Source organism: Ambystoma mexicanum, chromosome 2q (assembly GCF_040938575.1).
Source record: "Ambystoma mexicanum isolate Mex_15411 chromosome 2q, UKY_AmexF1_1, whole genome shotgun sequence".
Classification (NCBI taxonomy): Eukaryota; Metazoa; Chordata; class Amphibia; order Caudata; family Ambystomatidae; genus Ambystoma; species Ambystoma mexicanum.
Window position 1 is genome coordinate 576,467,763 of NC_090924.1, and position 72,089 is coordinate 576,539,851.

The following is a 72,089-nucleotide window of genomic DNA, read 5'->3' on the forward strand; positions in this document are numbered from 1 at the left end:
TTGTGATTGTGGATTAGCCCTCTGTTGGCAGTGGGGGAACTTGGCCCAACGTGGTGTTGGCTTTTCCAGCATCCCAGTACACAAAAGAAAATGCCACAATTACTTCAAAAACATTTTCCACCCTTACTTCTTTTGACCACCTGCCCATAGGGATCTTAAGCATATCCAGGATTTGTTTTCCATCTAGTCACCCACACGTATCCTGATCTCCTTTACTGCTTTACGTTAATCAGAGTCACTTCTTTTTGAAACTTTGTGGCTGATGAATTTTACCCACCATCTCATAATTGACGCTGACTACCATGGCTCTTTCTAGCCACGCTGGACAACAGTTTGTGTTAAGATTGTGGCCCTGTAGCATCTTAAATGGGCTCATTCCCATGGTAGAATGAAAGGTTAACCAATGAGCCATGACCATTTGAATAACCTCTGTGATAGGGTCAGCGACCTGATCCTGTAAAGAGAGCATTTGGACCCCTCTAAACCTGGGGCAGGAGGCCTACCAGGGTGCTTGCCAGAGCCAGTCCTGCTCCAGAGATGAAGTGCAGGATTTGGGAGGACCCCAGTCTCTGCCCATTGTACCTGTGCCTGGCTGCAACTGTCAAGTACCACTTGCTAGCAGGCCCTGTTCTTTTTCCTCTCTTCCAGTACTCCAAAGCCCAGAAGATCCTGTAGCAGAGGAGGGCATGAGCAGCCTAACAGTGAGTTGGCCAGAAGGGCTGAGGGCCGGCTACTGGTATGCATGCCAGAACGGCAAACAAGAAGCTCCACAACAATATCAAAAGATTGTTTTGGGACAGATTTTGTTTCTCGCAGGCTATCATTGCAGACCTCCAGCGGACCCGCATTTGAAGACCACACGCATAAGAACTTTAAGAATGACTGTTATTTTTGCAGATCACCATTGCAGAACTCTGGCAGACATGCATTTGAGGAGGGAGTGGGTATTTAGGGGCATTTTCAAACCTTGTACCTGTATGACAAAACCTCAGGAATAAAACAAGCCAGTGATTGGCCTGGGTAATCAGGGGTGCAACAGGACCAATCGGAGGAGCAGAGAGTGGTGTGGGTTGTGCAGGTGATATCAAGGGAGGAGAAGGCGTAACAAAAGACCAAGAGGAGGAAGTAAAGCACAGTGGTGCATGGAGGAGGATTGTAAAGAGTTTGTGCAAGGTGAGGTTTTGCTTTGTGAGAGAAAGCAGTACTTGGTTGTGCTTGTATGGTGAGTAACGAGAGTTATTGAGATTAAGTGTAAGCGTATGAGATGTATGCGAGAGTGAGTGAACCAGGTGAATGAGAGAGTAAAAGAAGGTTGACCTGTGAGAGAAGTGGGGTGGAATGTAGTGTAGACTGGGAGTAAAGTGGAGAATGCAAAGTAGTAGAGTGGAGAAGGGAGAGTAGTAGAGTGGATGGGGAAAGCAGTAGAGGGCCAAGAAGTGGAGAAGGGAGATAAGTGGAGTAGAAAGTGGAGAGTAGTGCAGAAGAGAGTGGAAAGTAGTATACGGTAGAGTAGAATAGAATGAGGGAGAGTAACAGTAGACAAAAGAACATTAGAGGTACAGAGAGAGGAACCGAGACGGAGGAAGAGAATGGAGGAGAGTTAAATGAAGGGAAAGGAATGAGAGGGCATCAGGGCAAGAAGTACAAGGGCATATGAGGTAAAGACTTAGTGAGACTGAGTAATTGAAAGGCAATACTGCTTGAGATCGCTGCTTTTTGTGGGACCCAAGGTTAGGATACACCTAGGAATTTCCAGAGGGAGTAAGACAGATAAGAGGATTGCCTTTAAGCCTTCACTAGTAACCAGCCAGACAGTATAGAGTAAGGGTTACTGATCTCTAATGACCAACCTGGGATCTAGAAAGCCCACGGGAGACAATAGAGAGGGATGGCCCTTAGTGAGACCTGATTCAAACATTTTAATAACAACCCTTGAGCCGTCTTCAAAGTTGGTGTGTTTTTGAGGACATCTGTGACACCACCACCAACAAGGTCTGCCCAGTACTGTTTGCCCTCTGGATTCATTACTGGTTGCAATTGTATTTGCATGTCTTTTTGTTTATATAGCTCTTATTGCCAGAGCTCTGTACATGTACTACCGTACCATTTGCCTAAGGGTGATAAATGGTACTGAACATGTGGGTAATGTGATTCCAACATAGATACTACTCATATCACTCAATTTAAACTGTACTCCATTAACAATTGTGATGGGACGCCCTTCCTTCTAGTGCACATTGTCAAAACATGTTGTTACATTTCTATTGCAAATCACTTTAGCCCACCATGACAGATGGTAAATCAGCACCAAGCAGAACTCCCTCATGCCATTGTGTCAGATAGGGCATAGAACATCTAGTCCCACACTTTCCCATGGAATTTTATGGATTGGCTTCGTAGTCATAGGTGCCATGCGGCCAGACACGCCCTTCGAGATTCTTGCACATAAGACATGCTTGTGCTTTTCACTTAATCTTTTTGTCAAGCAGGAGTCTCTCTAACTCTTTGCTTGCTTATACTCTAGTTTGATGACCCTCTCTCTAACCCTTTCTGGAGGAACACTGTATCTCCTTCCAAGAGCAGCTTGTCCCTTATCGGACATCAATTCTCACCTCATAGAAACCTCATAATCTTTGGTATCTTAGCTTTTGTGAATGGCCTCCTTGTAAGATGGACTACTGCTACCCGGCCTCTTCCCATTCTTATCTGGATACTACTATATGCTTTAATGGATTATCAGAGGATGGTCATCGTCTTCTCCTCTCTCATTGCCAAACCTGGAAAAGCAGACCATTGTCTTGATCTTTGCACTTGCAACATAGGCTACATCTGAAGTATAAAAGGCAAGATGTTTTATTGCCAACATATGCGCTCATGACAATATCTAAACAGACACATTTGAAATGTAGCAGTACCAATTAGTTCAACAAGTGCATGAAACTTAAGAAGATGCTTATTTGCAAATATAAACAACAATGCAAAGTTACACGCTGAACATTTAATTTCGTAACTATATTTGACCATAGATTAGACCAGCCAACATGTGTCTCGACCAATAGGTAATCTTCAGGGAAACTGCATTTGCAAACGCTCCTAAGACGAAAGCTGCATTTATGGAAGAGTCAACTAATATTGAGAATAAATCCAGGACATGGCCATCATTACAGCGGCCCTGTCGAAGGTCACAGCCTCATTAGGCAAGTTTCAGCATTCTGTCAATACTAGCAAGTATCTAAAATATGTTCTTGTAAAATTCTGTCGAGCTCAACAATTGTTTTATTCACCAAGAAGAAAGAGGGGTGCACTAGTGGCCAAGAATGCATATGTGTCCTGATGAAGGCCCAAATTGAATGACTGGGACAGAATTTGCGTTACTGTACCTGATTTGGTGGCCGAAACACAAATGTGTCAACAGATAGATGGTTTTTGAGACCTGTGGCTGTTATTGTTCAACATTCAGTTCAAGTATACCCGTTGCGGTGCATGGTATTTAATGATTGCTCTAAGAACGATCCAGTTGATGCTGTGAAAGTTGTTGATTTGAGAACAGCAGTGAAAATAGATGTCACTGTAATTGTATAAGTATTTGTGGTCACTGATCTTTTGTGAGAAAAGTTTGTTCAATTGTTATTGCTTACACACTTGGGGTGTTTAGAAGAAAATGCATAGTTTTGCAATTACTAACCACTGTCACTTAAAAACTGATGTATGATAATGTTTTTATGCCATTTTATTGATGTGTTGCTTGATGAAGAAAATGTTGAAAGGAATTAATTAAATTTGACGATGAACTTGTTTTTGAGAATCTGAGACATACAATATGATTACCTGTAGAATAACTGGGGGGCTTTTTTAGGCGCTTAGTATTTTTTATGAACCTGAAACCTGCCACAATCCTTTTTTAGAAACTCTGTTGTGGAAGGACAGCACCGGACCTCTGGCTTCCGGAGTCAGGCTAAGGTATGGTGCTCCATTCCCCTAGCAAGACGGGATCAGCAGAGTCACAAAAGCAGAAGAAAGCGTGGCCTCAGGAAGTGATGCAGAACTTTCCTAGCACAGACCAGACTTAGAGGCAAGAATACCTATCACGGAGCAAACCTGCAACCACATAACTGAGAGCAACAGCTACTAATGTCTGAGACTAAAACCCCAAACAAGGCAAAGGTATATGTTGGTATTCTGAGTGATATGTCTCTGGCCTGAACAACCATAGCATGACACCATCTGTACCTTACAACACTAAAGCTGTTCCTTCAAAGAACTGGACAGTCACACTAAAACACACCTTCTATAGTTCTCCTTTTGCTTAGCATACTAGCATCTTCAGTGACTCCACAACTGTCCTGCTTGTTAAGGTCCTCTTCAACTGCACAGGAAATGCTGTTGGAAAACTGGAATGCAGGAGCCACCTCAACCAATCATCTACCTCTTTTGCAACCTCATTGTCAATCAGCCACTGTTTAAATATGTTGAAAAATCTTTCACAAGATTCCTGCCACTCAGCTTTGGAAAGCACACAAATAGTACTGAGTCAAGGTCCAGTCCTCAACATTGTTTTTAGTGTTGGGGCCCATTCATAATTTTGGGGAATGGCATCATCTGGACCAGTATCCGACCCAGTCTATAATAATTCTCCCAGACTCATCTTCTATTTCCTAGGAGAGACTATGCTCTGGTTCAGGGAATATGGGTCCTATCATACCCACAATCCAGCCTAAGATAAACATGTCATCCTAAGACTCCAGCTGACGTTAGGCCTCACAGTTGCCCATGCCTTGGTAAGCACACAAGAGCACCCATCTCTAAGACTTGAGATTTTCTGAACCTGAATTACTAACCTGAAACCTGTATTAGTACCTGGCGAGGGGGGTGTGGCTGCCTCTCAGATCCAGCTCCAAGCCTTCTCAGAGCAGGAGGCCGCCATCTTCCCTTGATGGATTGATGGTAAGTGCAACCTCTACACTCGTCCCTGCATCCCCTTCACCCTCCCCACCGCACTTTTACACATCTCATCGCCACCTCACTACCCCCACCGCACTTACCTGAGCTGTTCTCTCCATCCCTGCACCAGGAACACTAGTGTTCCTGGCATGGCACTGATCAGGCAATGGCCACCATAGAAAGAAAGAAAGGACTCCATGTAGTTCCCTTCTCCCCGATGCATAGCAACCATTTTCTTTTTTAGTTTTTCTCGAGTTAAGAAACAGTTTACACGCTGTTTCTCAAACTGAGAAAAATAAACTATTATTAGCCCGGTGCAACCTGCCAGGGTATTAATAACTATAGAACCCTCAGGGGGGGGCATTACCATTCTGATATTGCCCTGTGTCTGTAACTGAGGCATCAGGGGCCTTACCAAACTGGTAATCACCCCCTTCTCAGGTTCTATTGCTTTAATGTTGCATGACCCGAATATTATTTTGTTCTGGAAACAAAGTTGTTGGTTATGTCTCTATGAGTGTATACGTTCTTCTCTTTTAATGCCAAAGTATGAAGCCCAGGATTTGCCTACACTGATTTCTGGTATCTGATGATATGTATCTTGGGCACGCTGGCATGGTATTTAAATGCCAGCACAACTTGGGCCCAGCTTGCCCGTTCTCTTAAGTGGACACCCATGAGCCTTTTTATGCCTAGCTGCTAAGATGTGAAAATCCATTTCCGTAGAGTTACATACCATCCAATGTCCTCTTCCCTCTACCTAACAGAGTCAAAAACATATTCTTTAAACTGCAACAAAGGGTCGGTCACCTTTGGTTCCTCAAGGCCATTAATATGTCATGCTATTTTGTGGAAATGTTACCTTCTGACATCAGACAGTGGAAGCTACAAGAGAAGGCTGCTCACCTGGTACAAGGAGTCGGTACATGCTTGCAGCTCCGCCTCGACCTGGTTGTAGCGCATTTCCGCTGCTGTAGCGTAGGTAGCTCAGTGGCTACAGAGGGGTTTATTTAGAGGTCTGTGAGGAACCTCTTATCACAAGTCCGGATCCTGTCTGAGAACTCATTCAGCCTTTTAACTTTCTCTTTCTATTTATTTCGGTTTTTAAAGCACATTCACATCGTGAAGACAGCCTGGCGCTAACAAAGACCGTAGAGGTTTACATCTGAAATAAATTAGTGTATTGAAAAGCAGGTAGGTCTTAATTTATATCCTGAATACCAAGAAATCTGGAATTGTCTACATTTATGTTGATAATTTGTTCAACAGTTTAACTATTTGAAATGAAATCATCCCACCACCAATGGTGGCATGCTTAAATCGGGGTATTTTCAGAATAAAAGAGCCAGCTGAATATAGGGTTCATGGTGAAGTAGAGAATGTTTTGACTGTACAGTCTTCTAGGACAAGTATAAGTCATGTGCTATATGCTATTCCACAGGTAGCCAATGAAGTGGGCAATATGCTATTGCACAGTTAGCCAATGAAGCTGTCAATATGCTATTGCACAGGTAGCCAATGAAGTGGTAAATATGCTATTGCAAAGGTAGCCAATGATGCGGTCACATAGTTGATGATACATTGTTATAACCTTTTAAGTCACAACAGCAGACATGCTGTCTCCTTTTGGACTGCCTGGAGCCTAATAATGGACCATTTAAGTAGTCCAAAATACAAGACAGTAATGTGAAGCTGTGGAACTATTAGTTATTGTCGTGTGAACTGGAAACATGGATAAACATAAAAGGCTACTTAGAACGATGAAACAAAACAGTCTGAAGTGCCAGCGCTTTGTATACTCCCATGCTTCAATCAGATTCAATCGTCACCAAACAAATAGGCCAAAAGCTGGACTCAAAATTGTTGGTCATCCATTGATGTGCCAGAATCTTTTTTTTTTTTTGCTGACATTCAATTTGAGTTCACTTGGCGTATACATATCCAAAAGCAGAATACCGTAAACGTAAAGCATGTCTAGAAATGTATCTGAGGCTCCCCAGAACACTGTGCAGATGTGCAGGGTATGGGTGTCTGGACTATAGTTGTAGAAACGGAGGGCATGTGATGTGAGTAAATTAGGGAGTATGACAACATAATGGATACACAGCAACAGAGAAAGTGCTTATCTCTAAGGGACTCCGAGAGCAGGCTCACATTAGTATTGAAATGGATGTGACAGATTGAAAATGGTCTTCTTCGTAAGAGTGCTGTCAAAATAGTGCTCATCTTAAATCCTCATCTGGTTTAATGAATCCAGAAACAGTGAATGGTCAGCAGTGTAAATGGCACTGATACAGTTAAATATAACATAATCAAGGACCCAGGCTCCTCCCCCTTGGCTATGCCATATAGCAAGTCCAACACACCTTCCACTATTGTTTTGGTCCCCATTGCAGGCCACAAACCTGCCTGGTTGTGTTGCCCTGCAAAACCTTGGAGTTGGTTGGCATCTGCTCTTTTCACTAGTTTACTCAGATAAGCAAATTGGAGTATACACACCCCCACCAGCCATTAGATCTGCAGAACCGCACACAGGGGTATTGAAAAGGGCATATTCAAATATACATCTATGATGCTGACGTACAGATGCTCGCAATCCACTTCACTTGCATGAAATAAAGCTTTAGGAATCAGCCCCATCATTCTCATTTCAAGGCAGGCCTCATTGGGGATTGATCGACATCAAATTCAGTAGGCATGTGCTGCTGGATGGTTGGGACTGGCATTTGGTTTTCATAAAGGCTTGCTCTGAAACTTTCAAGCAGGATCACTGTGGGCATATGTGAAAATGGCACTTAATTGGGCATTTGAACGTATCACTACTGGTCTAACTGGCCAAATTGTTGGCAATGATGTGGTTAACAATCCATCAGAAAGCAATTACATGACTACCTGGGACTTAGATGGTAATCTGTTGCCACTACAATGAGGTAGGTTCTTTGGAAGAAGATCTAACTCCAAGGTAGGAATACAATGTCTTTATTGTGTTCCAGGAAGTATGTGCCAGGAGCATGTACCTAGCTGACTGACAACCACAAAGGATGTCCTCCTCTAGCCATGACTTACACCAGCTGGCCGAGCTGAAAACAAGGATGCACACCCATCAACATTCCAGGGATGAACATGCATTTCAAGCACCTGCATACAGGGATGTCAGACCTCCTTTCATTCCAAGGGTGAGTAAGAAATCATGCCAACATCTCCCTTCTTCACCCAAGGTGAGCAAGGCATCATGCCACATCTCACTTCTTACCATAGGTGAGTAAGACATGGTGCAATTTCCTTGCCCCGCACTTGGCGGGAAAATGCTGAATGACTGCTCTAAATGAAAGAGTAACCCTGGGCATAACACAGAGAACCCCTTGGGGAGGAGAGCACTATTGAGTTGTTTAACAAAGGTAGCGGGCGCCCCTCTCTCGCAAGAACAGACATGATAACCTGTTCAGTGGTTATTAACCACTTGAGAGTTCGCAGCCACTGCTTTTACTCACTGTGCCTTTCACAGATGGGAAATATCCATTTGCATATCAGTCTTTGTCCTGCCCAGGGGCAGTCCAGCACCGAAATACAATGGCAATTCCAATCTGAACGAGAGTACCACCAGCAACCCCATACACGTGTTTCACCCTTGTTGGGGATCATCAGTGAGGTGAAGCTGATGCCTCTCTAAGCACAGTGAGAGGGAGACCACGTCTGGTTGCCCCCAGGAGACCTAGGGTTACCAATCCCAGGTTCCTTAACAAATAGTTTAACAAAGGTAGCGGGCGCCCCTCTCTCGCAAGAACAGACATGATAACCTGTTCAGTGGTTATTAACCACTTGAGAGTTCGCAGCCACTGCTTTTACTCACTGTGCCTTTCACAGATGGGAAATATCCATTTGCATATCAGTCTTTGTTCTGCCCAGGGGCAGTCCAGCACCGAAATACAATGGCAATTCCAATCTGAACGAGAGTACCACCAGCAACCCCATACACGTGTTTCACCCTTGTTGGGGATCATCAGTGAGGTGAAGCTGATGCCTCTCTAAGCACAGTGAGAGGGAGACCACGTCTGGTTGCCCCCAGGAGACCTAGGGTTACCAATCCCAGGTTCCTTAACAAATAGTTTAACAAAGGTAGCGGGCGCCCCTCTCTCGCAAGAACAGACATGATAACCTGTTCAGTGGTTATTAACCACTTGAGAGTTCGCAGCCACTGCTTTTACTCACTGTGCCTTTCACAGATGGGAAATATCCATTTGCATATCAGTCTTTGTCCTGCCCAGGGGCAGTCCAGCACCGAAATACAATGGCAATTCCAATCTGAACGAGAGTACCACCAGCAACCCCATACACGTGTTTCACCCTTGTTGGGGATCATCAGTGAGGTGAAGCTGATTCCTCTCTAAGCACAGTGAGAGGGAGACCACGTCTGGTTGCCCCCAGGAGACCTAGGGTTACCAATCCCAGGTTCCTTAACAAATAGTTTAACAAAGGTAGCGGGCGCCCCTCTCTCGCAAGAACAGACATGATAACCTGTTCAGTGGTTATTAACCACTTGAGAGTTTGCAGCCACTGCTTTTACTCACTGTGCCTTTCACAGATGGGAAATATCCATTTGCATATCAGTCTTTGTCCTGCCCAGGGGCAGTCCAGCACCGAAATACAATGGCAATTCCAATCTGAACGAGAGTACCACCAGCAACCCCATACACGTGTTTCACCCTTGTTGGGGATCATCAGTGAGGTGAAGCTGATGCCTCTCTAAGCACAGTGAGAGGGAGACCACGTCTGGTTGCCCCCAGGAGACCTAGGGTTACCAATCCCAGGTTCCTTAACAAATAGTTTAACAAAGGTAGCGGGCGCCCCTCTCTCGCAAGAACAGACATGATAACCTGTTCAGTGGTTATTAACCACTTGAGAGTTCGCAGCCACTGCTTTTACTCACTGTGCCTTTCACAGATGGGAAATATCCATTTGCATATCAGTCTTTGTCCTGCCCAGGGGCAGTCCAGCACCGAAATACAATGGCAATTCCAATCTGAACGAGAGTACCACCATCAACCCCATACACGTGTTTCACCCTTGTTGGGGATCATCAGTGAGGTGAAGCTGATGCCTCTCTAAGCACAGTGAGAGGGAGACCACGTCTGGTTGCCCCCAGGAGACCTAGGGTTACCAATCCCAGGTTCCTTAACAAATAGTTTAACAAAGGTAGCGGGCGCCCCTCTCTCGCAAGAACAGACATGATAACCTGTTCAGTGGTTATTAACCACTTGAGAGTTCGCAGCCACTGCTTTTACTCACTGTGCCTTTCACAGATGGGAAATATCCATTTGCATATCAGTCTTTGTCCTGCCCAGGGGCAGTCCAGCACCGAAATACAATGGCAATTCCAATCTGAACGAGAGTACCACCAGCAACCCCATACACGTGTTTCACCCTTGTTGGGGATCATCAGTGAGGTGAAGCTGATGCCTCTCTAAGCACAGTGAGAGGGAGACCACGTCTGGTTGCCCCCAGGAGACCTAGGGTTACCAATCCCAGGTTCCTTAACAAATAGTTTAACAAAGGTAGCGGGCGCCCCTCTCTCGCAAGAACAGACATGATAACCTGTTCAGTGGTTATTAACCACTTGAGAGTTCGCAGCCACTGCTTTTATGGGGTTGCTGGTGGTACTCTCGTTCAGGTTGGAATTGCCATTGTATTTCGGTGCTGGACTGCCCCTGGGCAGGACAAAGACTGATATGCAAATGGATATTTCCCATCTGTGAAAGGCACAGTGAGTAAAAGCAGTGGCTGCGAACTCTCAAGTGGTTAATAACCACTGAACAGGTTATCAGGCCTTGTTCTGTCGAGAGAGGGGCGCCCGCTACCTTTGCAAACTAAATTTCAAGGAACCTGGGATTGGTAACCCTAGGTCTCCTGGGGGCAACCAGACGTGGTCTCCCTCTCACTGTGCTTAGAGAGGCATCAGCTTCACCTCACTGATGATCCCCAACAAGGGTGAAACACGTGTATGGGGTTGCTGGTGGTACTCTCGTTCAGGTTGAATATGCCATTGTATTTCGGTGCTGGACTGCCCCTGGGCAGGACAAAGACTGATATGCAAATGGATATTTCCCATCTGTGAAAGGCACAGTGAGTAAAAGCAGTGGCTGCGAACTCTCAAGTGGTTAATAACCACTGAACAGGTTATCAGGCCTTGTTCTGTCGAGAGAGGGGCGCCCGCTACCTTTGCAAACTAAATTTCAAGGAACCTGGGATTGGTAACCCTAGGTCTCCTGGGGGCAACCAGACGTGGTCTCCCTCTCACTGTGCTTAGAGAGGCATCAGCTTCACCTCACTGATGATCCCCAACAAGGGTGAAACACGTGTATGGGGTTGCTGGTGGTACTCTCGTTCAGATTGGAATTGCCATTGTATTTCGGTGCTGGACTGCCCCTGGGCAGGACAAAGACTGATATGCAAATGGATATTTCCCATCTGTGAAAGGCACAGTGAGTAAAAGCAGTGGCTGCGAACTCTCAAGTGGTTAATAACCACTGAACAGGTTATCAGGCCTTGTTCTGTCGAGAGAGGGGCGCCCGCTACCTTTGCAAACTAAATTTCAAGGAACCTGGGATTGGTAACCCTAGGTCTCCTGGGGGCAACCAGACGTGGTCTCCCTCTCACTGTGCTTAGAGAGGCATCAGCTTCACCTCACTGATGATCCCCAACAAGGGTGAAACACGTGTATGGGGTTGCTGGTGGTACTCTCGTTCAGATTGGAATTGCCATTGTATTTCGGTGCTGGACTGCCCCTGGGCAGGACAAAGACTGATATGCAAATGGATATTTCCCATCTGTTAAAGGCACAGTGAGTAAAAGCAGTGGCTGCGAACTCTCAAGTGGTTAATAACCACTGAACAGGTTATCAGGCCTTGTTCTGTCGAGAGAGGGGCGCCCGCTACCTTTGCACACTATTGAGTTGTAACTATAACTGGGAGTGGAATGTTGGCACCTGACCGAAACAAGGGTGTGAATTAGACCTGAAAGCTGAATATAACAATAACATTATTGAGTGCATTTCTGCCTGAGTGGCTCTACATAGCAACACCAAATGGCATTCTGCCAAAATGCTGATGCAAACGAGAAACCCTTTTCAGCTTAGTGACACTACAAACAACAACATACACTTTTTTGCCTAGTGGCTGTCAGATATTAAAGTGATATCACAAAGAGACAAAACATGATGAAAACATGGGTTTCATTTAACACGAACAATTCCTCATCAGGGTCAAACTCAAACAGTCATTTTCTGGACAGTCTTTTGTCATCCGTTCCACTAGTTCAAGGATCTCTGTCAAAAGTTCAGAAGATTGTGTGGTTGTTCAGGGCCATCCCGTTACTGTAGCATCATGCTATCCTTGCATTACCTTTAAAAGGGAAAGCTCAGCACATTTCTAAGACACCTGTAGGAAATGTGAGAAGTGGTTAAGCTCTACTGCTAATGTAACTATAACCTGCTCTTTTATTTTGAATCCTGCGTCTGCAATTCCGTCACCCCCAGTTGGGGAAACAAATTGTTTGTTGATAAACGAAACCCTCTCAGCTCCCAGAACTGATTTAAAGGATGCAGCACTGGAGAACCTTGCATGATTCCGTTTGCTGATGGATCCTTTTTTCATGTAGTAATCTGGGAAGAATGTCTTCGGGCTATACAGTTTGCACACAACTTGGTGTCCTGAAAGATTATTGGCTAAGACATTTTCATTTTGCTGAGGTTGCCGGACTGATTGCTCTTTTTCGTTCGTGCAAGATAGTCAAGGGCGAATCTGTCATGATTTATGCTCATTCCCGCCATGCCCATGGCATGATTCATGACTTTGGCATAGCGTGGACGCAGAGTGCCTACCTGCATACGCAGGTACGCCCATGCTTTACAGTGTTTATGTTTCTGCCCTGTTAAAAGTCCTATGGTTGACCTCTGCTTTGGCAATAATGAAATGCACAGGACATGACTTGCTTGGTGGTAACAGAAAATTCTTTAGCTGATAATTGAGCATGAATGTTGGCGCTAGAACGGCCCTGGGGCTAGATTCATGGAATCATTAGCGCGGTGCAAAGTGACTTTGCACTGCCAACAAACACCCTGATTCACAGAGTGGTGCACAGTGTATTTTTGCAGTGGAAAGTCACTTTGCACTGCAAAAGTATTCTTTGCACCGTGAATTGGTAGCCATTTAGTGCAGTGCAAAGAGTACTTTTATTTATTTAACATTTATAAAGGGCTCACACAGCCCGCAGGCATCGAGGCGCTGTTACAGGAATTGTTTGTTTTTCTTAGTTGCGTAATTGTGTTTTTTTTTGTCTCAGTAAAGTATTTATAACGCGCTTAAACACCCAGAGGTATCTAAGCACGGACTCGGATCGAACCTGTTGTTGCTTCGTGTCATCTTGCTTCCAAGACGGCATGCTGCCGCTGAGCTATCCTCCCGGGACAAACTTTTGCAGTGCAAAGTGACTTTCCACTGCAAAAATACACTTTCACCGTTCTGTGAGTCAGGGTGTTTGTTGGTAGTGCAAAGTCACTTTGCACTTCACAAAAAATTACATAAATCAGTCCCCTGGGCTTCCAATGATGCCCTTATCTGTTGTTCATTGAAAGAGTCACTATTTCTAATCGAGATGTGCTGCAGAATATAGCACCAGAAAATGAAAAGGAACACAGGGGCAGGAAAAAGTGTAAATTACACCCGAACACTCTGTGCTGCTGCCCAGATAGCAATCAGGTTGCATGTAGGTTACTTCTTCCTAATCTCGCCAGACTGGCCAATTCTGTGTTTCATTCCAGAAAGCGTGCAGTGATTGTTATAATGAATTGGAACTCGTTTGCACGGGCTACCAGAGTGAAGCGCACAGCAGTTAGTGGGATACAGAATGTGATCGTAGCTGGGTTGGGTACCACAGGGAAATGTATTGACCAGCACAATAACAGTGTTGCAGGGGCTATACAAGGGTATTATACATCCTTGATTTAACAAGGACTCTATCTTTCGTGCTATGCCCTCTTCAGCTTCGGGGCGCAAAGGGCACTGTGGACTATAGGCAGTTTCTCAAACTGGTCTATCCTGCTCCTAACAGTTTCGGCATTCCTAATATCCTCTTCTTCATTATCGTGTAATGACCAAAGGGTTTTAGGGATTGCATTCATTAAATCTTGAAGATCTTGTGACCAGCTAAAATATCCAAACCCTGTTTCAATGTATCCTTTTAGAGATTTGATGCTGCGTGGGCTGGCTTGGTATTTTTAGGGGGGGCCATGTAAGAAAACACTGTTTAGAGTACAGTAAATGGTGCAATTTAGCATCCACAACAGGTCTTTTTCCGATAGGTTAACGGATGAAGAAGGGCAAAGGATGAAAATGTATTTGTCAGTGATTGCCCCCAAAGTAACAGATACTGGTTCAGAAACAGGGCATGGAAGTGGGCTGTTTGAGATTCCTAATGCATTCACTATTTCAGAGGATAAAGGAATTACTGGGAAGCATTTGGACCGAATGGCTGACTGAATGGGTCTCTACTGAGCAAGAGATTGCATAAATGGGATTCAAGGAGTGCACAGTACAATCTTCTCTCAGGCTGTCTCAGTATTGATCTTCTACTGTCTGGGTTTATGTGTCAGGACACCTTCTCTATCTCTAATGCACCAAAATTCATTGAGGTTTGGTGCATTGGGGTTAGGGAAGGTGTGCTTTCCAGGAGGGAGGGGAATTGTTACCTTACGGTCTGTTTGGACATTCATTCTTCCAATGCCCCACCTGCTTCCAATAACTCTGGAGGATAGCTCAGGGGCAATGCGCTCGTCTTGGAAGCAAGACAATGCAGAGCAACACAGATTTGATCCCCTGTCTGCGCTTAGAAACCTCTGGGTATTAAGCATGTTATAAATAACCAATTATAATTATTATTGACAAAGACAGGTTAACTATAGGAATGGATATTCCACAGTCTGTCCTGGTTGGGTTTCTGGTGGTGCTCCTCTTCCCCTTCTTCTTCCTCTGCTTCCAAAGGTGCCTCTCAATCCACCCTGCCTGCAGGTGGTCCTTAGCCTTGCAGGCCCATAATTGTGTTTTCAATGTTCTCATTCTTCTGTTTCTGGCACACTACACTGTGATTTGCTACCATTACAGAGTAGGTGAGGATTTATCCTGCCACCCTATATAAATAGTCTTTAATTGGGCTTGGTGCTTGGATTAGAGACCAGAGACTAAACAGTTGGCTATCGCCTCTTGTGCTGTCTCATCTGGTATTGTGATACCTGAATGCTGAGGGAACATTAATATCAGTCAGTCTAAATAATCGCCTGGTTATTCCTTATTTTGTTGAGTTGCTTATCCTTTCCCAGTATGTCTTTCGGGTGCATACCACAGGTGTAGCAGTTACGATTTTATTTTGGGCATACTCTAACAGGCCTCCTTTTCCAGGATCTACTGCTGGCAGTTTGGATCTCTTCCATGAAATGTCGAGGTTCATCCATGACATTATGGAAATCTTTAGCAAAGTTTCTCAAGTCAACCATAGGCCATGGAACATGGTCCGTCACTAATTGACTGTCATTAGCATCACCTCCTGTTGTCCTGCGAAACTGCCTAAGGGGAGTGTGAAAGGTTACACTGTCTCATCCAGGATTTGTACCTCTGGTCAAAGATACAGGAAATGAGAAAGCATCAGATATCTGGCCAAACCTGGAGCAGTGGCCACTCATACATCTGAGGATAGAGGGCCATGAGTGCTCACTATGGGTTGGCAGACTACTGATCCCGGTTGCTGTATTTCAACAGGTGCGGATTGCAGGATAGTGGTCAGAGTGACAGCCAGAGTCGGGTGGCCTTAAGGTGTGACTGCACCCCTGATGAGCTGGTTTAGGACATTGGTGAAAAGGTTGTTTAATTTTGTTCAAATAATTCAATCCTCTTCATTTGGATGCATTTTGCCTCTCCGAAACTTCTTCAAGCCAAGTAACATAAGCCCACCACTGCATAGCGCCTATTTTGCATTTCTTTCATTCTAATGCACTCTTCAAGGTAGATAAACATTCACTCTTAGGGCCACCGAGAACCAATGAGAACCATTTCCAGTTTAGACGTCTGCTGAAAACGTATTTGTTTTAGTTATTCTGTTTTTCTATCTGACAGACGTTCTCTTGGTATCCTTAGCGCCAAGTTGCCTCAGGTGTTCGTGCGCTTTACAAGAATACTTAACATAACATAACACATTAATGTACCAGCGGTTTCAACAGCTGTGTTTCTCATAAACGGTACTATCATCAATTACAGGTGCTGTCTCATAATTGCAATTGACAATTAAATATAGCGCCTATGTTATAGTGTTCAAGCTAAAAGAAATGCTTAGGATAATGCAGAGAAACAGAAGCAACATAAGAGGAGGGAATGGTGAAACAGATAGATAAACGATATACGGAAACAAATTAAAATATTTACCCTCAGACATTTGCTGTGTCCCAGCAGGTTACTTGCTGGTGGGTAGGTTAAGGAAAGGGTCTTACACCAATTGACCTGACAATGATGCACGTCCATCAACATTATAGTACTGACAGAGATGCATTTCACGCACGTGCATACTGTTGCGTCACATCTAATTTCTTAACTTATTGCACATATTTGATTTGATTTTGATTTTGATTTTATTTTATTTATAAAGCGCAAAAAACCAGGCCCAGGGGCAACCGGGCACATACTCTTAAACATGTTACAAAAAGCAGTAGTTACAGAAGTTACAAAAATATACAGCATATATACATGTACATACTCTTAAACATGTTAAAAAGAGCAGTAGTTGCAGTGAGTTACAAAAATATACAGCATATATACATGTACCAAAGGGTACCATTAACAGCGTATAATACAGGGACAGAACAGAGAGAAAATGTATATTCAGTTCTGTACCCCACATGGAGTCTGGACTGTGTCAAGGTCTCATGAGTCTTGGGAGAGCAGCCATGATTTAGCATTGTTCTTGAAGGAGTGGAATGATGGTTCAATTCTGATAGGTGTGGGCAAGGTGTTCCAGAGTTTGGAGGCCATGCCACATCCCTCCTCTTTACCCAGTGCGAGTAAAACATTATGCCACGCAATGCCTGTCAATGATATAAATTCCTGGCCTTTTGATAAAACCCGGAAATGGAGTGAGTAGCTGGACATTTGGTGGCAATTCCTGGTGCATAGCAATCCCTGCCATATGATGCGAGTACACCATATCATGGCAATACCTGGCACAGAATGTTAATAAATGCTCATATGTAGGTCAGAGCTGGCACATAATGTGAGCACCTGCGCATATGATGCCAAATCTTGACAAAATAATGCTTATTATAAACCCATATGGTTGGATGTGCAGGACTATTTAAAGAAAGAGGGATTGGTTGGGTAAGAACAATAAAAAATGTATTTGCAAATCGCTTTTAGTATGTATTTGCCTTTTGTTTTGTACCAGCCTGACAACAAAAAATACATGGAAATTGAACTGGATTAAAAGTGAAGGCAAGCATACGCATTGAGGCCCCTGACATGTCCCCGTGAAAGCTTCCAATCTGGGTTTGTAAATCAGCCAAGGAGACTCGGCATTCAAAAGGCATCTAAGCCCCAGTGAAATGCAAAGGCACACGCGCGCCTAATCTCAGTGAACTGGAAAACCACAGGCAAGAACGGCTTAAACCAAAAGAACATGTCAACGCTTAATCCCGCCACAAACAAACACCCCCAAAGGAGATAAGAACTGAGAGCAGCAGCGTGGGGATAGAAACACACATCTGATCCTCCGCTGAGCTTTACCAGACCCAAGGAGCTGGTTTGCTTTCTAAAAGCGCACCATCAACCGCCATGAAACTTGCGATATATTTTAGAAAAGTACTTAACACACCCTACTACTTCTGTAGTGCTATTATGTGTAACGAGTAACCTGTGCCCCCCACCGCCCCATTCCACCACTGACCCGAACTAGTTAACGTGAATTACTACCAGAATAGTGGGTTGAACAGTTGTTGATAAGTATGCATTTATTTGTCTACGTTTTCAGAAAGAAAGGTTAATAAAGATCTGCATTTCAAAGTAAAACAGATCGGTTATCCAGTGCTAAACTGCTACAGACGTTCTGTAGGAAGTCTGCCACTAGATGGTGGTAATATTCCTTAGATAGGGTATTTTGAACACATACACCACACGCACTGTGTGCCAAAGGGTAGAAACGTTGCTCTGTGGGCAAATATAATATGCATCTGAGTCTAAAATAAGCCATATTTCTAATAATGTGGCCTCTTATTTATAATTAAAATACAATGCAACTCATTTTACATAAATGAATAAATCACCGAGGGGGTCGCTTACGTTTACACTTACATGCAAACATATGCCATCCATGAAATTTTTGTCATTTGCACTACGTGGTGTAAAAGGCAGTACGAAGAGCAAAAGGCAGGCAAAATCGTCTGTTTGCCTCCATGTTTCAGTTCAAAGTGCAGATTGCGCATGCTGCTTGCCATTTATGCATGGTAGGAAGAGTTTAAAATGGAATCGCCCTACTTTTTGGTGGTGTAAAAAGAAGGATTCCAAAGCAATCCATTGGTTTCACACCTGCATGAAAATGTCTTGCTGGCATAACATCCAGTGAGTTTTGGAGACATAGGGAAAAATTGAGGCAAAACATCACTCTTGCTTCATAACCCCCTCTGGAGCTCATGTTGCTCAATGTCGTTATTTGCTGCAGACGTACAACTAGGCGTCTCCCTGCTGCCAAAGTATGGTCATTTGCATGGCAGAGTGCATGCCACCTTTTGCCCTGCATATCTGCACTCTGCCGTGCAAATGTATACATGCTGCATACCATGCTCGCATGTCAGGCAACATTTAATTGTACATGCTGCCTACCATGCTCATATGGCAGGCAGCATTTACAATTACAATTAAACGCTGCATGCTATGCACACATGGTAGACAGCGGTTAATTGTAATTGTAGACCCTGATTGCCATATGAGCATTGTAGGCAGCAGTTAATTGTTCACGCTGGTCCCTGTGTATAATGGATCCCTATGTAGTCCGCCTGCTTTATGCAGGTGTGTAAAGCCAGCGGGATCCATAGAGATCTGCAGCCTTTGCACCAACATGAAAAAGCATGCCGGCTCAAATGCTGGGGTATTGCATGGTGGAGTGGAAGGACGGGGCAGAAAGGAAAGTTGCGTTCCGCCCGTCCTTTCTGCCATACAAATAAATAAAAATGTGGTATGGCATAAAGAAAATGCATAATAGCCTTACGCAAGGCTTTTACGCATTTGCTTAAGTTCCAGCTGATTGAAAATGAGGTGTTAAGACAGATGTAACAAGTTTACAACTGTTTCTGTTTTTAGCACCTTCACACTCCAGGGACTTAGATCCAAATTGAAAATTCATGAAAACTATGCATAAGTCACACAATTCCCTTGATTCAATAAGGAGTTGTGTATGCAGGAGGATATATGGACTGTAAGCGCAAGGAACCTGGCACTCACATCTGTCTAGAACACCAGCACCCACTTGAGTAGAATGCTAGTATTAGCCCTCCATTCAAATAGGTAGGCGTGCATTAAAAGCGACGGGCCATAAAGAGCCCTTAACATGAAGGACACGTTTATATTTCCAACCCTGCTTTCGGAGTTGAAATGTGTTAGCCTTTTCAGAGGTTTCACCTGGCGATCCAGAGTTCCAGGGATTAAATACCAGGTTTTGGCTGGCGGTCCCTGATACACTGGCAGGACAGGATTTACTGATTACTCCAAATTAGGACAGATAGAATAGGTATTTTGGGGAAAAGAGGTCACTTTTTATTGGGGAATTACAGTTGGTGATATTGAATTGACTGGCTTGAACCCAAGGATTGGGTCGGAAGACCAATCTCCTGGCAAAGTGGGAAGCAGGAATGGCCTGTGGCCTTGCCCATTGGGCCCAAACAGAGGCTTGCAGGTGCCCAGATAGCAGCCAAAGGCCATGCCTGGACAATGTTTCTACGAGGCATTGCCAAAGGCCATTCGCAATGGGGGAATCATTTGGCTCAAAAATGCAGAGGACATGGATGAAGGCAAAAGGACCAGTGGGCATGGCTAGATTTAGTTATTATTATTATTATTATTATTATTATTATTATTATTATTATTATTATTATTATTTTATTATTTTTAGGGTATTTATTGAGCACAGACCTAACTTCAGAAAGCAATGGAGCACTTTACAATCATAGTGGGAAGAGCACAATGAGGGAAGCAGAGAAACAAAGGAGTGATGAGCTAAGAGCAGGGGGTGGAGATGGTGGACAATTGGCAGCAAGGGATCTACAAGCAACCAGGGCAGGAAACAGTGAGGAGCAGATCAGCAAGTCTCAGGCAGGGTGGGGAGCACAGGGTGTGTGGGCTTAGGTGTTAGGGAGAAGCCATTCATTGAAGAGAAAGGTATCAATCTCTTTCCTGAACTGTAGAAGTTATGGATAAATCTGATGGGTATCTATCTAAAACATTACAGATTGGTACATTTCAGAGAGGAGCATAATACCAAAGATCACAGCAAACGTTAATTAAATAAATAAAGGATAACGTCACATATAAGCATCTGTTGTTGATGGGGAGTCAACATCAGACTTCAGGTCTGATCTAGCAGCTTTCAGGTAGCAAAATGCCTGCTGCCCATGGATCCAGGCCATGAGTATATCCTATGAGGTGGTGTTGGGATCCCATAGCATGGCTGTACACCATGCTCAGACAATGTGGACACTGGGCCTGACAAGAAGCCATGCCCCTTGTGTGCTGGGGTTTGTTCAGATGTGTCTGGGCCATGGCCTAATGTGATGCTCCAGGAAAAGAGGTCACTGGGCACATCATATGGTTTTTGGGTTCCTGCAAAATGGCCAAGTTGCATGCCCACTGACTACTTGAAGTGGCTTGAAATTGCCTGCAGCATGTTTAAAGTGGCCACTGGGTATGTTCAAGGGCTATGCCCAATGGGGCCAACAGGTGACTCCGAGGTGCATGGGCATTTGTGAAAGGAATGCCAGTTGCAAAGTGGCAATTTTGCGTGGATGCAGGCAATTCCTAGTGGGCCCATCATGTGGCATGGCGGTGGCTAGACATGGAAGCAGGCCAATCCCCAGGCAAAATCTCCACTAGGCATGGGGACAACCTTGATTAAAAGGACTAAATGGTCCAGGTCATCTTTAATAAAATGTTGAAATTCAATGGAAAACATGGCAAAACAACAACACCCCACAAATACACTAGCTGTGGTTCTTAAAGCAAAAATACCTCATCCTGAACCATGCAAAAATTACCATAACTCACCTAATGCCTTGCAATGCTAATGACACCATATATCCAAACACAAATGACATGCACGAACCAGAGTTTCGATGGAATATGAGGAACAAAAAGTGCAAAGGAAAAACTCTAGTACCCCCAGATTGGTTATGCTCACTTAGGTAGGCTAAATGTGCTAGAGCCATGGCTGAAATTCATGCCCTATGGTAACTGCACGTTTGATCAATTTGCCTATTGTAGGACAAAGGCTGTTTCCTGGGGACAGTGACCAGTTGACATGGACACATATTAACAGAGCATATTATTAAACAACATAATCAATCATTAAAGTAGTTTTGTTAAATAAAGATACAATAAAGCTTCTGTTACAAAAACCTTTTAAATTCACTGAAATCTTTATTCAAGGAAAGTTATGGTTACAATGCCTGCATTGTGAACCAGCCAATCTTTCATATGTATATTCACGGAAAGCACTTTAGTTGCAGGGACATTAAGGTGAACATGTATACTTGATTTATGTACAGTTATTGCATATGCTGTGCACAATGGAAATTGTGCGCTTTTCACAAACATATATTTAAAAATAATGAAGCATGCAGAAGTATGACAAATTAAGTGAGGTTCCTCTATGCAATCAAACCTAACCAAAATACATTCTATATTTGTACTGTGAGGAATATTGGCAAATGCAGCCACTCTCCTCATTGCTCCTTTAACCAGACTAATTTCAACTTTCAGCTTCTGCTTTAACATAACCTATGCATTCATGCAGTTTTAAAACTGACTCTAGACTTGCCTTTTTTTAAAACATATTTTTCTAATTGAGTTAATTGCGCTTTGTTTTTTTTAAATCTAATTCTAGTTGCATAAAGTGCACATCTAGAACATTGCAGGATTGTATCTCTATAATTAGTTGCTTCTCGGAGGCATCATGATAGAGTTGAACTTGTCACACGTTGCACGTGTACACATCAAAGCATCACAAGCAATGTTATTTTCTTGGAGATTCAGCAAGACATCAGGTCCAGCGCAACCTGCATGAAACATGTTAGAAACCAGTCTTCCTTTTAAGACTGTTTTCATATTGTCCTTGTGTTTTTTATTTTAATATGTCTGCATAGTCTAAAGCTGCAGACTGCCTCATATTGATGGTTAGCTCCTTATATTGAAAATAATTCCAAAGGTTCACATTACCAATGCTACCTATAGTTTTTTGACTATCCTTTGATTGAAGAATCTTGAAGACTGGTTGACCTTTCATAGGAGGTCATTGTAACAAATCTCCAAAAACAAGTACATATTTGCCTCCAAACAAAACAACATAGTCAGTCCTCAAGTTCTCTTGCATTTGCAAGTGAATGAAAGCTAGCATCAAGTTAGACACCATGCTCACCTCATCCACAATCAAGACAATTTCCTAAATTGCTGAGTCTGAGAAGCACAGAGCAGCCAGATGTCATACTCATTTTTTGCGAAGGCAATGATTTAGGGAAGGTACAAAGCATGTCTCTATCTTTGATTATGAAACAAGATTTAGAAAAACTCATGGAAATTTTTCCTCATACCACCTGAAATTTTTTAAACATAACTCAGCGGCGAAAGGGGGATTGGACCACCAGATTTAATTTTAAAATTGAGAAATCTCAGAGAAATGTCAATAAAATAGTTAGTCAGCATTTATCAGAGATCACAATCATATCTGGATATCCAACAACAACATCCAGTTTTGCATGTATAAATCTTTATAGATGTGATGGAGTGCATCTAACTGATGAAGGAAATTCACTCATCACAACATTAAATCGGCAATAACATTTTGCTGAAAATCTATAATCACTGTACCCCAAAATAGTCCTTTCAAGGACTACCAATTACTACACTCATTTTAGGGTGATGATAGCCGCCCTATAGTTAAGGTGAGTTGGGCTCCCATAGGAACCCCTCAACATTCTATCGTTAATAACTATTGATTCGGGTCATGGTTTTGGCTGTATTATCTGCCCCAAAATAAGAAAAAATTCCGAAAGTGCGTCCTACTTCCCATTTATTTTCCCGTAGATAAACAAGGTCAATTTTTGCCAAAGCACACAGCCCAAACCACTGGACAGATTTGAACCAGGTCTGAAACAACTTGGGCACGAAGCATTCACTCACGTTCCATGAGTGGTTTGAGGTTATTTTGTGCAGTTGTGTTTTAATATTTGATGGAGAAGTTGGTGCCCCTTTTCCAAAAATCTATAGAAATATCTCAGGGATTTACCCAATACCAGGTGTTTTTAGAAATGAAATAGCCGCCATCTTGTTTGTCTATGCAAGCGATAACTGCGGTTATAGCCGAGGGTAACAGGAAAATAAATGTAGTTAAAAAGCTATTTGCAGGTTAAATAATTGCAAATTACTTTAGTCTGGAGGTGGGGAGGTTAGTTAAAGACAGCAACTGAAATGTGGATGTTATAGGAAGTCCAGGGACCGAGTTTGCAAGACAAAGTTTTCTGTAGCCCCGTTTATAGCCACGAATAGCTGAAATCTGAAAGCAAACTGTGTCCTAGAAACGGCGTGTGTTGTGGGGGGCAAGGGAGAGGGCAGGGGAGGTGAGCAGGCCATCTGGGGATAGGGGGGAGCTGACACAGATGAGGTGGCCGATTGGTGAGGGCTTGGGGTGCCTGGAAAGAATTTATTTTTATGTCTGTTCTTCCGTTATTGGCGGCTCTACCTGAGGATACGGTAGTACTACAGATAACAGGGGGTATGAGTAGTTCTGTGCCCACACTATAATTTTTGGGGTGTCAGAGTTTTATTTCTTTTTTGAAAGTTATTTTTATAAGTATAGTGATGTTGGGGGTGAAAAATCACTTACACTGTAAGTAATTGGGAATCTTTTTCATTTTGGTTGTGTGTTTTCATACTTTCATACATGTGAGACTTTGGGGAAAAACAATAAAATAGTTTAACAAAATGAATATGAAAAGGAGCAATCGTACTCTAGTTTTACATGCACATTCACTTTATTTTATTGTGTGTATTCTCTCTTATGATATTATATTATGTGGCTGTGAAATTTCTGCCTACTCACTTTACTGTTATGCATATTCTCTGCATTCTTTTTTCAGATACTTTACATAAGAACATGAGTAGTGTTGTATTGCATTGATCTTTTAAGTTCTATTGTAGTATAAAACCTGAACTGAGCCCCCCCTTTTAACCAACATTTTGTAACCGTGATTATGATATAAGTCAATGAACTGTAGATGGGGTATGATAAAAATATTTTTGCTTATTTTATTGTATTTGTTTATTTATATATGATAAGTAATCCTTAAAATTACTGTTTTCGGGGGGGTACACTGAGTGTAGTATTTTAGCACATCTGGAGTACTGTTTTAATGTTATGAAGGAACACTGCATTTACTACATCGGTTAGGTGTACTCCGTCATGTCTATAGAAATTGGTTGTGTAGAACTGTATGGTGTTGTTCGAAATCCATAATTGGTTGTAGTCTCTCATGAATACTGAAACTGCTTTACTAACATTTTGCTGCGATTTCTCAATTTTACCATTAAATCTGGTGGTCCATCTCTATTTGTGCCTCTGGGTCAAATTGGAAAAGATAAAGATGGTGTGAGGAAATAGTTCCATGGTTTTCTCATGTCTTGTTGCATCATTAAAGTAATGGGCACACTGCATACATTCCCCAAATCATTGCCTCCCCAATGAATTACTATGGTGTCTGGTTGTCCTGTACTTCACAGACTTAACAATTTTAGAAAAACCTGGAACCAACACATTCCCCACAATCCAAACCATTTCATTGCAAAATCTTTCAAACCTAGGTTCATGTTAATATTTAGCTTCTCACAAAAAGACAGCAACCAAAACAGCCAATTGCCGCTAATTAGCCACACAGTTTTCAAACCAGCCATGATATCGGCAGTCTTTCTCTGTTTCCAGGAAAATGAAAAATAGTTTATGTGAGCAAGGTGAGTACGATGAAGTTGTTGATTGATTGATGGTACTGTTGTAGTTAACCATGGCTATCCAGCAGCCACTCAGCCTCTCAGTGTGCAGCATTGTTACCCGTGGGTAACTTTGTGACTCTGTGCAGTCGAGGCTACTTCACGGGACGTCTATTAAAAAACACATGCCTCGGCTCGTCGATGCTATTTGTCATTTTATTAAGGGTGCCTGTAAACACTGGTATATTTAAAGCTGTGTCTATAGACATACATTTTCTGTGCAATAATCATATATTTATGTGGATGACACAGTACACAACTTTATTTGTGTGTGTTGTTTTATGTACTTAAGTGTTCACTTATTTGATTTGAAGGGATAAAGTGAAATTTAGTTTGATTTTGGGGCTTGAAGAAAGATTTACATGTAGCCGTGGATACAAAGCAGGATCTGTAGCCACGTTGCATATATTTGCGGATTTTAAAGATGCTCTGTGGGGAAAAATAGATTTCTGTCAGTTTCATTGTTTGTTATTGGTTATTGTTACTTTTGTATTTGTGTATGTTTTAGTGATAGGTTGTGCTGAAAATGTGTCATCCATTTTAGTCGTTTTATTGTTACTTCGTCCTCTTTTCTTTATAGCCACCATTTTCTGCAGTTTAATCCTTTTGATTCCTGAACTCTTAATGTGCACATGGCAGGAGTGTGGCTGATGTGAATGTAAGTGTTAATACACATTTACACGTTTGAAGGTTTATTTGAAGTGTTGTGTTTTAGTTATATTAACCACTGATACCAGAGGGTGTTCATTATTATTTTGTTCATTTTCTGTGTTTGAGTGGCATGTATTTTGTAATGTATTTTTTTATTTTTCACAAATGTGGACATTTAGCTTTTGTATTTCTGTTATTAAGTTTGAAGTTTTATTTTAATCATACTTCTTGTCCTTATAATGCACCTGAGGTATGCAGGTGTTTGGAGGGTTTTCTGAGGTAGTTTAATTGATGGTGTTCCACAAGTTCATTTTTGTAATTTGTTTATTTTTGTATTTTCTTGTAGCAGCATCGTTATCATCATCGCAGTGGATTTTCACTGGATGTTTTACAGTGAGCTGCCATGAAAGGCCAACCCATATTCAAAAGATAGTGGTACTGCAGAAGATGGAAGCAGCACATGCATGGAAAGCTTTCTTTGTGACATTTCTAGCATTTCTGATGATTTTTACTGTGGAGTGGTGCAGTGCTACTGGTCTTTTTAAGACTCTGGCTGTTGCTGGAAGCACCTTTAATGTGTGGCGCTTGATTGTGCACAATTACCATTCACAGCTGCAATCGAGAGGGAAGATGGTATGTCCCAGCAGAAGCAGTTGTGGCATAGGCAACACATCACTATCTCTAGTGGTCTTCATTTCTAAATAAAATGACAGTACTAGTGGTTGTATTTGTGTGATTGTTTTCTATCCCTTGTTCTCCAAGTTGTATTAACCCACCCTATTCTCTCTTATTCTCCAAGTTTACTTAACATTCCCCATCCTCTGTGCTGCAACCACCCAGTATAACGGCATTTGTTTTTTCTCACCCAGTTTAAATATCCCTGTTTGTTTCTTTTAGTGGTATTTTATTATTTGTTTTATAATACAGTGTTGTATGCATGAATGTTGTGTCTTATATAGTGGATGTGATGCACTGCATACAAGATATGAGGGTCATACAAACTTGAGTATTAAATTGGGTTTATTAAAGTTTGTTTTTCAATTAATAATGTTTTATTTTTGAAGGATATATTTTTTTAAACATAGATAAATAACCGTGGCAATGGTGTAGACAATGCAATGTTGGATTCTGGAGGCACGGGTAACCGCAGCAACAACTGGGGGGGTCCTAGCCATGGGTTCGATTAACTATACCGCCAGCTATAGCTGTAATGCGCAAAAAGTGAACTAATTTTATTTACTCTTTTTACTGTCTCTTTTGTTATTAATATTTTATACTCGGCTTATTTAAAAAATACACACAATCATCATTATTGGATTTCTTTATAGCCGCAGCTATAGAACATTTTTGGAAAAAAAATGTGGTAGGATGTATGGAGTGTAGTGTTTGGAAATAGTTATTGCAACATTTTAAATACTTTTTATATATTAATATAATACATATATGTGTACATATTTCAAAACACTAAATAAATGTGCAAGCAACGTTTTTTGAAAACAGGTTTATTTAGGTGGGGATGTGGTTGTGGGTTTTCATTTTAATTTTAGGTGGAACACAAGATACATCTTCTTCTGTAGCCCAATTATCAGAATTTTTACTGTGCATGATTTTTTCTAAATGTTCTATGTCCTTTTTCATTGATTCTATGTCTTTTTGAATATTAATTAATAGTACTTTTAATTCTGTTAAGGAATCTATAATTAGATGTGTGGGCACTTGGTGTGGTGCTTCTTGTTTGAATCTTCTTGAGACTTGAATCGCTTCTTCATCTGTTTGAAAATATTTGACATATTTTTAAACAATTGAATATACACTTTAATAATGTTTGTGTTGATTGTATAAACATGTGGTAATATAATAGTAGGTGGATACATTATATGGTGACTGATATGTGTGTCTTTAAATATAATTGTTAGTCTTATTTTGCATGAATATATAGAATGTACTTACAAAATCCTGCTTGCTGCATATTTCTTCTGGTGCATTGTGTTCATTGTCTTTTTTTTTCATTTCTTCCTCTGAAGGATAATTGTCCTCAAGCCATTACATGTACTGTTCCATTTTAGTAGTGGTAAGAAAGAAAGACTGCTTGTGGGTTCAGAGTTAGAATTAGGAATGGAGGAAGATTAATGAGGAGAGAAGGTGGAATATTTCTATTTGCTTTGTGATAAGTTGTTCATGTGGTGGGTAGCTGTGTATAGGATTTCAAGTACCTCAGATGCTGTTGAATTGTAGAACCTACAAAAGAATGTATTTTTTTAGTGAGGTTTATATATGCAAATTAAACTGTACGTCATATTGTATCATTGTATGAAGAGTTTTTCTACATAGTACATTTGTATTGCTTGAGAGTAAGGTGCTATTTTCAGTGTGTATGTATTGTTTGATTGGATATTGCAAACCTGCAGGCCATTTAAGAAGGAGGACTGTGGACTTTTTTGAGTATGTGGTTCATAGTGATGTTGCCAAAGCATTGGCTTACACATTTTTTTTGGTTCTATAATATTATTTAAGAGGAAGTGTTTGAAATTAGAGGTTTATGCTGCAATTGTGGAGAAATATTTTTGAAAGGGCGTACGGGGGTCAGAGCAGAAGCTGCAGGGTCCCTTTTTTCCCTTTTTTTTAGTTCTCTGCTTCCCATGTCAAGGAAGCGGGGGACACCACCCCAACCCCCAAAGCCAAATATACTGAACATGGGAGCAGGGGACACAGGACACCCTCGCAGCCCCCGCTCCTCATGTTCAGTATTAGGCTTCGAACAAATGGTAACAACCATGTTCGATCAAAACGTCCATACGGACAGTTTGATTCAAACACATTGGATGGTACCTTCTCATGATTTTAGGACATACCAGAGATGCATGAACGATTGGTTGGTACATCAAATGTGTATGAATGTGAATGAAGAAATTATCCAAATGTATGTCATGTTGTTTTAAGTGAACATTTCTTTTCTTATGAAGTTGTTTGGGAATTGTACTCTGCAGTTATGTTTAGAGTATGTGAGGTATTAATGAAGAAATGTATAGTGGGATGGGGCAATGGTATTACTGATGTGGTTGGCTAGGGTTGCTTTGTCAGCCTGCCCAGGGGGCTTGGCCATTAAAACCCTAGCAAGAGTGGGGATGGGGAGTGGAGGGAGGTCATACATGCTGATATGTTTTGTTGGGTAGCAGTAGTAGTGATTAGTTTGTAGGTGAAAGGCAGGATAGTGGGTCAGGCCGATGGTTTAGGATGCTTAAATAGGTGGAAAAGATGAGGTGGTTCATTGTGCATGTTTTTTCTTATGAGAATGCCTATGGAGGACTGATTAAATGGGTGGTCGGAGAAGCAAGGGTGTGGCAGGTGAAGGCTTATCCCCAACAATGCACGTATACCTGAGACCAAATAAATGGACAGACCTAGCTAGGGAATGAGACCAAGAGAATAATTGAAAGTAAAATACATTTATATGAGGTAAATGCAAGCAGAGAACTCTGCTACCAGGGAGCACTCTGCCAAACAATACACGGGCAGCACATTATGAACCAAAATAACGTCACGTATGATGTAACAACAGACAGTATGAAATAATGGTTTCAATTGGTCGGCCCACATGGCACAGCATGCTCTATAGATGATGTCAGGCTACAATTGGCTGCTGTGTCTGAGTCAATCGGATGGCATGTGGGTCAGCTGGGCTCATCTCTGCAGTGAAGGTCGGGGCAGTCAGAAGAGTTACATGGCTATCTAATCTAAGCTAAACAATAGATTGGTTTAGAGAGAATAACAGTGGACATAAAAATGAGTGCATGAATTGGGCCTTTCAGAACCCATTGGCAGATATACCGGCATTCCAACCCCTTTACGCAGAGGTTCATAAAACAAAGTGCCCCTGGCCCATGTGCCTACTCTGTTGGTTTTTGATCTACCTAATGCCTTATGATACAGGTAGACATGTGCTAGGTTTAGGGAGGATATATTGGTGTCTGGGATTAGGGTTATGGTGGGTGTGCCCATCTGGTCACTACGAGGGGTCAGATGTGTATCTGTATCAAAGATCAGGGGGGCCTGGGCCCAGTGGATTGTCACCTGGTCGGGTGGGGGGTCAGGAGTACACAGGCTGGATTGTGGAGATGGATGGGCATGTGAGCTGGGGTCTGTTCCAGTCTCAACCAGCGCAGTGAGCTCATCTGTCCTAGGATGATACTAAATGTTGCAACAATAAATGGCTGGACTTAGTTGAGAACAGGGCTTGTGCAGCACTGGCAGGAGGCAGAGGTGGCCGGGGCTGTCTTTGTAAGACGCTGGGCAGGGGAGAGACAGTATTTAGAGATCATTTTTGGGCCTAGCAAAAGATGGCATCTGGTGTGTCACAAAATGGAGTCTCTAGGCCTCGATACAGGCTTGGTTTTTTGTTTGTTTGCTGCTGGGAGTTAGTGGGAATAATAGACGGGGTGAGGGTAGGCCTCTCCCCCCTTTAGCATACTCCACATGTTATTCAGCATGGGAATGGTGACGGGGCAGAAAAGACACGTCGCCCCAAACATTCCCCCCTTTCGTTATACCTAAAGTAACAAATACCCTCCACCAGTACGTCTACATTCCTCAGCCCTCTTTACTGCTTCATCCCAGGCGGGAGTACCCTTTATAGGCTCTACACACTTTTCTCAGACTTTCCCCACGTTGCGCATATTCTTCAGGAGTGTATGTCATTTAAATACAGTCCCCATCTCCATCCAGGTCAACCCACACCACTTTAGAATTCTCGAGATCTTGGGGCTGTTTGATAGTAGTGTGATAGTAGTTGTCTATTACATCCCCTGTATTATATATCACCACCACGCAGTATTTCGGATCATCAGTCTCACCAGTTTGTACCTGGGCTTCCCTAGTATCATGAGGCATCTTACCATTACTATTTGTATTACCAATAGTCACCATCATCATCGCATTACTAGGAATCACCTCTGCACATCATCAACCTCCTAACTGGTAAACACAGAAGATCAGCAGAAGGAATACAAGATGGGGACCAATAGTTTCATTGCAGTCCCAAGTCATGATGGTACCCAGTCAAACGCCATGCTGAACCTGTCAGTTGGCTTGGCACCGCCCTCCTTCCTCATTCTTACTCAAAGATTGTGTACTGCTCACATTTTTCTTTGAGCTGGATCTTGATCGGTTTTTCGAGTGTGGTGACCCATGTCAGCTTTGTGATATGTTGAGTCCAGGTCTGGGCACATGTGTCATCCATCCATTTCAGCCTCTCATCCGATAAGCCATGCATTGCTTCAGCTTTGCACATGAAGGTTGCATCTTGCCATTTATTTTCTGCAAACATTGTCCCCTTTATTGCATAAAATGTGTCCTTGAAACAAGTCACACCATCAGGCTTGTTCTTGCATATTTTCTCATCTGGAGGAAGCAGTAGTAGTTTTACTGTGTGTGCCTGAAAGGTGCTCCTGTTTCTACATAGTGCGAGATGAACGAGATATTGGACTTCTACTATTGGGTCTCTTGAGGTACTAAAACCTTAGGCGGTCCTGATGCATTAGGTATCAGTGAACACACGTAGCAGTTTCCCTTTGTGGCCTGTCTCCCAGTGGCACTCATGTCAGAGTACCATTTGTTAGACTGTTCTGGATGGCGGAGTTCTTCTACCTTATCCAACCCCAATCCATGGTAAGCATCGTACTTGTACTATTGCACTTGCCTTTTTCTTCTATTGCCCAATCAATATTTGTCATCAACAAGTAACCTTTGGATCTTCTATCTGCAATTCTTGGGAGTTTGTGTGCATTTATAGTTTTCAGGCGGTAGATCAGGGAAATACCAGCATTCATATTTATATTTATGCCAATATTAAGCTGCCAGCAATGGGAACCTTAGGGGGCACTTGAAGTAGCAGTGGGGAACATATATACATAATCAACAATTGAGTTAGGTTTCTCGGTTGGTTGTGAGGCAGTATGTGATATTATAAACATTGTTGGAGTGGGTAATTCATCATTCTGTACATGAATCATTCTTTCATTTTCATTATTTACCGCTAACCCAGGCAGTGCGATTACTTCTGTGTGATTCTTGTGTAGGGTAGTGAGGTTTGGTGCAGCGTTGTGATCCCATATTAGTTTTACGACATCCCATATCAGATGTCCCTCTTCCCGTATTAGTTTTCCCCCTCGCCCAGTTCTTTTATGTCTCCCATCATAAAAGACACACCCCAATAAATTCCCAATCCCAGCATTACTGTAGAAAAAAAAATGGCTGTCAAATACCCCCCACAATCATAAATGTATGCCCTAGTGGCCCTGATTTCATTCCTACTGCTATCTGTCTGACTTCAAACGTTTGTAAGTGGCATTCTCTCCAGCATCGTAGCACCTTTAGAGAGTAACGTAATGGGGGCAAGGGTTAATAAAATTCGAGTATGAATAAGATATGAGAGTAGTCGAGAAACAGAAGAAAGCATGGAACCGGGGTCTTAGAGAGAAAGAGATAACTTTTCACTTCATAACATCATATTTCATTTTATATACATGTGGCTTCATTTATTTTTCTTTAGCATTTGCACAGTCACTTTTCAGTTTTCTGCATTTCCGTCTACTTCCCGATATTTTCTCTAAGGCACTGCTGCCTCTCTTTCATTGTCTTGCGCTGTCTCTGGCGTTACAGTATTGTGTGCTTTTCTTATATTTGAAAAGTGCACCCAATACTTTAACCCCTTCACCTTCACCGCTAGTGGTGTACAGTACACTACTTCATAGAGCTGTAGAATCTTGGTGAGTTCCACGTTCTTACAAAGCTACAAACATACACTAGTTCAACTGGCATTAAAGGTTTCATTGGGCTGTCTTGTGCGGCAGTGGCGGTGTCTGTTTCACTGTCCCTTGTCTGTTTTGCAATACTTCTTATCGCTCTTGTGAGCTTTGTGAGGTACTATTTGAATTCCTCTCCCAGCACTGTTGCTGTTTTGTGTGCATCTGACATTCTCCTTACTGTTGACAGTGGCATTTACATTGGTCTACCTGACACTATCTTGTGGGGGGACACGTGGTGGTCCTTGCTCAGTTGTGTGCGCAACTGTAATATGGACAATGGTAAACAATACACCCAGTTGTTTTTGAGGGTATGACATTGTTTAGACAATCTGCTTTTAAGGAGGACGTTGATTTTCTTGACCGCCCCATTCAAATCCGGGTGGTAAATTTAACACATCTTATGTTTTATTCCCAACAATGTGGTTACTTCCTTAAAGAGCTCATTTACAAAATGTGTTGCGTTATAGGATCGTATGACATTGCATATTCCCCAACGCGGGAACACTTCTCTCACTAAGAATTTTGCTGCACACTTAGCATCTGGGTGGGTGCAGGGCCCTGCCTCCACCCAACTTGAAAAGGGGCAGACCACCACTATCAAGTACGTTGCCCCATCACATCTATTTGCCATGTCTGCATAGTCAATATGCAGCTCATGAAAGGGTCCGATGGGACAGGGCAGTGTACTTCACAATGTTCTGAGAGTCATCCCTGAGTTAAACGTTTGACATGATACATCAAATGGACATTTTAGTAAGATATTCCTGAAGGTTCGGGACAAACCAATCTTCCTGGATGTCCGCAGCTATGTGCTGCTTCGAAGTGTGGGCTGGAGAGTGCAGTTGTTGGAATGCTAGCTGCAACAGCTCTATGGGCAGCACTACTTTCCTTGTTGTGTCCTGTCTCCATAGGAGATCCATGGGTGGCTGGGTGCATCCTCGTTTGGCTCAAATTTCCTGTTCTACAAGCGGTGCCTTTCTTTGCAGTTCAATTATTTGTGCATTTCGCAGGGCATTATATCCATCCCCTTTTGGCTCCACTTGTTTACCTTTTAGCATGCATTCTGTGTTCAGTTGTTTTTGGAAATAGGCTGCTTGCATTGCAGCGGCATCCGTTGCCGCGTTTCCCTGTGATATTTCATCACGGTTGTTGGTATGGGCTTGGCAGTTTACCAGGGCCACTACTGAGGGCTCAGCGAGTGCCTTTATTAGTTCATTTAGTAGTTCTTCATGTTGTACTGTACCCATCAGCCCTCCTGAACCCCGTTTTTCCTCCAGCGGGACAACCCTGCATGTACTGTGGTGGTAACGTATGCTAAATTGGAGTAGATTGTCACCGCGTACCCCTTTGCAACATGTAGGGCCTCAATAAGTGCTACTAACTCTGCTGCTTGTGTTGAATAGTGCATTGGTAGGTTCTTTTGTACCAGAATCTCATACTCTCCTTCCTCCAATCTCTCCACTGCGGCACCCACATGTTTTCACCTGTTTCTGGACAGATAGATGCTGATCCATCTACAAAGAACACTTCCCCCTCTTCTAAGGTATTTTCATTAGCTTTGGGAATGTCGTCCTCTTCTCCCTCATACATTGCACAATCATGATTTTGCATATTCTCTACCGTGCATGGATCTCTGAGGAACGTGGCTGGATTTACTGTATTGCATCGAATTACGTGAAGATTTGGGCTTGAAATGATTGTCTCATAGGCTGATGCTCTCTATTTGGTGAGCATAGATTTTGATCGTTCGAGTATGGCAACAAACATCGTGACGGAACATCCCATCACAATTGTTGAGCTTTTCTCAATGGCAAATGCAGCGACTGCAAGAGCTTGTCTGCTTGATGAGTCAAGTGTGCCACTGTGATAAGCTAGTGGATTGTGGCCCAAGGATGTTTTTTGTGTCAATACTGCTGTCATTAATGTGCCATTTGAATGTGAGAACAGGAAGAATTCCTGTTCATAATCTGGTGTGGCTAAGACGGGAGCTATACATATCATTTATTTTAGTATTGTAAAGGTACAGGGGTCCATGTAATCAGTGTTTTGTCTCTCTGTGCTTCTTTTAATCCTTGCAATAGGGGTCATGTGTAGGTGGCATAGTCCAAGATCCATGCCCTACAGTAATTGCAAATGCCGATAAACCTCTGCATATCCTTAACTGTATGTTGTCTAGCTGTGGTGCATACTCTTGTCGCACTGTCACATATTATCCTTTTACCATCTTTTGAGATCCTTTGGCCCAAGTACAGGACCTCAGTTAAACAGTACTGCAGTTTATGTTTGTCTACGTTATACCCATTCTGGGCCAGCAATTTGAGCAGGGCAATAGAGTCCTTACGGCATGCTATTTCCGCTGCATACCAGTAAGTCATCAACGAACTGAATGATGGTGCTTTGAACACCTATATTGCTGAAGTCTTCGTCCAATATTCGGTTAAAATGTTTGGGCTCTCGCAGTACCCCTGGGTATTGAGATTCTGGGTCAAGGGGCACTGAGAAAAAGGCATTTTTCGGGTCAACCGCTGTGAAATGGATGGCCTGTTTCGGGATGCTACACAAGATGGATGCCGAGTTTGGGACAAGAGGGAACTCCTTTTGAACAATATCATTAAGGGGGCGGAGGACTTGAATCATACGCCACACCCCCACTGTCGCATTGTTGATCGGATAAATGGACGTATTGCAAGGGAAGTTAGAGGGGACAATGATGCCTTGCTGCAATAGTGTGCTTATTCTGGTTTTTATACATTCCTCTGCTTCCAAGGACAGATGGCACCTGTCTCACCCTGGGTAGGATGGCACCTGGTTTTAGTTTTATTTTTATTGGGGTCACTTCTCTTAGTAATCCTACATCACAGGGGTTTGTGGTCCACAAATATGGCCGCATCTGCTGCAAGCCCATATTTCAAAAAGGTGGCGGTGCACTGACAACTGCCATGAGGGGATTTGTCACTCATCTGTTTTGTACCATTATATCACAGGACATGCTTATTTTCATATTTCCCATCAGTGTCGCTGTGAGTGAACAGCTCGTCATCAATTAATTCACGCAGCGGTATATTCGGGTCAATGCACAGCACTGTCTGCCACTCGAACCCTTGTGTGTCCATGCCAATTGCTACAATACGCTTTGCTGACACCTGTACCCCTTGCAAATCAAGTGAGCGAAAAGAACCGGGAGTGGCCACTGGGAAAAAAAATCAGATGGTAATCTCCACTCCTTTCCTGTGATTTCTGCACTATTCTTGCTAACACTTGTATGCCAAAGACAAACATATCTGCATTTGTTGGTATACCTCATATGGCTGTTTTGTTTGCTATTGTTTATATTAGTAGCATTGCTCGTAACGGGCACATGCCAAAGGTGGAGCACACTATACCCCGGTCTGTGAATGCTATGGTAATATTCAACTTGCTAAGTAAGTCTTGTCCCAATAGGTTTACAGGGGAATTTTCATGGTAAAGTAGGAGTGCTCGGACTGTTTTCCCCCTATCCTAACATCCAAATGTGTAAGGAACCGTGATCATAGTCCCCGAGAATCCTTGTGTCTTGAGTTTTGTGCCAGACAACGGGAAATCAACTTCACATAGACATGATTTCTCTGCCCCCGAATCCACCATAAAGATGAACTGTGTGTTCCCTATCTCTGCCCCCACCAGTGGTTCCTCGTCCGGGCATAACGTAGTTGATTAGACTGGACACACAAGTGTTGTCTGTGGGCTGTCCTAGTCTGGATGGCTGTCTGTTCCAGGGCAAGAGAAAATGTTTTCACTAAGCACACACGTTCCCTGATAAGGGGCTGGTGCACCATTAGCCGTTGTGGTTAATGGGTTTGTGTGCGTGTGTGTCATTTGATTTTGGCGAGTTGGGCAGGTCTGCATGCAGTGCAGGGTGTGTCGGAGGGTATTTGGACCCTGGTATAGGTCTACTATCAGGCTGCCCATTTGGTTCATAATTTCCCATGGGCAGTCGATACGGGCTACCTGGGTGTGGGTGCCCATATTGCTGTTCATTGCTATATCTCTGGTAATTCTGATAATAGGCCATTGGCCGAATGCAGCATTCCCTTGCGAAATGGCCCCACCTCCCGCATGACTAACAGGGTCCGGGTCCACTCCTCCCTTTGTCCTTGCCCTCCATAGTCCCCTGCCCCTCCCCATTGTCCCCGGTACCCACCTCTCCCTTGTACGGGCCTTCCTTGCAATTGGGGTCTCATGTATTGTTGATCTCCACCCCACTGTTCCTGACCGTTGTCTTCCCATATTGCAGCCATCTTTGCCTGTATGGCTACTGACACTCCCCCTTCTTCTCCCTGCTGTTCGGAGGGCAGCACTGCAGATACTGCTGCAACATTCACTAATTTACTCTGTACAAGCTTTGCTTCTTCTGCTAATCTCCTCTGGGCTGTTTCTTTTTCCCTTTCGTTGATCCTCCTGCAGTGGTGTGCTATGATGCTCTGAATCTCTGGCCACCCTTTGGCTTCTATCCCAGCTATTTTATCAAGGGCCTTCTGTACCTCCTTTGGGAGGCCTCTTTTAATGATAAAGTAAAATAGGCAGGTGGATTGGTCCCAGGCCATGCCTGTCCCGCCTGCCACATCTCCTGTACCCAAAGAATGAACTGCGCAGGATCTTCCTCATCCCCGAAGTGCATTGCATCATAGAATGTAGATCGGGGGTGTCGGGGAAGGTCCTCCACAGTGCATGCCAAACTTGTGCACGGACATTGTTAAAAGATGCCCCATCATGTGGATCATTCCTTGTGATGAAACCCGGGTACCCTGCCTTCACCCACACCGAGTCTGCTTGATCTCCAACAGCAGACACTGGCAATCTTTTGATGTTCCCTATGGCCAGAGGCATGGAAGCTTCAATTACCCTTGCTGGGGTGAAAATTGAGACACTATGCCACCACTGACTCGGATATCTGTCTTCCGAGCAGGTTAAAAACCAAGGCAGAGCGGACCAACACACAAGCCTAAGTCGAGATAGAAGTTTCTTTAGATGAACTGAAGGCAGCGTATTGGTAAGCAGCATATACTCATGTACTTGTAGCCATAAGGTACCATCATTTGTGGTTTGAAAACAGTTGAAAATGACACTAGAGACATGGACTCTTCATTCACTCATAGAGGGAAGATGCAGGTTGGGTGACTACTAGGAGACCCGCAAAGAGAGTAAAGGAGAAGACAAGCAGTGGTAAGAACGCCAAGATGCAACACAAATATTGATGTTTTTACTTAATGGATAGAGAACAACTCAGTGTTGGTTCCCCACTTTTTATATTTCCCTTTTAGGGTGTTTCAAGACTAAGACATCTGCAAAAGAAAATTGAGACTAACTCCTCCACCTACAAGAAGGAGACTCAGGCAAAAATAATAATGTTGTCTTTGCTAATTGTAAACCTTGACCAGTAATGTCAGGTCTAAGTCCTGAAGAAATCAGATATTAACATATATCCAGCTGAAACATTCAACCATATACAGGGGTTCAGGGTGATGATCGGAACCCCTGAGCCTGGCATATATTTGGCAAACTCTGTGAAATTACATCACTCAATTTAACAGATCAACTCTGTAAAATTTGTTGCGGAAATAGATATACACAAGGAAACATTTTGGATTTTTTTTTGTATTTTATATAAGAAATACGATGAGGAAGTAATAAAAAGTATATCTGACTTCCTATAGGGTGCACTTGCTTTTAGGTGTTATCAAAGGTAGTGAGAGAGGGAAGGGTCAGTCTCTTTTCTATCCCCTAACCTAGACAGGCGGCACATCAGCGCTGACTAGGGAGACAGCATCCAAATGAGGGATAGTTAGCCTCTTTTGTACAGGGATATATAGTAAGCAATAGGTTACTACAGATGTAGAAGCTAATAATCATAAACTCAAAGACTTTCTGTCTGTTTTGTGTGAAAAAGAGAAAAAAACATAAAACAAGGAACAAAAATCTTAGTCCATTCCCCTTTACCCCGAACCTTCCCCCCTGCTTAGAGCATCACCCGTGCTTCACTCACTCTATCATTCACATCACCCTGCCCTCTCCTGGGCCTACCTCCACACTTTAAAACACTAAAATAATAAACTAAGATTACAAGCTAAAAATAACAACCACTATTTGTTCCTGAGCCCACTAATTATACAAGGCTCCTACATTTATTGATTTTTTGGACTTAATATCTGCACTTGTCGGGACTGCTTTGTGGCACCACCTTCTAGCCCGTTTCAGAGCTAGGTTCCCATTTCTCCTCTATTTTTCAACTTGTCCATCCATATATATATAAAAAGATAATGGCCATAAAGATAAAAAGCACCTATTTTCATACACTCATCCTACTCATTCATACTCTGATCATGTGTGTTCCTTTCCCTTATTATGCTCCATTAAAAAATCTTCCCACTTTCCCTCATTTGTTTTCTCTTGCAATTAATACTCACTTGCCGGTGTTCTTTCAAGAGCCTCCATTTGCGGTCTACCCACAACGTTTGGGCCTCCCCATCGTGACCTGACCCTGCTCCGGCTAGCAGTTGGGTATTCGCAAAGCCCGGACCCACAAAACCTTCTCCGCTGTGTATGCATTTTATTTGGGGACTAGTCAGCCGTAGGTGGGGGTGGCCCTTCCGGGGAAGCCCTGGATCTCACCGCAAGTACAGGGGTATCTCGAGGAATATCACGCAAGAGGGGTCACCAAATGAAGGCTTATCACCAACAATGCACATATACCTGAGACAAAACAAATGGACACACCCAGCTAGGGAATGAGACCAAGAGAATAATTGCATGTAAAACAAATTTATATAAGGTAAATGGCACGTGAGTCAGCTGGGCTCTTCTCCGCGGAGAAAGTCGGGGTAGTTCAGAAGAGTTACATGGATAACTAATCTAAGCTAATCTAAGCTACACAATAGACATTGGTTTATAGAGAATAACGGTGGACATAAAAATGTGTGCATGAATGGGGCCTTTCAGAACCCATTGGCAGATATACCGGCATTCCAACCTCTGTACCCGAAGGTTCATAAAACACAGTGCCCCGGGCCTGTACACCTGCCCTTTGGGTCTTTTATATACCTGATGCCTCATGATATGTGTAGACATGTGTTAGGTTTAGGGAGGATATGTTGGTGTCTGGGATTAGAGCTATGGTGGGTGTCCCCGTCTGGTCACTACGAGGGGTCAGATGTGTATCTGTATCAATGATCAGAGGGGCCTGGGCCCAGTGAACTGTGCACAGGCAGGTTTTTGGAGATGGATAGGCATACGAGCTGGGACCTGCTCCGGTCTCACACAGTGCAGTGAGCTCATTTGTCCAAGGATGATACTAAATGTTGCAACAATGAATGGCTGGTCTTCTGTGAGAACAGGGCTTGTGCGGAGCTGACAGGAGGTCGATGTGTCCAGGGCTGTCTTTGTAAGGCACTGGGCAGGGGAGAGACAGTATTTAGAGATAATTTTTGGGCCTAGCAAAAGATGCTGTGTGGTGTGTCACAAAATGGAGTCTCTAGGCCTTGATACAGGCTTGTTTTTCGTTTGTTTGCTGCTGGTATTTAGTGCGGATAATAGACGTCTCCCCCCTTTTGCATACACAGGATCTTATTCAGCCTGGGAATGATGAGGGGCTGAAAAAGACCATGTCTCCCCCAACACAGGGCCCAGTTATCTGACCAGCAGTATCCTCATTGGTGTATGCCTGAAGTCGGCCTATAGTTGTTAAGTAGAGGTTTCTAAGGTGTGGAAACTGGAGCCTGGCGGAGCAACTGAGTGGCAGTGCCTTATCTTGGAGCTATGTTCTCTTATTATGAATTGAGGACACACCAGAGATGAATGAATAGTTGGTTGGTGCGTGAAAGCAAAGAGATTAGTTTGTAGGTGAAAGGCATGATAGCGGCTCATGCCATTGGCTTATGATGCTTAAAAAGATGGGAACAGGTGAGGTGGTTCACTTTCCATGTTGTTTGATGAGGACGGCTAAGGAATACTGATTAAATGGGTGGGGGAGAAGCAAGGTTGTGACAGGGTCCAGTTATGTGAGCAGCAGTGTACTCAATGGTGTGTGCGTGGAGATAGACTACAGTTAAGTAGAGGCTTGAAGGCGTGAAAACTGGAGCTGGGTGGAGCAAGTGGCAGTGCGTTTTCTTGCAGCTTTGTTCTATTAATACCTTACTTATTCATTTTGGACACACCAGAGATGCAAGCATGGGAGGTTGGTACATGAAAGCAAATATGTGTGATAGATTATCTTTCAACACCTTTATGAATGTGTAATAAGAAATTATGCTGATTTATTTATGTTGATTGTGTTTAGGCCTAAAATGCCCACTTTGCACCTTTAGTTTGTAGTGATTAATTAATGTAAAGAGGGAAGTGTATGAACCCTTCTTTCAAATTACTGGTGAAGGAATGTCTTTTGTTTAGTAGGTTGACATACCTTTTCTAGATTAGCCGCATATGATTGAAGAATGTGTGTGAAGGATTGCAAGTAGTGTAAACAAGATGAGCAAATTATAGTTGGAATGGGTGGTAATTCTCAGTTTGTGATGCATTTGTGTTTTTCATAGTACATTTTCAAGATGCTAGGACTGACTGAAACCTGAGCTAATTGTGTAGACTATAGTGAGCATTTGTTTCGCACCGTAAGAACTCATGATAAAGGATGCACATATGAAGTGAAAGATATGCTCCAACTATGGGATTTGCCATGGCATATCTATAGAAAAAGAATGAAGGACATTTTAGTAACTCCCTTTAATTCACATTTGTAGAAGTGTTTGAATATAGCTTTAAATTTAACAAGTATTGGAATGATTCTGATGAATCCTAGTTTGTTTATCATGTTGAGATATTTTCTTTTTTTATTTGTGGTAAATTTGTACTGGTAAGTTTGCAGTCAACATTTATTCTTTTGAGAAATGGTTTGGGAATTGTACTATGAACTTATGGGTACAGTATGCATGGTACTACTGAGCAAATGTTTATTGGGATGGGGGCAAGGTCAATATTGATAAGGTTTGCTAGTGCAGAATTGTGGGACTGTCCAAGGCACTCTGCCTTTAAAAAGCTAGTGACAGTGGGGATGGGCAGTGGAGGGAGGACGCAAATGGTGATGTGTTTTGTTGAGTAGCAGCAATTAGTTTGTAGTTGAAATGCAGGCTAGTCGGTCCGTCCATTGGCCTTATTAGGCCTGAAGAGGTAGAAACAGGTGGGGCCCTTGTGGTATCATGTCGTTTAATGAGGATGCTTATGAATGACTGATTATGTTGGTGCTGGGAGGAGTAAGTGAGTGGCAGGCTCTGGTCACATAAGCAGCAGCCTAGTCAATGCTGTGCGTGTGTAAGGTATGAAAACTTGAGCTGAGTGGAGCACTGAGTAGCATTGCTTTACCTTCCAGGTCTCCTATTTTATCACCTTCCTCATGAATTGAGGACACACCAGAGATTAATGAATGGCAGGTTGCTAAATTAACGTCAAGATACGTAATAGATTATGTTGCCACACCTTTATGTATGTAAATTAACAAGTTATGGTAGTTTATAATATGGTTATTGTGATCAGGAGTAAGATGTTTAGTTTTAAGTGATAAATGAGTATAAAGGGACAAGACCATGGGCCTCATTACAACTCCGGCGGTAACCGTGCTGGTAAAAATGACAGGCTGCCGCCAGACTTGTGTATTTTTTCCAGAGCCTGGCAATGGAGAATCACTGGGGCATTACAGCCCTGGCCTTCCCTGAAGCCAGGATTCGAAAAATGTTACTCCCCATTCTCATAGAACTCAATGGGAATAGGGAAGACGGTAGCACCGGCACCATTCATAATGGTGCCGGTGCTACCATCAAAGCCTGCAAGCATGTGCATTTCTGCGCACCAGGTCAGACCTGGCAGGTGGGAGGGAATCGGGCCCACAAACCTGTATTCTGCAGGTCTGGTAACAACAGTGCCGGTAAGTCTGGGTCCTTCCTTCAAATTTTTGGTGAGTAAATGCCTTTTGGCCTGTAAGCTGATATATCTCTTATAGATTAGCGTTACATGATTGTGATAGGCTATTTATAAAGTGCCTAACAACAAAGAGGTTTCTAAGCGCAGACCCAGGATTCAAACCTGTGTAGCTCTGCATCGGCTTGCTTCCAAGACAAGCGTGTTGCCCCTGTGCTATCCTACTGGCACCACTTTTGGCGAAAGTGTGTGTAGTGTAAATAAGATGAGCAAATTAGAGTTTGAATGGATGGAAACTGAGTTTTTCAGTTTGGTATGCATTTGTGGTTGAAACGGTACATTTTTAAGATGGTAAGATTGCATGAAATATGAGATAATTGTATAGATGATAGTGACAATTAGTTTTACAGCCTTAAACTTTTTGATATGGGACGGGCATATGAAATTAAAGATATGCAGCACTAAGGGAATTGGTAGGTTATGTGTATAGAAAAAGAAGGAAGGACGTTTGATATGGGAAATGTAAAGTTGCTATATATAACACTAACATAATATGTACGACTTCATGACTGCTCTTTATAAAACAGTAACATTAAATATGGAAAACCCTACTTTCTAAGTAAAACCAATTAAGTGTATAAATTGCAAACCTAAATATACTGAATATATTTTATATAAAGAATAATTTATATTTGCACTCGGGGAAGGGTACCAGCCATTCAGGTGGCTGGAACAATAGTCGAGATTACATAATTACCGCCCGCTGTCCCAGACACCCGAGGACTTTCCCCGGGTGGGGCTTTTTTCCCTGTTGTTTCCCAATGTTTGAAAAACGCAATTCCCCTTCCCCAAACCCAAATTTACCTGCAGGAGGAGCATCTGGGACTGGAGCACAAAGTTCCTGTCGCCAATGCTACTCTCGCTTGGGGGCTGCCATCGACATCGAAAAGGCACTAGGTCCCTTTTTGAATCATGGGGGCCATTGAGGAACAGGTTCCCCATGGTTGCTGTCATCTGAAAAGGGCGTCCATTTTTGGATGGCAGCGGCCATGGAAAGGCTGTTCCAAAATGGCTGCTGTCATCCGAAAAGGGACCTAGTTCCTTTTCGATTTCAATAGTGGTGGCCATTTTTATTTTATTTTTCGACAGGAGATTTTCTCGCGTGGAGCACAAGTCCTGTCGAGAATAAAAAAACTGAAATATCCGCACCCATGCCAAATTCCAGGGTGCAAATAACTTTCACGCCTGGGTTGCCAGGCGGACACAGGGTTTTACGTCCCACAGCCCAAAACTGAGGCCTTCGCTTTGCTTGGGCCTACAAAGCCCGGGGTGGCGGCCATTAAACCCAGTCTCCGCCGTCAGCCGGGCATGGAAGTTATATTATATATTGAAAATATAAAGAAACACAATGAGTGACCTTCACCCTCCCAATTTTTTCATACAGCTTTTTGTAAGATGCCATTAAGAAAGCAACAATAAAGTGCCATAAGAAAGGATCATCTGCAGAGAAGTTAAGTTGCAGAATGTAATATTTTAAAAAGAAGTGTTGCTAAATTTGTAGATACAAACACAGTAGATAATACAGTGATACCGGTTATCGATAATACTTTTGAAAATCAGTAATTTCAAATAGATGAGCCAACTGAACAAACTGATTGAACAGAGAATATTTTTATTGAAAGTTAGAAAAGAAAAAATGTATCAAATGTGTTAGTAGCTAGTAAAAAAGAAAGATTTTTAGAAGAAAAGGTAGCAAACGTGCTGTCAATTTGACACAGAGGAATAAAGATATACATATAGGAAAATGTATCACTCTCAAGTTTTTACAAATATTTGGGGAAATGTGAATCCAAAATCTAGATATGTGGTAAAGCGTTTTTTGCAAAAGGAAAAAGTAGAAGTAATAATTAAACAAGCTTTTGATATGAAAAGAAAATTGTTCATTTTTGTAAAGAATAAACTTAAGAAATTACTTAAGGTGACTACACCATTCTATACAAATATAGAAAGAGTTCATGTACGTACACGTGACTACTTTTGTGACATGTCTGGTGGAAAGTGGAAACACACTTCACATACAGGCATTTATATTAATGAGGAGAGTTACAATCAAGAAGCAAATGTTCCCCTATCTATTGATGAGATTGGACATGACTATGAAGTCAGAAATGGTCTGATTTCTAAAAAAGAAGAACTTTTAAGGTGTGATGATACAGAAATGAAATGTTTAGGTCAGTGTAGAATAAAATCAAAGAAGCATTGTGAGGCATGGACGTGCAATATTTTGTGCAAAAATTATACGTTTTCTTGTAAAGGCTTGTTAGGGAGATTTCTCACACCAGTGCTTAGTTCCCTCTACCTTAGAGCCCTCCAGCTATTTTGCTATATTTTGGGGCTTTGAACTTTTCATTTTGTTTGTGTTTTACTTTTGTGTTCTTTGGTTATGGAGTTTTTAAAGCAAACTCCATGGCATCATATTTTCCTGTGTGTCACACAGCACCTTTAGTGCAGTGACACAGGGTTGTCTTTTCAGACTTCCCACTTTAAACTCCAATTTCTGGGACTGACTACTGTCTCCCAAAACATGTAAAGTTACCATTGACTAGTCTTTTTAAATGTACAGACCCAGTACACCCTATCTTCCAATAGAGTACTGGAGGGGTTAATAGTTATGCCCTTTTGTCTGATTCTCATGGAACATTAGCATGTTCCCCTTTCTCTAAAATGTGGCTGGTGGCAGTGGTATCTACCATTTTTATTCTACCGTGGACTATGAAAATAGCCTTGAGTACCATATGAGGCTATGGTAGTAGCCTCAAACTCAGACCCGGTAATCCACTTTTATTTTAACTTAGTTCCGGTCGAGTTCTTTTGCCATATTTTTTTGTAAAGGTCTTTCTAGTGTTTTACTCTGGGCGCCAAGCCAGGTTTGGTTCATTTGTTCGCTGTCCTTTGGCGGGCTGCTGCACAGAAGCCCTCCTTAGGCGCATGAGTGTCTGGGTGGACAGGATGTGAGGGAGGGGTTTGAGGCCCACTGCACAGGATCTCTTTGGAGACCTGTTTGATTGTTTGATTGTTTGGGACTCTTGTTTGATTGTCTAGGTGGATGCCCTGCCAGGACAGCCACCCTGCTGTGTGATTGAAAGCCAGGCTGTGTGAATGGGGGATTTGGTGCATAAAAAGTCAGTCTCTGGGACTGGAAGGCAGAGTTGCCACTGGAACAAGAGAACCAAAGAAAATCTGAAGGAAAACGACTGCTGCAACTACTGGACAACCGGTGAAGCCCTGCTGCAGGTCCGAATTGCCTGAAACTTCAATGACAGAGGAGATCTGCAAGGAATCTTCTTCCCTTGACCTTGGTGGGAACAACCAGCTCGCAAAACACCAGACACTGGTCCTCATCCTGGTCGAATTTACTGTGCATCGCTGCAGTAGGTCGGATAGCCATTGGGAAGAGAACCAGTTTGGGTTTTAAGGAGTGCACCTTTTATTCATCGTTTTGCTCTGCTGCTGGCTTCTTCCCTGGGCAGTGCAGGACCCTCCAGCCGTCCTCCTTCTTGTTAACACGAGGGAAGCTTCAAGAACCACGAGCCTGCAGGAACTGCCAGGAACAACTGCCTCAGCTACAGTATTCTTCTTCTTTTAAGGTACTGTTTAAATTTGGTTGTTCATTCCGTCCGACCATGGTGAAAGCACAGGAAATCTTTCTCCTCTACAAAGGCTTGTCCTTCTCTTCTCCTTTAAGTAACTTTTCCTCTGACCAACTTCGTTTTGAACTCTTGGCAAAGACTTAACCGCAAACTACTTTGAACTGTGTTATCCTCTGCAAAGACTCTAAACCATTAACACTGGCCCAGGCCTATTGACTTGAATCTTAGTTGTAGTAGCCTTTTCTAGATTGCCCTGCCTATAACTTGTTGGTGCTATTAGTACAAGTTATCTCTCTGCCTTCCTGCTCTGGGACTAAGCAGTGTTGTGGTGGCCGAGATGAAGGTGTCTTCTGCAACCATATTAACGCTGAAGTTCTTTTTCTATGTTTATGTATAATTGACTATATGTTTTGTGTGTATGTATAAAGAGTTAATAAAGGCCCTGTATCAATACATTTTTTATTCATAAAATCAGTGGCTTTTGTGTGATTCTTTTGCCTATCTGAGTTCAATAACTTGTTTTGTTAGAGTCTAGGGGGACGTAATTCTGATGTCCCTACACGTGGCCAAGAAAAAGCAAGACACCATGTTCGACCGGTGGTTGTGATTGGTTATATTGGCGAGGGACATAGTTCATGTTTTGTCTTTCATTAGGTGGGAATTGTCCCCAATGCTGAATTCAATGTCCAATTCACCTATCTATATATCTTGGTCTTTCTTGGTGCCCCATACACTATTGAATGAGCTCCTAGTGTCTGGTATGGGTAATTGTACATTTGATTCTGATTGTTATTTAGACCTGACATATTGGGGAGAAATCCCAAACTGGGAGAATTACCCAAACATCTAGGGCTAATGTAAGACTCCCTATTATTGGGATCAACTAATTGGAACATTGGAGTTTGGGGTGATGTCCTCTGTGGAGGCATACCCCTTTGATTAGGTTTTATGTTGTTTTGTGCCTGAGTCCGAGCTTATTCAAGAAGCATTTTTACAGATTTTACCTCCATAATGGATGGTGTGTGTTCTTTAGATTTTGGTTTTGTCTTCTTACTCTTAGGTCCTTCCTCTCTCTAATCAAACATCACTTTATATATCTTGGTCCCCTGTTCTATTATCCTTTCTAGGGGTTTTCCCCTGTCAAATTCATGAATTAACTGGGAAACCATTTCTTTTTGGAGTCCATAAAAGTATGCAGTCTTAGATTCCACGGAGTTAGGGTTAAAGGCTACATCAAGGCATGAAAATGCTCTTTTAAAATTCTGAAGGCATTGGTGAGGGGACATATATGGCTTAGCAGTCATAGTATAAGCTGCCTTTTTGGCCTCTTGTATGGACTGATAAGGAGAGAACTGATGTCTAACCTCTTTCTCAAAGTCCGCCCATGAAACATTTTCCTATTCATTGAGACCATGAATGACACTAGCAGCTGCTGAATCTAATGTTAGGTGGAAGTACTGTCTATATTGTGGACTCTTTCTAAATGATAATCCATGCAACAATTACCTCCCTTTTTGAATGGATTAATCAAAGTCGTGATAGACTTCATGATTTTAATAGGACTACTTGGTGCATTTTGGTGTGTGGCCTTTTGTCGCTCATTTCTGTACTCTTGTGGGCCGGAATGATTGTAACTGTTGGCTGGTGATCTATAACCCACTATTGACTATAACCAGGTCTGGCCACATGTACAGCTGTGGATACATTGTTCCCTTAGACAGAGCTGTCATTGATTTCAATTCTGTTGATTGTAGTGCCTTGTCGCCTTTCCTGAGTATTTGCTGTTCTAAATTCTTGCAATGTCCATGAAGTTCTTATGGCTCATGACAGAAATTAGAATTCTCATCCCTGACCTTATTGAAAATTGCTTGCAATTCGTTTATTTATGCTTGACACTGGTCAAGCGCCTTATCCTTCTTATCATTCTCTTGCAGTAATTTGAATATATCCTGTTCCACAGCATGAATTTCTTTGTCTTTTCCATATTATGTTCTCTAAGGGTTTGCAGTTCCGAAATGACAGCATTGTTGTATTGTCTTATTGTATCTATAATCCCTTTTAAGTGCCTGTAACGCTCACCTGATTCCCGCAGAGGCGCCGGTCTTGACTGGGTGAATGCCGTGTCTTCAAAGGTGATGTGTAACACACGGTTGGTTCCTCGGGCTGGACCTCTGTGCACTGTGTGTCTGACTCGGAGAGTAAGATGTCTGCAGATAGAAAATATGGGATTAATGAACTGGGGTTATTGGGTACCTCTCTCCTCTTCCCTTTCTCTTCTCCTGTAGGACCCCAAAGGTTAACGATCTCACCTTAGGTAGGTGAACGCCGAGCTCTCCATCTGCCTCGGGGGCAGGGTGCCGTAACCAGTTTCTTCACTGGATAAGGGTGCAGGCCTCTTGACCTCAGAGGACTGCTGTCCGTTGTTTACTGCACGAACGGTAAGTTCTGGGCACTTCAAATGTCTTAAAAGTCTTTAAGTGCGTAAGGCGTGGCTGCTGTGGAGCGGTGCCGAGGAGCACGTGAGTATGGCTTTTGACTTATGTAAAGTTCTTTTGTAATGATACCTCTTGTTTTGCAGGGTTCTGGCGATGGCGGATGGCGGGCTGAAGAGAGTTGAGGATCGAACCCGCGTGAGGAATAGAAGCGCTTGGAAGCACGTAAGTGAGCGCTTGTTGCCTGCTTCACGATGCGCACTAACTGTCTCTTTTACCTTGCAGGTACAAGTTCGGAGCTTTAGAGAAGCTGAAGGGTGCTGGGATACCCGCTGATTTCGGCGTGGGAAGGAGTGATGGCACGTGAGTAGTAAAGTTGCCCAATGTCTCTAAACGCACCTTCTTTTGTCTTTCAGATGCGGGATGCAGCGTTGAAGGCCTCCAGAGCGTGCGAAGAGCCGGTAAGCTTTTGTCTTTCAGATGCCGGAATGCAGCGCGAAGACCTCCGGAGCGTGCGAAGAGTCAGTAAGCCTTTGTCTTTCAGATGCCGGAATGCAGCGCGAGGCGTTGGTGACAGCCGCTGGACCAGGTAAGAGATGCGCTGCCACTGAAGACCGTAGTGCTCACCTGTTCTTTCTTTGTCTTTATAGGTGCTGCTGAAGACTGGATTCCAGGATGGTAAGCCTTTGTTCCCTTAGGCACAGGATCAGAAGACACGGTGAGCGTTCTGCTGCAGAGAATGCAGAATAACGCAAAGCAAGATTCATCCATCAGGTGTGGTTTAAATAGCCTCCTTTAGTGCTTAGGTGTCTCCTTCCATGGCCTCGCCTAGGTAAGAAAAGAGTTCCTGCTTTCCAGAAGAGTTCCAGTGTTCTGAACCTAGGGAGTGGCTCCTGCCCCACCCAACAGGAAAAGTAGTCCCAAACAGAAGAGGATCAGGGGCTCAACTGGCAGGTAAGTAAGCAGCATGGTCTGCTGCAGGTAAGTCCACCCAAGCATTTTGAGCCCGGCGCTTCCAGCGCTGGGACTGGGCATATTTATGAGCCTGGTGCCACTGGCGCCAGGACAGGGTCCAAAAGGTCCCAATTGGGACTGGCCGGCACCCGGAACCGGGGTTATGGGTCTGCTTCCAAGGGAGTTGGGTAAGTCCTGACCCTTTGGAAGCAGAGATCATGACAGCACCCCCCCTCAAGGCCCCTCCCAAACTGGGCTTCTCCGGGGGTTTGGGCTTGTTAGGAAATGTTCGATGAAATCTTTTGATTAGACGAGGCGCGTGGACATATTCTGCAGGTTCCCAGGACCTTTCTTGGGGGCCGTAACCTTTCCAGTCAATCAGGTAAAATAGTTTAGATTTGGAGATTTTAGAATCCAGGATACTTTTGACTTCAAACTCGAGTTCTCCATCAACTAGGATAGGTTTTGGAGATTTAGTTAGTTGGGTTTTAGGTTGCACGGGTTTTAGTAGAGAGACGTGGAAGACCGGGTGTATCTTCATGTGAGGGGGCAAGTCCAACTTGACCGCTACCGGATTTACTATGGTAGTGATTGAATAGGGACCAAGGTATCTTGGGTTGAATGTGCGTGGTCCTTTTAGAGGTAGATATTTGGTGGATAACCAGACTTGATCTCCTACTTGATATTGGGGGGCTTCCTTCCGATGTTGGTCTGCTCCTTTCTTGGATTGTTCTTTAGCCCTTTGAAGGTGAGAAACGGCTTCCTTAAAGGCTTGGGTGATTGTAGAATGCAGGTGGTCTACTGCTGGTGTTCCAAGATCTTGGAGTGGATCCAAATCCGAGGTTCGAGGGTGACTACCGTATAAAAGAAAGAACGGGGTCTTCCCGGTTCCCGAGTGGACAGAGTTATTGTAGGCATATTCGGCTATCCAAAGGATATCTTTCCAAGTTTTTTCAGTTTGTTGCAGCATGCAGCGTAAATACCGTTCCAGAGTTTGATTGGTCCTCTCGGTTTGTCCGTCGGTTTGGGGGTGGTGGCTGGTCGAAAGTCTCACATCAATTTGAGCCGACCGACAGCAACTTCGCCAAAAATGAGAAATAAATTGACTTCCTCGATCCGAAATTAGAACCCAAGGAAAACCGTGCAGTCGGACGATGTTTTCGAGAAATTCTCGGGCCAGAGTTGCTGCTGATGGTAAGCCTTTGAGTGGAATGAAGTGCGCCATCTTGGAGAATAGGTCCACGATTACTAAGATCGTATTGTATCCGGAGCATGGAGGTAGATCGGTGATAAAGTCCATAGAAAGCGTATGCCAAGGGCGAGGTGGGATGTCAATAGGGCGTAAGAGGCCGGCTGGTTTTTCCTTTTGACTCTTGTTTTGGGCGCATACTCCACAGGACATTATAAAGTCTCTGATATCTTTTTTCCAAGACGGCCACCAGAAGTAGCGCTTGATCTTTTTCGAGGTTTTGGCCATACCGGGATGTCCTTCCATTAAAGAATCGTGATAACAGGAGATTACCTTTTTTTGTAAATCTGTGCTGGGCAGGTATAACCGTCCTTGGAAATACAATAGATTGTCCTTCACCGTAAAGTCCTTTCCCTGCAGATGCCAATTCTGTATGTCTGCTGGAGTTACCAGTTGCCTGGCTTTATCCATAACTTCTTCAATGGATTGTGTGGCGATTACACCCAGAATTCTTTGTTCGGGAATGATAGGTACAGGTTTAGGATTGATCAAGTGTTCTTCCACTCCCATCCGAGAAAGGGCGTCAGCTTTACCGTTTTTCGTACCAGGTCGGTAGGTAATTATGAAGTCAAACTCGGCAAAGAATAGTGCCCAACGGAGTTGCCTAGAGGATTGAGCTTTCGCGGTTTTCAAATATTGCAGGTTACGGTGATCTGTGATCACAGTAACGGTGTGTCGGGCCCCCAGAAGATAATGCCGCCAAGCCTTAAAGTCGGACTTGATAGCCAGAAGTTCCTTATCAGTAATAGTGTAATTGATTTCAGGAGGCGAGAATTTGCGGGACCAAAATGCCACGGGATGCAACTGATTGGTTACTGGGTCCTTTTGTGATAAAACTGCTCCCATGGCAAGACTCGAAGCATCAGTTTCAACAATGTAGGGGAGTTCTGGGCGAGGATGTTTTAAGATCGGTGCAGAGATAAATTTAGTCTTCAAATTCTGGAAAGCTTGTTCCGCCTCGGTAGACCATTCAAAACGTTTGTTTTTCTTTAACAGGGCGGTGATGGGCTGGACTATTCGAGAGAATTCGGGGATAAACCTGCGGTAAAAGTTAGCGAAGCCTAACATGCTTTGAACACCTTTTAGGGAGGATGGCGAAGGCCACTTGAGAATTGCATCGACCTTCTTTGAATCCATACGCACTCCGCTAGGTGATAATATGAATCCCAAGAATTCAACTTCAGTCACGTTGAAAACACATTTTTCCAATTTAGCGTAAAGTTTGTGTTGACGCAACCTCTCGAGGACCATTTTCACGTGTTTCCGATGTTCAGTTTCCGATGAAGAATAAACGAGGATGTCGTCAATATAGACAACGACACACACATCTATGAGCTCTCTGAGGACGTTGTTCATAAAATATTGAAAGGCGGCCGGGGCATTGCAAAGTCCGAAGGGCATGACCTGATATTCAAATAGCCCATACTTGGTGCGGAAGGCCGTCTTCCATTCATCGCCCTCTTTTACTCGTACCAAGTGGTAGGCTCCTCTAAGATCCAGCTTTGTATATATGCATGGTTTTCTGACTTGGTCCAGGAGTTCAGGGATCAAAGGTAACGGATATCTATTCTTAACGGTGATCTGGTTCAGGGCGCGATAATCTATACAAGTTCTAAGGTCCCCTTCTTTTTTTGGAACGAAGAACAAAGCTGAGGAAGCAGGGGACTTGGAAGGACGGATAAACCCATTCGCTAGGTATTGATCCAGGTATTGTCGGAGGTGAAGATTCTCAGGCTCGGTGAGGGCATAAATTCTACTACAAGGAGGGGTAGATCCAGGTATCAGGTCTATCTGACAGTCATAAGACCCATGAGGAGGTAGAGAGTTAGCTTGATCCTTCCGGAAGACATCTTGGAATTCTAGGTATTCGGGAGGTAACTGGGGAACCTCCGAAGAAATTGCTGCCAGTGCAACATCAGGTCGAGGGTAACAAATGGAGACACATTCTGGAAACTGAACCGTTCTTGCTCGCCAATCGATCTGAGGATTGTGCTTCTCTAACCAAGGAATTCCTAGAATAATCTGGAACCGAGGGGCCTTGATCACATCGAACACGATCTTCTCATAGTGTCCATCTTGACTTACTAACGTCACTTCTTGGGTGGTATGCGTTACTGGTCCGGAAGCTATCTCCGTACCATCCACCGTAGTAATGACGTCCTTTACAGCCTTTGGACAAAGAGTCAGATTCATCCTCAATACCATTTCATGATCCACATAATTGCCGATGGCACCGCTGTCGACGTAAGCTTCAATCGCATGTAATCGATCCGGACGTTCAGGGCTAATGAGGACCATAGGTATCACGAAATGCGAGGTCACGGAACTGGTTTTAATGCTCGGCAAGAGGACCTCTAATCTTGTCGGGCGAGGTTTCCCTGCTCAGAGTTTGTGACCCTGGTAACTGCAGCTCCTACTGCCTTCTTGGCTGGTTTCACCGGACAGTCTCGAAGAAAGTGCCCCGAGTTTCCGCAATAGAGGCATAATTGCAACTGTTTTCTCCTTTCCCGCTCCTTTTGGGTTAGTGGTCCTTTCAGGCCCCCTATTTGCATGGGTTCCCCGGAGTCTGCTCCTTTGGTAGGAGTTGGTGGTATGGAAAACACTCGAGCATCAAACTTGGAACGATCGGCCTTCCTGTTCTGTAGTCTGTGGTCTATTTGAACGACTAAGTCAATATAGTCCGAGCAGTCTTGCGGGGGATTCACTACTTGGGCTAACACATCTTTGAGCTCTCCACGTAGACCTCTATAAAACAGCGTAATCCTTTTGTCCTCAGGCCATTGGGTTTCCACTATCAGTCTGTTGAAAGACGCAATATAAGCCAAAAGGTCTTGATTACCCTGTCGTAATGAAAGGAGCTCATTGTCCAAGGCCTGCCCCAGTGAATGTCTTGCGAACAGTTTTTCCATGCTGAGCTGAAAAGCTTGAAAATCATGGAGAACCGGATCATCCTGATTAACTAGAGGGATCGACCAATCTGCCGCACTGCCACTGAGGTACGAAAGCACGAAAGCTACCTTAGCTGTTAGGAAGGCTGCTGGCCGGCATAAGACGTGCAAGCGGCACTGATTAATGAATACTGCAAACCTCTTTGGGTCACCAGAAAATCGTTCGGGCGGAGCCAGAGGCACATTCCCGGGTAGGTTGATCTGCACTGGGTTCGTAGAGGATGTTGAAGAATGATTTGCCCCTGATGCGGGCAACTGAGTTTGTCCGGCTTGTGACTGTAGCAATTGTCTAGCGAGATCATCTGTTCGCTCCTTGGAAATAATCAGTTCCCTTCTTAGAGCATTCGTTTCCTGGCGGGCTGCATGCACTTCTGCTCTTAGTTCCCCAAGTAACTGGGCTAGCTGGTCGGTATCCGAGGTTTCCATAGCGCCTGGGTGGGAGTTTTGCGGTGGGCTTTGCGTTCTGTTAGGAAGGCTGCTGGCCGGCATAAGACGTGCAAGCGGCACTGATTAATGAATACTGCAAACCTCTTTGGGTCACCAGAAAATCGTTCGGGCGGAGCCAGAGGCAGATTCCCGGGTAGGTTGATCTGCACTGGGTTCGTAGAGGATGTTGAAGAATGATTTGCCCCTGATGCGGGCAACTGAGTTTGTCCGGCTTGTGACTGTAGCAATTGTCTAGCGAGATCATCTGTTCGCTCCTTGGAAATAATCAGTTCCCTTCTTAGAGCATTCGTTTCCTGGCGGGCTGCATGCACTTCTGCTCTTAGTTCCCCAAGTAACTGGGCTAGCTGGTCGGTATCCGAGGTTTCCATAGCGCCTGGGTGGGAGTTTTGCGGTGGGCTTTGCGTTCTGTAACGCTCACCTGATTCCCGCAGAGGCGCCGGTCTTGACTGGGTGAATGCCGTGTCTTCAAAGGTGATGTGTAACACACGGTTGGTTCCTCGGGCTGGACCTCTGTGCACTGTGTGTCTGACTCGGAGAGTAAGATGTCTGCAGATAGAAAATATGGGATTAATGAACTGGGGTTATTGGGTACCTCTCACCTCTTCCCTTTCTCTTCTCCTGTAGGACCCCAAAGGTTAACGATCTCACCTTAGGTAGGTGAACGCCGAGCTCTCCCTCTGCCTCGGGGGCAGGGTGCCGTAACCAGTTTCTTCACTGGATAAGGGTGCAGGCCTCTTGACCTCAGAGGACTGCTGTCCGTTGTTTACTGCACGAACGGTAAGTTCTGGACACTTCAAATGTCTTAAAAGTCTTTAAGTGCGTAAGGCGTGGCTGCTGTGGAGCGGTGCCGAGGAGCACGTGAGTATGGCTTTTGACTTATGTAAAGTTCTTTTGTAATGATACCTCTTGTTTTGCAGGGTTCCGGCGATGGCGGATGGCGGGCTGAAGAGAGTTGAGGATCGAACCCGCGTGAGGAATAGAAGCGCTTGGAAGCACGTAAGTGAGCGCTTGTTGCCTGCTTCACGATGCGCACTAACTGTCTCTTTTACCTTGCAGGTACAAGTTCGGAGCTTTAGAGAAGCTGAAGGGTGCTGGGATACCCGCTGATTTCGGCGTGGGAAGGAGTGATGGCACGTGAGTAGTAAAGTTGCCCAATGTCTCTAAACGCACCTTCTTTTGTCTTTCAGATGCGGGATGCAGCGTTGAAGGCCTCCGGAGCGTGCAAAGAGCCGGTAAGCTTTTGTCTTTCAGATGCCGGAATGCAGCGCGAAGACCTCCGGAGCGTGCGAAGAGTCGGTAAGCCTTTGTCTTTCAGATGCCGGAATGCAGCGCGAGGCGTTGGTGACAGCTGCTGGACCAGGTAAGAGATGCGCTGCCACTGAAGACCGTAGTGCTAACCTGTTCTTTCTTTGTCTTTATAGGTGCTGCTGAAGACTGGATTCCAGGATGGTAAGCCTTTGTTCCCTTAGGCACAGGATCAGAAGACACAGTGAGCGTTCTGCTGTAGAGAATGCAGAATAACGCAAAGCAAGATTCATCCATCGGGTGTGGTTTAAATAGCCTCCTGTAGTGCTTAGGTGTCTCCTTCCACGGCCTCGCCTAGGTAAGAAAAGAGTTCCTGCTTTCCAGAAGAGTTCCAGTGTTCTGAACCTAGGGAGTGGCTCCTGCCCCACCCAACAGGAAAAGTAGTCCCAAACAGAAGAGGATCAGGGGCTCAACTGGCAGGTAAGTAAGCAGCATGGTCTGCTGCAGGTAAGTCCACGCAAGCATTATGAGCCCGGCGCTTCCAGCGCTGGGACTGGGCATATTTATGAGCCTGGTGCCACTGGCGCGAGGACAGGGTCCAAAAGGTCTCAATTGGGACTGGCCGGCACCCGGAACCAAGGTTATGGGTCTGCTTCCAAGGGAGTTGGGTAAGTCCTGACCCTTTGGAAGCAGAGATCATGACAGTGCCTTCATTCTGGCTCACTCTCATTAAATTGTTTCTCTTTCTGAGCCAATTGATTAGCCATATTGCTGCATTTAGATTGCAATCTGTGTTTAACTCCCTCTGTTTTAGTTCTGCTTTTAGCTGCTGCACCTAATCACATGCATTATCCAAGCTACATTGTAATTTGCTAATCACTTCAGTGTTATTTCCCTGCATTTGTAGGGATATGTGCAAGAAAAAACGTAATTTTACGCACAATCTGATAATGAAGTTTTTCTCCTCCTTGCGGTCTGCTGTTCGGAATAGTCTCATGAGGCATACCTGCACAATGCTCCCTTCATCAAAGATGTTTTCAAGTGCCTCCTTTCCTACATAAGTGGTAATCCTGTCCTTCCATATTGTCGCATTTTCTGAAGAACAAACTGCATGGGCAAAAAGCTTTGCCTCAAGGTAGTTTGCCAATTCAGGAAACTCAGCTTCAATTTGGGACATGGTGACACTATTTTGTGAGTCAAATGAGCACACAGTACTGCACCACTTCACAGCACTAATTCAATTTATGAGTGCACAAAGTTGCTATGCTAGAATACAATGTCACGCCCAGTAACTGGTTTAAAGTTTCCCAATGGCCAACGCACCAACTATGTGGGATATATTTTGGGGTTATACCTAACTCTGTGGTATTTTATTGCAGTGGTAAAAGGTGGTATTTTATGGTGGTAGTATCTCTTGTGGTAATTTGTTGGTGTAACTCTTTTTACAGTGGTGAGACTAACTTAAAAATGTTGCCTAACAATTGTTTTTACCAGGGTCACTCGCCATAACAGACTACTGAATTGATACACTCTGAGTAGATATTGTATACTCTCTGCTCACAGTATTTTATGTACAATACTGCAATATGCCCTTGTGGATTAGTTTCAAAATACATTTATCATTTTACACCCAAATAGTTGTATACACACACACGCATAGCACCTCTAAAAACTCAATTCACAGAAAAATTATTTATCTTATGTTTTACCACATGTGGTAATGTGAATTACCACCTGCGGTAAAATAGGCTTGCCACCGGCTGGACCTCGGTCTATGTGCTAATAAAAATTCAGACACATAATAAGAGCACAAACCCAATTTGTTTATCTATTTATGGTTTGTTTATAAAATATTAAAGTTCATAGAATATCCAAACAGTTGCATTATGCTGTACCATTTTACAGTGGCTTATATTTGAACATGGATAAAATGCATTCATTAGAGAACTCGCCCACATTAAATGGCTTTTCTAACAATAAACTTCACTTACACATTTGTCGCTGGCTGGCCAGCGCAGCTTGCCGGGAAAAACCTTGGATGTTTCTTTCACAATCTTTAGCAGTTAGAAATCTGTCATTTTAACAAAAACTCACTTCATAAATGGCAACCCACATAAAATATAGATTGTAAATTACTTACAAAAATAAGCATGTTTCCATCACAAAACCTATAAGTATTTCTCCGGCACTTTACACGCACCTCAATTACTGAATAATTACCTACATTTGCTGGTGATATTTCTGTATAAACTTGGCATGGAACCCTTCCTCAGCCTGCTTGCCTGTTCTCCCCCCGGGTTGCGTAGATAAGCACTCACTCCACATCAAATGGCCTTCAGCCCTATATTCTGTCTGCTGCTAGCTGCCACATTGTCTGTCATCAGTGCAGTGTCCAAGGATGTCTGATCTGACTACACCCACTTATAGCCCGTTAAATAGGTTCTTCTGTCAATCAATGCAACACTGCATCATCCGATCTGCTCTGTGTATTTTCTCAACTGAAATAATGGCATTTCTGAAAAACAAATGTTACATTTCTTCCCTTGCTTCCTGACTCAACAATGGTTTGCCTCAGCAAAGCGAAATTTCATGTTTGTTTAACTTACTGCACCAAGCACAGTCTGCACAAAACTCAATTTTACAAAGCATCATGCATTTTCCAAAACTTTCCAGACTAGTCCACAAAGACTAATTTGCACTATATATTATGAAGGGTGTTCTTGGGGTTGGATTAATGATGACAATATGTTAGTATTAGGTTGAATGCAAATCAGTCAATTGAAATATCATCCTGGAAATAATTGAGCATGTGCTCTGCATTTCTGAACCCTGTGTATTTTTGAATTTCTGCATTTCTGCATCTCTGACTAAGACCCACACTAAAACCCACACTACAACTGCATGTGCATGCTAAACTAATAAGCTCCTGTAATTCAGAGCCCCCAGCTACTCCTTCTACAAACCTTGCTTATTTAATCTACTAGAAGGACTTTCATGTATCACAGAATTTTGTTTTCAAATTGAAATGCAGTTTGTGGTGATGATTTGTAATATTCTAATTTGTTTTTGCGTTCCATTGGGAGTATTACGATTTGGTTTAAAGTGACACCTCCTATGTTGTAATCAGTTAGTTATGTGGGGGCTGTTACAACAGCTGAAAAGTTGCTATTTGTTTTATGTTAATAAAATGTTCAAATTGTTTTAGTTAAGACAATCTTTCCAGAACCAGCTTCACCGCTTATAAACAAGAGCAGAGGTTTATAATTATTACAATTGCAAGTTCTCTTTTCATTGTTTATTCTATGTTCAATTTCTTCAGTGACTTCTAGGTAAATGGTGAGTTGCTCATCATTTAACTGTGATGTGAGCACTGACAAACCATCCTCAGATTGTTGGCATTGATACATGGTGTATTCTTCTTCATTCATTGCTATCTCTGGTTTGTTTTGAATGAGTGGTTCTCCAAGTGGTTTTTGGATTCCTGTAAGAGATGGTTGACTCTCTTGAGGAGTTTCTTTATGAAGTTCCTTTTCTATTTCTTCTTCTTGATGATGTTCATTTGCTAACATTTCTTTGTATCCTTTAAAATTGCCATTTGTAATACTGCTTTCATTTGCTTTGAAGGCAGCTTCAAATGAATCATGGCCACTTAACAACTAGTACTCTTCTCCCCAACCTTTGAATAGTTAATTAGGGCCATGTAATACAATTATCTATGTTCTGTAGACTTAAAGGATATTTGTTCATGGTTAAGTAGACTGAGTTTTAAAAGTCTTACTAGACTTTCCTCACAATTAAATGCAGAATGTTCAGTTATTTACCAGTTGCCTTCATTTGACATGACATTATTTTTGTATGTGTAGTTCTGTGCTATATTATGCAAACACATGTTTTCCAAACCAGTACTTCTGTTTGTATAGCATATGCCAATCAAATTATTTTTAAGATGTCTTGGTTGTTAGGATTTTATGTAGCTGTAGATTCCATTTCTTGGTAGGATTTCAGTACACATTTTCATGATGAGGCTGGATCAAGCTTGAACCAGAGTATGTTTTCAAATTTCCCATAAAGGCTTTACCTGTTAAATGATCTGCAGGTTCATATGTCCAGCACCCTCTTTGGGACATACCATTTTTGTGAAAGAGTTTTATCGGATGATATGTCATCCCAGAGGTCTATTAGGTCAGTCTTCTCAGCTTTGGTGAGGCAGGCTGTGACATATCTTGGCACTGCAGTTGAATTGTGTGCATTGTATTGCATGTATATACTAGGATTCCACCAAAGTTCAATCATAGGATGCTTCACCTCAGGACATAAGACATTAAACTATTTACTTGAACTTTCATACAAACTGGTCTATGAAATCCAAAGTGACAGTTGGTGAAGTATTTCCCTTTGTTTCTGTATCTACGTCCACAGTACATGTCACACTTATGTCACTGGATACATAAAATGTGTGTCCATAGGTAATTTTTTATGTCTTCTGAAGGGATACCAAGGACAATTTACATTTCAATAAATTATAAAACAAGTGCCATCACTGTCAGGCTCAAATTTGGGAGCATGTTGTATCCACAAAGGCATGGGTGTGGTACTTCTTTGGATTGAAATTCTTTTCTGCAAAACAAGTATTTTACTTTTCCAAGTGGAGGGCATATTTTTTTACTGATGAAGTGTAACAATATTTGCAGGATCTATAGAACAGAGATATCCTGTGCTTTTGATGCCTTCTTTATTTTTGTGTACAGTGCACAGGAAGCCATGGAAGTCATCCCATGCATATACTGCACAACTGAGTGTAACGAACCATGTGGGGGTGCAAAATTACTCACCATGCAGCAAAAGTGAGTGTGACGGCGGAACGAGTATTAATTTGTGCCACGCATATTTTCCAAGAGATGTGCAATTCTTGACTCCAACACTTCATCTTTGTCTTTTATCTTTTGAAGTAGTTCACTGGCTGATATGTTTGTGAAAAGGGTTCCAATTTAAATTTGGGTGCAACTCCATAATGCAGAGTTGCTAGTTCACTTTCAAATAAAAGATGGCTAATCTATACAATACTTTGACGGTATCTTGGATCTTCAGAATACATCCTGAGAGAATGATGTTCCGATGCACTTATTTTTATGGGTCTTTCATCATGTCTTCCTCCTTTTTGCTTTAAGGCAGAGTAGTGGAAAACAACATGCTTCTAAAAAATGTTCCCTTTGACTTGACACATTTGATGTGTTTCTAATGCATCTTCCATGGTGTATCTGGAATGTAGTGGGTGGATTATGTACTGGTCAAGAATGTTGTCCTTAGTGCTATGGCCAACACATTAAAATTGACCACTTTATGTTGTATCTTCATATGTTCCTGTTGTTTCTTTTAAATTTGTCTTATATGATTATATCCTTGTAGTATTCATGGTTCTGTTTGAGATACTCCAGGGCTTCTTTAAATTTGTTTAAGTAAACAAGTTGTTGCCAATTTTTTTAAACTTTTATTGAAACAAGATAAACTAGTACAATTAAATATTGATGTACTAGTTGTCCTATTCCTAGTTTTTAAACACTTTAGTTGAGGTTTAGTGATAAGAATATGACCTTGCTACAAATGCCTTTAAGTAATTCTGATAAAGGCAATTTGGCAGTGTTGGGCTATATTCATATTATAGCCTGGAATAGGTGTGATGTTTGAAATAAAATATTCTATTTGCCATGAGGATGACACCTCCCAAATGGTCGCTCTGGAGACGCTGGAAGCTTGCTCCAGCCTGGCAGGGGTCGCTCTATTGCAGCTGCCATTTCAAGGATGGCCACCTCCTTGGTGCTCTTGGCCTTTCCAACATTGTGGATGGACTATCTGTGCAATGCAGTGAGGTCACAGTAAAGATGGTGCTGCCGTGTCCACTTTGGGTCCTTACCACAACACAAGGGAACCTCATAAAACCTCCAGAAAAGACAAACTGCATGTCACAATGCACAGGTTATTGCTGCTCCCCTGCTTTTTATGCTCCTTTTCCTTTTTCCTGTTTCTCTTCCTCTTTTCTCCCTGCTGCCTCGTCATTGTTTCCGCCTTCTTCCTGGCCTTCCCTTCTGCTCCTGCCTTCTTCTCCCAGCCTCCAGTTTTACCCCCACCTTCCTCCTCATCCTGGAAAGCCTGCTCCTGCTTCTTCACTCCAGCTATTCCGTCGTTGGATAACCTCCTCAAAATTGATTGTCGTTCGTCCATCAAGCAAGGTTAATTTACCCTTTTGGGTTTTTCCCTTGGTAGTCGCTGTGGCACTCATCAGACTTATCCATGTACACTTTGGTAGGTGGAGTTGTACCACAGGAGGCTGAACCCAGTCCGTATGAAACTTTCATAATGTACAGGTACATGCTGGGTCTGTTGCCGAAGTTGTCATAACCTTGACACTGATATAGATTAAGTTGTTGGAGAGCATTTGGAAGTGGAACCATTTCTAAGTTATTATTGATAGCTCGAGATGGCATTTGGTTAACCTCAAGCTTAGTATTGCAGTATGTGCAAAGTAATATGTTGTATTTATTCTCTGATGTTAGACAGAACGCCAATTGGAACCATTGTGATTCCTCATTATCTTCAGTTTTGTAAGCCACATTTCCTGTTGTTGTACTTTGCTTGTACAAAGTTCTGCAACAACAGACACATACTTTGTCTGGAATTTCAGCAGAGGTGGTTTGAAACTTTGCTATTTGTATTTTGTACGTGTTTAAAAGAAAGATAGGGGCAGAACAATGTTGGTTGGTACTATCTAAGATTGTTGTATTTTGTACTTCTACTTCAGTTCCAAAATACAATTTGTGTTGTTCCAGTTAGGAGATTGTCATTGTGTCTTTGCAATATTAGTGTGGGCCTTTTACCACTGTGTAATGTATGCACAAGGTTGTGCATTGTAGAATGGTGTGTTGCTAACATTTTTATGTGATGGAAGGTGCTTTTACAAGATGCTCCTGAAATGCAGGCTAATGAATGTCCCCGTAGTCCAGAGAAGATATACACTGGGCAGGAGTCCAGGTAATTTTGATTCTATTTGTCTTTCATTTTAATATATCGGTTGAGAAATTGTCATAAAGATTTGAATGACTCTTGGTGCAAATTGCATATTGACCTGTGTGCCCACTTGTAGACTAAATGAACTGTCAGAGTATGTGGAAGGTTTGGTTGAAGATTTCTTTGGGCGGATTTTTCATTTAAGGTTTCTTTTGTCATAATTGTATCTCTATTTCACACCCTCATCCATAGGTATCTATCACAATTTTGTGTGTTTGCTGTTAACTTATGCTTATTCATTGAAGAATAGTTCTGCACTACTTTTGTGACACCATTCAACTGCACAGAGGTTTCAGAAGCTATCTGTGCTGACATTCACCAGTTTGTAGTTTTTTTACTTAATGTTGTTAATAGTATCATTCTGTTTGAAACAAATATAGTTTTCATTTTAGTTTAAATGTGCTGTCATTATGTGCTTCAAATACCAGTTTTCTTTAGTAATTTTGAAATGAGGAAATTGGCTTTTCACATTTTGTTATGAGATTGCCAAGGACTCTGTGATGGAACTTTTTTTGCAAAATGGATTTTTTAGAATGTTTAATTGTGACTACAGTGACATCAGAAGAAATAGTTCCCATGTCTGTTTTGTTATTTTGGGATATATTTCCAGTTGAAATTGTTTTAGGCAGTACTTGGTTACCTTTGTTTTTTGATGCATGAATAATACTTTTGTCAGTGGTAACTGTGGTTTTACTTTGCAAGAGCAGAGTTACTTGTTCTGTTGCTTGTGCATTTTCCATAAATGATTTTAGGGGAGAATGAATGCATTTGCCCTGTTTTTTCCTTCCCAAATGTTTTTTTTTCAATGGAGTTGAATTTTAATAGACTTTTTTTATCTGTTGGAGAAAAGAAAGTTTGTACTTTTACTATTGAATACTGGCATGAGAAGGAAGGATACAGTGATGCTTATTAATTTTGGATTCTGAAATGAGGAATACAGATTTCTAGATATGTGCTCATTCTTTAAATTCTTGAATTCTTTCCTTTATCTCTCTTTTACTTACATATGGAGCATTATTGTGTTCTCTTATGAATTTTACAATCTCATCCTCTGTGCATGCTCTTCCTCTACAGTCATTTGAATAATATGTATATATAAACATATATTTATTTAAATTCATTTTGCATACATATAGCTATATAAATGACTTTATACACATTTAAACCATCACCATCATATTAATATTATGCACATTTCCACCGACTTCTATTGTCTATACTATGTTCATGACTATAGTAATAGCCCTTATGCGTTAACTGTTTTTTTCCATTAAACCTCTTTGCATTCTTCCTGTCACAACAAAACACATTATTTGTTTACTACTTAAAATTGAAGGTGCATACTAACTTTTTTCTTCTACAATACAATAATTCAGCTTACTTATCATTATTTACATGTTAGAGCCATAAATCCGTAATAATGAAATGTGTCTCCTCGGATTTAAGTGCACTGGTTTAAAGTCAATCATTTGTGTGTGTTTTTCATGGTCAGTTGCTAAGGAAATCGCATCAGTTACATCATTCGTGAGATCTCGCAATATTCTCCTCAAGCCCTGCCTCTTTGAAATCATGGAAGCTGATCATTTTCTGACCTGCGCTCATCTCTGCCATGCTAACTCCTTTATATTAAATTATACCTTAATCTTTACTCGGCTGTTTAATCTTTTCTTGGCTGTTCTACTGCTCGAACACTCTTTTTGGTCTTCCAAGTTCCCGTCTTGCTCCTTTAAAATCTATATATAATTCTTCTGTTCATTTACTTTGCTCTCTCTCCTATAGAGATTCTATTTCCTCCTCACTTTCCTCTCTTGGCTGGTTACACTTTCACTCCCAACTCAAATTTCTATTTCTTTGCTTTGTCTTTAAATCTCTTTATAAGCTTGCACCTGACTATCTCGCTATATCTTTCTATACTCCCTCCCATTCTCTTCGTTCTTCTTGTCTCTTTTGACTGAACATTCACCGTCCTCCATGCGCTCAGTCCCGCTTTCGATCTTTTCAGCTTCTTGCTCCCCTACACTGGAATGCTCTCCCTCTCTCTCTCTGTTCTATCACTGTTTACTCTCTCTTTCGTCTCTCTCTGGAAAATCATCTCTTTCATTGCCCCTGATTGCTTGCTATCAGAACTGAAGAACTGATGAACTGATCATTAATGTTTATTGCTTATCATTATTCTGTACCGTACCCTGTTTTAATAATGTGCAGCGCTTTGGATAAAAGCGCTATGTAAAAGCAAATAAAATACAAATACAAATACCTACATTCGTTATTACATTTTATTTGTTACATTTCTCTATTGTATTTGATGTTGGTAATGTCTGATCATCTATACACTGCGATGTACAGAAGTGGAAAATAGCACAATTACCTTCTCCTTTTACAACATCATGTTCATGGAACCCTGCAGCAGCTAATCCCTTGCTTCATTACATGCCTGAAGCAACCTGCGTACCATGAGGTGAGGATTTGCCATCTTATGTAGTGATACCTATGTGCATTCATTAATATTTTGTCTTTATTTCAGGTTGTACATCCGTAGTAGCCCTGCGATGCTCATGTATTATATTATATCTGCAAATTACCTGTTTGTCCTACAGCCCTGCACTGCTCATGTAACCTATCATGTCTGCATATTTGTTGTAGCTCCCTTTCACCAAGAGGCAAGGCAGCCCAATGTTGTATTTTACCTATTTGACCCTACACATTACTTGTAGCCCCCGGCACCATGAGGGGAGGCATTCCAATGCTGCATATTACCTATTTGACCCAGCATATTTGTTGTAGACCCATGCATCATGAGGTGAGGCAACCCAAAGTTGCATTTCATTTACCTACTTGACCCAGAATAATCGTGTAGCCCTCTGCACCACGAGGTGAGGAAACTCAATGTTGCATCTGACCTATTTGACCCTGCATGTTTGTTGTAGTCCCCACACTTTGTGGGGAGGCATTCTAATGCTGCATTTTGACCTAATTGACCCTGCATATTTGTTGTAGTCCACTGTACCATGAGGTGACACAGCCCAATGTTGTATTTTACCTATTTGCACCTAGACATTTGTATAGCCCTCACATCATGAGGGGAGACATTCCAATGCTGCATTTTACCTATTTGATCCAGCTTATTTGTTGTAGCACCATGAGGTGATGCAACCCAAAGTTGCATTTTACCTACTTGACTCATCATAATTGTGTAGCCCTCTGCACTATGAGGTGAGGAAGCCCAATGTTGCATTTGAACTATTTAACCCTGCATATTTGTGGTAGCCCCTGTACCATGAGCAGAGGCATTCTAATGTTGCATTTTACCTATTTGACTCTGCATATTTGTGTAGCCCCTGCACCATGACGAATGGCAGCCCAATGTTGTATTCTACCTATTTGACCCTGCATAATAGGTGTGGTAGCCCCCGTATTGTAAAGGTATACTTTGCATGAATACCGCCTGATAGTAAACATTGGCCTAAGCACATTCGCATCGCACAGTAAATCGCATTTCAATGAACCTGCAAACAGGCAGACTACACTGCCATTTTAAGTTATCCGCCATTTTGATTAACTCGGCTTTCTGTCCCATGTTAGAATTTGTGTTTTCAGCTCCAACAGAGCAAAATGAACTTTGTACTCTGTTAACGTAGATAAGCATGCTGAAGCTGCTAAGGTAGATTATTTGTCCTGCACTAAGGAAACCTTGTAGTTAAACAAGAGCTGAACTAATCAGTAATTTAGTTTCCATCTGTATCAATAGTGTCTTCCCCGTTCAAATAGCAATACAGAATGATGAATAGCTGAACATGTGCTTTTGCAGAAATCTTTGTTTTCGCTCTTTGACACTAAGCTGACTTTAAACTTAAGAATAAATGGTAGACAAATATAAGTAAATGAAATAAGGACTGTTACCTTTGTGTCCAATGTTTGAAAAACATATGAAGTTTTAAACAGAAAACAACCTGCTATTCAAGGATGTTTTGACATGTACTGGTTTTGGGGAAAGGCTATGTACCCTAGGTAAATGTGTTACACAAAGAGGGGCTGGACCATGTGTCTGGGATTGTGAGAAAATTGTATAAATACTCATGTTTTTTAAATGTCCAGCACTCTCTCATCTCACGGTGTCTGCTTGCACACATTATGGGGTTTTGATAGCCAGACAGCTGCCTGGTAAATAAAGTGTACTTGTACCTTTGGACTTGTGACTGGCGTATTTCTATTATGTGGTATTAAGCCTCAATATTTCTTTAATCTTTCAGATGGCACCCGAATAGGGACCCTCAAGATTGATGTCACATCGCTAGACAAAGACGAGGCTACAGGACCGGGATCGGAGAGTGACGGGGGCCCCTGCAAAGTGATACGCAATTCCTCCACAGTACTGCACACCCGATCCCTGGACGGCGAGCAGCGTTTAGTAGGACATCATGACAAGGGTCCCTGTGTCGAGTCCGGTTTTGCGAAAATGCCAGCCACGACAATTTGTAATCCGATCGGATCCCTTTGAAATTTGAAATTAGGTGAGTCGTGCCCCGATTCTTAAAAATCCTGATATTGGTTGCAGTTTTGTTTTTGAAAATACAAACAACGCCAGGTAAAGGCAGTGATTTGATATGCCTAGGAAATTTTCATCCTGTTTCAGGGTATTATTTCGCAGAGAGAGAGAATCTTTGAAACAAGGACAACCGGCGCCACCCGGTGGGTCGCTGGCTTGTTTAATGTATTGTAAGAATGGCCTAGGAACTATAGTATTTAATTAAATTTGGCACAGACAGACCAGACATGTTTCTGAACTTCAGTGACTAGTCTATGGTAGTTTTGAAATTGCCCGTCTAGAGCATTTAGAATCTGTATTGTTGAGAAAAAAGGCTAGGCCTGCAGCATTTGATGCAGTTAGAGGTTGGAGGAAGGAAGCTATGCAGCAACTCAAAAGTAGAGAAAAGCATGCACGTATGTATACACATGACGAATGCTGAGAAAGCATTGTTGCATGATCAGCAGGTACAGTCAGAATCCATTAGAAGTATGGATAGGGCTTTCAACTAGGTGTGCAAAAGATATATCCCTCTTAGGATGTTCATACATCAGATGAGTTACTTAATAAATTACTGAATGAACGTAGAACTGATTCAACTGCACCACCTTCTTATGTGCCTCCTCCCGTTGTTGTTCCGCCTCTTTCCATTGTTGTTCCTCTTCCTCCCGTCGTTGTTCCCCCTCCTGCACCTCCAACCATGCCGACAGTTGCCGTCCCCATAGCTCCATCTGCACTGCCAGCGGTATTGCCTCCACTAACTATTAACTATTTGCCAGGTGGTTCTGCTCCACCTGTAGTGGTGAAGGGGCGGTAGATGGCACGAGAATAGTGACTCATGGCACAGTATCTAAAGACAGAAAGAGAGAACTGTATATGTGGGCCAAAAAAGTACATAGAGGAGGGTGATGAATAATCTGTTTTAGTTGCGATTTCTGATCAAGGTGGTATTCCTGAACAGAATATTTTGATAGAACGGATGGGAACGTATTTAGTTGATATATGGAGTGATTTAACAGATATGAATGTCTCACAGGGGTTGAGGGATTTAAATGTCCTTGCCCTCTCAAGGGACACTGCAGAGAAAGTATATGAATATGTAGGGAAGGTATTTGAGTTTAAAAGTGAGCTAGATCGTTTACAGAGAGGTGAGATGGATGGTAATGAACGGAAAGCTTCATATGTGCAGAAGTGATTTCTTCCTCCATTGAAACCAATGAGTGAAGAAATGTGCATTTGCACAAAAGACGCTCTTAGATGGATTTCGGATGTTTCAATTTCTCCCATTGAAGTGCATGACACGTTTAGTCAGTACGCTCCGGCAATGCAGAGGAAAGTGTTACAGGTGATGGTAGAGTATCTACAAGATGAATTTATGAAGAGAAAGGAATTTTGTCCCGCAGATTTGATGGTTATTTATAAAAGAACATTTTTTCCCGATACTGCTTTGACTACTTTGTCACTTGATTTAGCCTTGTTGCTTAATAGACGTTCACATTTGTCTACTTTACAATTGCCGATGAGGGAGGTTCCTCCAACATTTGTTCCAAAAGTAGAGATTCCAGCTAATGCTGCAGCAGGAACACCTGCCACCACTATTTGTTTTTTATACAACTGTTTATTAAGTTTTATACAAACAAACCAACATAAACATACATAAAACTGCAAAAAACAAGGCAGCAGGGTCAAGTGACATGTCCAGTGTAACAACAGTCGTAAGCATGTTCTTGGCGGCCCTGGAAGTACACAGCCATCCAGGATGGCAGGGGGTGGGGGTTTAGGGGAGTGGGGGCAAGGTGTGGGGGGCCTTTCAATCATCCATCCATTTTCCCCATATCTTCTGGAACTTTTGAGGGCAGCCTCTTGCTTTATAAATACGGTGTTCCATGGACGCACATCTGCTCACCTCGTTGGACCAATGATTTAGGCACAGTACCTCAGCCAAGCCCCAAGTTGCCATTCCCCACACCAAGTACTACAGCCAGAAACTGTTTTTCGTACTTTGTGAAGTCTGCTTACCCCATATCCCCAACAATATCAGCTTCGGATCCATTGGTATTGAGGACCCCAAAGTCCTAGGAGCCCTATCGGTGCATTTCGACCAGAAAGTTTGGAGTATGTCACATTCCCAGATAGTATGGAAAAAGGTGCCCCTCTCACGATTGCACCGAAGGCAAGTGTCATCCTCCATTCCTCCCCATTTAGCTAGCATTATTCGGCATAGTGGGAACAATGAAGTATTATGAGTTGTATCAGTTTCAATTTCGCATCAATGCCGAACCCTCAGAGGAACATCAATGCTTCCACCCATTCCTCCAGTTCCAGCCTACCCAGGTCCCTTCCCATTTTGCTTTCAACCTAGTGAGTTCTGTAGTGCCAAAAGAGTTAAGGGCCTGGTACAATGTGGAGAGGATCTTGTAGGGAATGTGGTTTGGGAGAATGTTAGTTTCCAGAGGGGATCAGGGGCGCACATCAGCCAGTTTCAGAAACTGGGCTTTCATGGCATGAGCTAACTGTATGTGTCTGAAATGGTCAATAGGCTGTAAAGCTAATTTTTCTTTCAGGGTGTCAAATTCTAGTAGGCGCCCTTCATGGAGGACGTGTGTTAATGTACATATATCCTGTCTTTCCCAGGACCCAAAGCATCCCATTTTCTGTATTTCGGGGAAATGTGCATTGTGCCATAGGGGTTGGGCTAGTGTTCGTTTCTGCTCCTAGCCGATGTGTCTATGTACTTCCCTCCAAGAGCAGCGAACATGAAGTGACAATCTTGTCATTCTTACTCCCCTATACCATCCATGTACAGAGCCTGGAGGGGTGAGATAGGATTCATAGCGGACACTTCCATACAGATATGTGGGAGCGCTGTGTCGGCATATAGCCAGTCATTCACCACTCTTGTTTGTGCTGCAAGGTAGTATGTACGAATACATGGTAATCCTATGCCACCCTCCCATATTGAGCATTGCAAGGTTGTAAGAGCAATTCTAGGTTGCTTCCCTCCCCAGAGCAACGTCTGGAGGTGACTGTCAATTATTGTGAAAGTTCAGAGGGGGATGGGGAGTGGAGCGTTTTGTAGCACGTAAAGGAGTCTAGGAAGTGTCATCATTTTGAACAAGGCGGCCCGACCGATCAGTGAGAGTGGTACAGCCTGCCAGTGAGAAACATCCCCAGCAAATCTATCCAGCACTGGTTGCAGATTAAGCTGGAGAAAGTTATCCAGAGTCAGGCTTATATGAATGCACAGGTATAGGAGGCCCCGGATGGAGAGAGGGTATGGACAGGGTTGGGAATCGTGGCATCTCCCCCTTGAGCTGGAAAGTACATGGTCTTCTGGACGTTCAACTTAAGGCCCCTTAAAGTTCTGGTATTCTCAGAGGATCTGGGACACGATCAGGCAAGAGATCACTGGGTTGCTGAGATAGATCAGAAGGTCGTCCGCATAGAGGCTTTGCTCCTGTGCCCAGCTTGATTTATTCCCTCAATATGTCAGATTTGAATTCAACTGAGACTCAGCCAGTGAAGCGCCTAAAGGGAAGAGGGGATGACACTGAGAAAAGAGATGACAACATTCTGAAGCTGCTTTCCAAAGTGACTTTGGACAGTTCAGAGATTAAGGCCAAGATGAATATTGTTGAAGAAAGATATTCAGCTCTCACTTCAAAAGTCTCAGAGATTGAAGATCATCTGACAGCTTCAGGTGAAAAGACTATAAAGTTATATGACAAGATCAGAGAGTTATTTATTTATTTATTTAATGTCTCTCTTTTTACATTAGTCGATGGGTTCGTTGACCTTTGTACATGGAAAGTTAAAGGAATTAATTGTCCTAGCAAAGGGAGAAACATAATGGCAACATTGAAGAGAGAAAGAGCAGGTGTGATCTTTTTGCAAGAAACTCACTTAACGGAACAACCAGAAACTTTTTTTGGTGCTTCAAAATATATGAAGGTGTTGTTAAATTGTTATTCGGGGAGATCGAGGGGAGTGGGTTTGTTAATTCGTAAATCTTTGGGCGTGAAGGTTGAGAATGTTGTTATGGATGATGAGGGACGATTTATCTTGGTGGATGTTCGTTATGAAGGGAATATTCTGACAATGCAATCTATATATGGTCCATGTACTAATGCTATGTTGTTTTTAAAATCGCTAACGGAGACCTTGAGAAACATGAATGGTAGTGAAATTGTACTGGGGGGTGATTTTAACTGTGTTTTGGATGCTTCTCTAGATAGGTTATCGGAGTGTAGGTTTACAGGTTCTAAGTTGAGTGGTGTTTTTAATGGTTTTTTGGATACTTTTGCATTGATTGATAGTTGGCGAACACTTCATCCTACTGGTAGTGAATTTTCATTTTATTCTCCTGCACATGACTCTTATTCGAGGTTGGATTACTGGCTGGTTTCGGAGAGATTGGTTGATGATATTATTGCTGTTGACATGGGGGAGAGATGTCTTTCCGATAATTCATTAGTGAAAATGAGTACTAATAGGAAAAAAGATAGCTTGTGTAGAAACAAATGGAGGCTAAAGACATGTATCCTAAAAGATGAAAAGGTTTGTGAAGCAATAGATGGGTCTATAGAGTCCTTTTTTGAAGAAAATATGAATTCTGCAGATACTCTAATTGTTTGGGAAGCTTTTAAGCAACTATACGTGGGGAATTAATTAATTGACTTCTAGAAAAAGGAAAGAAGGTAAAAAAAGATTAAAGATCTTGAGTCGGAACTTAAAATCTTACAACACAAGTATGTAATGTCCAGTAGTAGCCGGTATAGGTTAAAATTGGAAGATGCTAAGAGTAAATTGAAGGAGGTTTTAGATGAACAAATTGAGAGAGGTATGTATTTTATGAAACAAAGTTATTGGGAAAATGGGGATAAAAGTGGACAGTTGTTGGCTACCAAGCTGAA